The sequence below is a fragment of the Hoplias malabaricus genome, chromosome 12 (assembly GCF_029633855.1).
Source record: "Hoplias malabaricus isolate fHopMal1 chromosome 12, fHopMal1.hap1, whole genome shotgun sequence".
NCBI lineage: Eukaryota > Metazoa > Chordata > Actinopteri > Characiformes > Erythrinidae > Hoplias > Hoplias malabaricus.
Window position 1 is genome coordinate 10344098 of NC_089811.1, and position 72089 is coordinate 10416186.

A 72089-nucleotide genomic window follows, 5' to 3' on the forward strand; every position below is an offset into this window, starting at 1 on the left:
GATGATGATGATGATGATGATGATGATGATTTGCTGTGCCTGTCAGCTGAGGGGTACACTGCATAAAAATCTCAGGATGGATGGACCAATAGAAATGGTCTAAAATCAATTGTTATCTAAACTAGAATAGTAAAGTTCAGAATTTATTTTTGTGGAGTTTAGTAATTTAGGTGTCCAGCCCAAGGTGAAACTGAATGATGCTAAGGTCTTAATTAGGTCTTGATTATGTAAGAATGTAGAATGCAGTACAGTACAGTTATGTCTTACCTTGACTGACCTCTAGTAGTTGCTTACATCTCTACAAAGGCAAGAATGGACCAATTCTTCCTGACCATTTCTTCCCAGTAGGCTGATATTAGCACCATCTGTCAAGGTGCATGAAAGTCAAGCAACTAGTATCTGTTTTGGCTGCCAAAAAAATAGCACCATTGGTCTTTACTGTCTGAGCACTAATGTCCATTACTGTCTCAACTGTCCCTTGCTGTCACCCTACATAACTCCCACTGTGTCTATCTCCTATTGTCCCCATAGACTTCAAGTAAAATTAAAAGTACAAAGTAATAAACACAGAAAAAGAAAAAACATGTCCCTCATGGTCTTTCAATGTCTCAATTGATCCCTCATTGTCTCCCACTATCTCTCAATGCCTCCCACTATGTCTCACAGTCTCCTGCTGTCTTAAATTTCACATAGCAGACTGATATTTTGTACAGGTGACCAGGATTGCTAATCCTACAATATATAGAACTGCTTTGTTCACTATTAATTGTCACTATTGTGACTTTTGTGACTTGTCACCCTTGTGACTTTTTCTCAGGTATCAGCACTAATTTTGATGTGTAATATTTTTATTACCCTTTTGTGTCTTACACCTATGTACATTTTTTTTCCTTTGTCCTAAGCATTTTATGAACACTTTCAGTTTCAATTTCCTTGAAATCAGTGCAGTTACAAAACACTGTTCAATACATCATCAGCACAAGACTCCTCCTCTGAGACTTTAGACCTACAAGTGAATGTAAAATGTGAGATCATTAGAACAAGTGCTGTAGAGCATCAGGAAGAGACACTGAAATCTCAGCATCATACTTCAAAGACAGGTAAGTCCTATGGAAAAGAGATGCTAAGACTAAACCATTTATATTTACATAAATTGAAGGAACTACAAGCAAAAGGAGAAAAAAAGGATAGAAAAAATAGATATGTAGAAAGAAAGAAAGAAAAAGAAAAGAGGAAGAAATAGGAAGGAATAAGGAAAAAACATCTCCAATTGTAAAGTACAGCAACAGGATTTTATTAGAAAGCAAGGTAAATTCTAAAAAAAAAAGAAGAAATTGTCATAGATATTTCTGCAGAGAAAAATAATTTACTAAATCAAACATATAAAGAAAATATTGTATTAGAAATGAAAGAAGGAAAGAAGGAAACAATGAATACATTAAAATAAATGTAAAAAAAGAAAAACAAATAAAACAACCAAATTTTTAAAAACAAATGTGAAACATGGTGTTGGAACCTTACGACAACATGAGAACCACTGGAAATACTGAGCATAGATGACAACATGTGAGAGAATGAGTGTGACTGCAGACATCCTTGTTCAGACCAAGCCCAGGAATTAAAGATTTTTTGAGGCAGTTGTGATCCTCACATTATCCTTTACACACGTTATATTTATAGGAGCATAAAATGCAGTATCCATGGTAGGTCTATCTATATTATGAGGTGTCTTCATGTGTGAGTCTGTGCGAGTGACATTTTGAGAGATGTTTTTTTTTTTGCAGTATAGAATTTGTTAAAAATTCTTCATTTCTTATGGGAAATCATATTTAAATGTATTTAGACATTTTATGGACAATCCTGCAGAGCTTGGTGTTTCACACATTCAGTGTGATTTTCTACTGCACTTCTGTAACTCATGACCCTACTGTCTGTCACATCCTGGCCCTTTCTTATTTGTTTTCCCCCGCCATGTGGCTCTGTCTGTTATTGTCCATGTCTCCGCCTTTGTTCCGCCTTGTCATTTACCCTTGTTATCTGTGTCAGGTGTGTCTTGTTTGTTCATGTATTTAAGTTCCATTGTTGTCACTTCCTGTCATCGGTCATTTGTTTGTTTTGTTGGTTATGTGTCATTTCTCATGCTCGTTTCATGCTTGTTTCATACTCGTTTCATGCCCCATTCATGTAGTGTTTTTTTGTAGTGTTTTGCTTGCTCTGTTTCCAGTCGTGTTATTTCGTGGTTACCCTCAAGTCCGTTTGTTTTGTTATTTCATTAATAAATTGTCCTGTGTTGTAGCGAGTGCGTCCGCCTCTGTTAGTCCACCCTTCATGTCCCCGTGACATAATGACAGATCCAACAAAGGACGCAGCTATCACGGACTATTTTTTCAAAGAGACGTTCATGAAGGTACAGGAGTTTTTAGCGATAAGGGTGGGGGATCAACCTGTTACCCTGCAGTGCTATATGGGAGTTCCCCCCGAGTATGAGGGGACTTCAGAGGTAGAGGGTTTTCTGCTCCAATGCCGCTTGTACTTTGACTACCTGACTGTTCCTGCACCACATGATTTTATCAAAGTAATGTTTATGACATCCCTTCTCAAAGGGAGAGCATTGGAGTGGGCGGATCAAGTGCTGGGAGAGAGAGACCTGCATATTTTGGTGGAGACTTTTAGCGAACTATTGAGAGCCGGATTCTCCCGATCGACTCCCGAGGACATCTCTGAAGGACCCTCTGCTCCCGAGGATTACACCCTCAGGTCCAGGGAAATTTTTTTTGGGGGGGGCGGGGGTTAAGGGTAGGGGCTGTTAGCCTCTTTCCTCAGGACAACGGAGGTGAGGCTAACAGGCGTGCATCTCTGGCGGATCTCATGAGTACACCCGTGAAGCCCCCTAAACCCTCTTCCGCTCCAGCACAGTTCCCAGCCTCCGTGGACGTCGTCGCAGGGCCCCCTGCCTCCATGAGCGTGGCACCCGCCGCTTCTGTCTCTGTTAAGGCGGCACCCACCGCTTCTGTCTCCGTGGACGCGGTGAAACCAGCTGCTTCTGTCTCCGTGGACGCGGTCCCCCAGCCGCTCCTGTCCTCGTGAAAGCGGCGCCCCCAGCCGCTCCTGTCCTCGTGAAAGCGGCGCCCCCAGCCACTCCTGTCCTTGTGAAAGCGGCACCCCCAGCCACTCCTGTCCTCGTGAAAGCGGCGCCTTCAGCCACTTCTGTCTCAGCGATGGAGGCTTCCACGGCCGTTTCTGCCCCTGTGAATGTGACTACGGCCATTTTTGTCCCTGTGAAGGCGGCTTCCCCCGCTGCCTCTGCACCCGTGACTGTGGCTTCGGCCGCCTCTGAACCCGTGACTGTGGCTCCGGCCCCGGGGCCGATCCCCAGAACTCTGCCCAGGCTGGCACCTTGGACAGGCCCACAGACTTTTGCCAGTCTTCGGTACCCTCCGGTGGTGTTAATTCCTATGTCTGTACCTGTCATAGTTCCTGTTTCTGTTATCATACCTGTACCTGTGTCTGCTTTTGTTTCGATTCCTGTCCCTGTTACGGTGTTCGTGTCTGTCCCGGTAAACGTCATGGTCCCTGTTCCCCTGCCAAGTCCAGTCCAGTCCCCTGTTAGTCCTGTTCAGTCACCATTTAAACCCTCTGTCCGGTCTCCTGTCCAGTCTCCTGTTCACACCTAGTATCGACCCTCAGCCTCAGCACCTATCCAGTCTATGTTTCAGTCCCCTGTCTCTGCTCCCATCTTGCCCCAAGTCCAGTCTCATGTCTCTACTCCTGTTCTGTCTCAGTCCCTGTTCAGTGTCCAGTCTAAGCTTCAGCACCCTGTCTTGTCACCAGTCCTGTCTCCTGTTTCTAATTTTGGCCAGTATCCCTTATGGTCTAGTCCCTTGTTCCCAGCTCCATTTCCTGTCTTATCCTGAGTCTTCTAGTTTCATTTTTGTTTTTGTTTCTCCTGGCCCCTCCTGCGCCAGCTCCTGGGGAGTGTAGCTTTTTCGTGTCTTGGAGGGGGGGGGCGTCTGTCACATCCTGGCCCTTTCTTGTTTGTTTTCCCCCGCCATGTGGCTCTGTCTGTTATTGTCTATGTCTCCGCCTTTGTTCCGCCTTGTCATTTACCCTTGTTGTCACTTCCGGTCATCGGTCATTTGTTTGTTTTGTTGGTTATGTGTCGTTTCTCATGCTCGTTTCATGCCCCATTCATGTAGTGTTGTTTTGTAGTGTTTTGCTTGCTCTGTTTCCAGTCGTGTTATTTCGTGGTTACCCTCAAGTCCGTTTGTTTTGTTATTTCATTAATAAATTGTCCTGTGTTGTACACTGTAAAAAATGTTTGTAGAATTTACGGTAATAAACTATAAAATAGCAACGGTAAAAGATCATAACTTTGAAAATAGTATATCACCGTAACATATAAAGAAGTTTTCCTTAAATAAATAAATAGAATATTACATTAATTTTTACTGACATAATATTTATAATATACACATTTTTACTGTTAATTTTATTACTTTATGTAAAATATATTGGAAAATACCATAATATCATAAGCAAAGTATAACCCTAAAAATAACAGAAATATTCGGTCTAAATTAAAGATTTTGCTGATTTGCACATTTAAATTTACAATATTAAACCGTTCATTATTCAACAAAATAATACCTTGATTTCTACAGAAAGAAAATGTTAAAAAATACGGCATGTGTTGTAAGGTGAAGTAGCTATATATCTTTAAGTATACTAGAATGTCATTTTAGGAATTGTCTTTGCAAATATTGGTTATATATACCACTTAATTTTCTATTTGCAATGGAATATTTTAAACATAAATAGAAAGACACAAATTTTGTTGTAAAGTAATAGCTGGGCAGCAATGCTAACCATTTTTGTGGCTGTCAGAGTAGGTGGTTACTAGGATGTAACCATATATGGGTTGCTAGTTTCTTTAATATAAGCTAAGATGTAAAAACTGACCGGGGTGTTTATGGGTTGCTAAGGTGTTCTGGGTGGCCACAAGTGAATGTTGGATTGTTGCAAAGTTTGCTACAGTGTACCAAATAATTGTTATGATGTACTTGGTGGTTGTCAGCATTTCTAGATTGTTGGGATGTACAGGGATCCATAGGTGATTGCAATAGTGCTTATAAGTAGTTACTAGGTGTATAATGTGGTTGCCAAAGGATGTTCTTGTTGGTTGCTTTTATTTACCAGGTGTTTGCTAAAATAGAAATACAAAGGATGCTCTCATTACATTAATAAATTGTATGTATACAATATAAAAAAATTCTGTGCATTAGCATGGAGTTTATATATGTTAACCCTACAGCCTGGGAAAGTGTAAAAGAATACATTTAAATATAATAATAAACAAAATAAAAATTTAATTAAAATTCATCATCATCATCATTTTCTTCTCCGCTTCTCCATTTCAGGGTCGCGGTGGCAACAGGGCGAGCAAAGAAGCCCAGACGTCTCTGTCCCTTGCAACATCCACCAATTCCTCCTGGGGGATCCCAAGGCGTTCCCAGGACAGCCGGGAGATATAATCCCTCCAGCGTGTCCTGGGTCTACCCCGGGGCCTCTTTCCAGTTGGACGTGCCTGGTATACCTCCAGTGGGAGGCGTCCAGGAGGCATCCTGATCAAATGCCCAAACCACCTCAACTGACTTCTCTCAATGCGAAGGAGCAGCGACTCTACTCCGAGCTCCTCCCTAGTCACTGAGCTCCTCACCCGATCACGGAGAGTACGCCCAGCGACCCGTCGGAGAAAGCTCATTTCGGCCGCTTGTATCCGCGATCTTGTTCTTTCGGTCATTACCCAGAGCTCATGACCATAGGTGAGAGTGGGAACGTAGACTGACCAGTAAATTGAGAGCTTTGCTTTATGGCTCAGCTCTCTCTTCACCACAACGGTGCGGTACAGTGACCGCATTACTGCAGACGCTGCACCTATCCTACGGTCAATCTCACCATCCCTCTTCCCATCACTCGTGAACAAGAACCCGAGATACTTGAACTCCTTCACTTGGGGCAGGTTCTCACCCCTTACCTGAAGGGAGCATGCCATCTGTTTCCGGGAGATAACCATGGCCTCAGACTTGGAGGTGCTGATCCGCATACCGACCGCTTCACACTCGGCTGCAAACTGCTCAAGTGAATGCTGGAGGCCTCCGTGCGAAGAAGCCAGAAGAACAACATTGTCCGCAAAAAGCAGAGATGCCACCTCCCGAGATCCTCGACGGAAGCCCTCCTGCCCCAGGCTATGCCGCGCCACCCTGTCCATGAATATCAGGAACAGGAGTGGAGATAAGGCACAGCCCTGACGGAGTCCAATGCCCACACTGAACAAGCCTGACTTACTACCAAGGATGCGAACACAACTCAAACTCTGAGAGTACAAGGACCGTACGGCTCGCCGGAGCGACCCTGGCACCCCATACTCCTGGAGCACCTCCCACAGAATCTCTCGGGGAACACGGTCATATGCCTTCTCCAAATCCACAAAGCATGTGTAAAGTGGAGTAGCAAATTCCCACGCCCCCTCAATCATCTGTGCAAAAGTAAAGAGTTGGTCCATAGTTCCACGGCCAGGACGAAATCCGCATTGTTCCTCCAATATCCTAGGTTCGACTATCGGACGGATTCTCCTTTCCAGCACCTTGGCATAGACTTTCCCCGGGAGGCTGAGAAGTGTAATGCCACGATAATTGGCACACTTTCTCCGGTCCCCTTTTTTGAAAATTGGAACCACCACCCCGGTTTGCCAATCCAAAGGCACCGTTCCCGAGGTCCATGCGATATTGTATAGGCGTGTCATCCAAGACAGCCCCACATTATCGAGTGCCTTCAGTAACTCTGGGCGAATCTCATCCACTCCTGGAGCTTTGCCACTGCGAAGCTTTTTCACCACCTCAGTGACTTCAGCCAAGGAAATGGAATCTGACCCCCCAGACACTTCTGGCCCTACCTCCTGTACAGGAGGCATGTCTCTCGGGTTAAGGAGTTCCTCAAAGTGCTCCTTCCAATGCCCAACAATACGCTCAGTCGAGTTCAGAGTTTCACCATCCTTGCTGAGCACAGCTTGGACAGTGTCCCCCCTCCCCCTCCTGAGCTGTCGGAGTGTTTTCCAGAACCTCTTTGAGGCCGCCCGGAAGTCATTCTCCATGGCCTCTCCAAACTCCTCCCATGTTCTGGATTTTGCTTCAGCAACTGCCACAGCTGCAGCCTTTTTCGCCTGCCGGTACCCATCCGCAGAATCGGAAGTTCCCCGAGCTAGCCAATCTCGAAAAGCCTCCTTCTTCCGCTTGACAGCTTCCCTCACCCCTGGTGTCCACCAACGGGTTCTTGGGTTGGAAAAGTACACATGCAGCCGCTTCCACGATGGAGGTCCGGAACAGTGTCCATTCAGACTCCATTCCCCCTACCTCCTCCGGAACATGTGAGAAGTTCTCTCGGAGGTGAGAGTTGAAATCCATCCGGACAGAGTCATCTGCCAGCTTTTCCCAGCACACCCTCACAATACGTTTGGGTTTACCAGGTCTGTCCGGCAGCTTTCCCCGCCATCGGATCCAACTCACCACCAGATGGTGATCGGTTGACAGCTCAGCCCCTCTCTTTACCCGAGTGTCCAAAACATACGGCCTCAGGTCAGAAGACACAACCACAAAGTCGATCATTGACCTTTGGCCCAGAGTGCTCTGGTACCAAGTACACTTATGAGCAATCTTATGTTCGAACATGGTGTTCGTTATGGACAAACCATGGCTAGCACAGAAGTCCAACAACATCACACCACTCGGGTTTAGATCAGGCAGTCCGTTCCTCCCAATCACTCCTCTCCAGGTTTCCCAGTCATTGCCAACGTGAGCATTGAAGTCCCCCAGCAAAACAACAGAGTCAGTGCATGGAATCCCCTCTAGAACTCCAGTCACTGTCTCCAAGAAGGCCGAATACTCTGAGCTGCTGTTCGGTGCATACGCACACACAACAGTCAAAGTTTTCCTCTCTGCAAGCCGGAGCCGCATTGAGGCGACCCTCTCGTTTACTGGGACAAACTCCAGCTGTACAGGCGCCAGCCGGGGACTTGTGAGTATCCCCACACCCGCCCGGCGCCTCTCACCCTGTGCAACTCCTGAGTAAGAGAGAGACCAACCCCTATCGAGGAGTTTGGTTCCAGAGCCTACACTGTGTGTAGAGGTGAGCCCAACTATATCTAGCTGGTATCTCTCAACCTCACGCACCAGCTCTGGCTCTTTCCCCCCCAGTGAGGTTATGTTCCACGTACCAAGAACCAGTTTCCGCTGACAAGTTCCACGACGCCAGGGGCCCCCTTGCCCCCGCTCTGTGCCCGATGGGCATTGCACCGCACCCCTACTCTGGATCTTGCGGGTGGTGAGCCTACATGATCCTCCCACGTTGCCATTTTGGGCTGAGCCCGGCCGGGTTACGTGGGCTGCCCAGCCACCAGGCGCTCGCCGTCGGACACTACCCCCAGGCCTGGCTCCAGGGGTAGGTCCCGGTAACCCTTTCCCGGGCAGGGTACACTGAATTTTAATATGTGTACTCATAGGAATGCTTTTGGATCATGTTTGTCTGGATCTTCACTCCAGACCTTTTCGCCATGGGAGACCCTACTGGGAGCTAACAGCTCCCGACGACATAGCCCTGGAGGTCATGAGACCACACAAGCCCTTCCGCCACGACAAGGCCCTGATCCAGGAAGGGTTAATTAATTAAAATTAAATAAATAAATAGAAACATGCATCACCAATTGCTATTATGCCTACTTTAAAATAACTTCTGAGTTCAAGATAATGTTGTAATTTAAAGGACGAGCGAGCCGACAGACTGTTCAATACTAACGGACACTGAACTTTTGACCCCATGTAAACCAAATAACTCATTTCTGCGCGCCAAAAACCCTACGCATCTGTGGGGTTTAGTCTAACTCCGATGCTGACGGATTTTTTCCTGACTGCTGGTGACAAAAAAATCTTCTTGGGGTAAGTTTTTCACGTAAATTGTCAAAATGTGAGAATAAAACTTTGTTTAAGGCTCGTTTGTGTGTGTATTGGCGTTTGTTTAGCTAACTAGGTCAGGATAGGTAGCACTACTTATTGACTAACATTAAGGATGTGTTCAAACTTGTTTCGGTTCCCTCGGCAGCTACGTAGATTGTTAAATTTTAGCCCTGGATTGGTTTATGTTCACACTATACACTGACAATCAAACCAAAGTAAGTAAAAAAGACACGTATGATGCACGTATGACTTTTATTCTTGAGCCAGTCATCAGAGCAGTGCACACCGCTGGGCTTGATGAATTTTTTGTGGTTCTGTGTGTTTACGTGGTGATATTTTTCCCCACTTAAAAAAAAAAAAAAACGAGAGGCGGTAAAGTGAATAAATGAGTCAAAACAGCGGCAGGAATTCCTCCGCTGCCCAAAGTAGGTCTATTGCAAAGACGTTAGGAGAGGCTTTGGCCTCTGCTCGTTTTTTTGTTTTTAACGGACTCTGTTCTCTCGACACTGGAGTCAAGCTATCCGCACTTTGGAAACTGACGGTCAAGCTATCCGCGCTTCAAATCCGAATGCACGTATAGGCGCGTCATTACGGTTTTTCATTGCGGAGAACACCACGTCCGCTTTGGTACAGATAGAGAGTCTGAAACCCGCGTTTGAGCAGCGATGTCCCTGTTACTAAATAAATGCACGCAATGCTAAAATGGACTAAATGGGCTAAAATTAACAAGCCATTGGGAATATATTTCGTTTTAAATCACTTTAAAGAGGCAAAACACGCTTTGATTTTATTATTTCATACATTTACGTATTTTTTTTACTTTTCTATAAACACTTAACTGGCTTTGAATAGTAATCCTGGAGGACATGTATAAATACAGATTACATTTTACTGTCATTAAACAGAGGTAGCTCACTGTATAATATTCTCATGGATTTATACTGTATACCTACCAATATGGATTTCTCAAAAATTACCCATAATACCTAAACTATTCCACTGTCATTAAACACAGGGGCCCCTTGGCTATCACCTGTATGATTTTGGTAGAATTTCACTGTGTACTTTTCTCATAAACTCATACTGAATATTTACCAATATGGATTTCTCAGAAATTACCCATAATGCCTAAACCATTCCACTGTCATTAAACAAAGGGGCCTCTTGGCTATCAGCTGTATGATTTTTACAGAATTTCACTGTATATGCTTCGCATAGATAAGAAAGATATTTTCTGAAGGCCATGGGAAAGGACCTTGTGCATTTTCATATCATATGGCAAAAGCATTTGAGTTACAGTTGTTTTTCTGTGATGCTTGGAAGGCAGACTGCACAGCTGTTTTTAAACAGAATCTGGAAATACACAGTAATTCAAGTTCTTCATAATTTTGATAATTATTAACGTTCAAGTTGTTAGGATGTTGGAGTTGGGGGGGGGTTAGAGGTGGTTCGGTATATGTTGGAAACTAACCCTAGCTCTCTATGTTTTTGAACATAACCTACATGACAACCAATCAAATGAGAGCATCCATCCGCTACAGAGCAACCCAGAGTACAGCATGCCATGCTTATGTAACTGCAGGGAAGAGACCACTGATGCAACAGCAGAATATATAGTGCCTTGCGAAAGTATTTGGCCCCCTTGAACTTTTCAAAATTTTGCCACATTTCAGGATTCAAACAAATATATGAAATTTTAATTTTTCTGTGAAGAATCAACAACAAGTGGGACACAATCGGGAATAAAATAAAATATGCAATATTATTAAGAGGGCCGAATAATATTGCATGCCCCACTTTTCAGTTTTTTATTTGATATTTTATTTTATTCCCGATTTAAGGCATTATGGGTAATTTTTGAGAAATCCATATTGGTAAATATTCAGTATGAGTTTATGAGAAAAGTACACAGTGAAATTCTACCAAAATCATACAGCTGATAGCCAAGGGGCCCCTCTGTTTAATGACAGTGGAATGGTTTAGGCATTATGGGTAATTTTTGAGAAATCCATATTGGTAAATATTCAGTATGAGTTTATGAGAAAAGTACACAGTGAAATTCTACCAAAATCATACAGCTTATAGCCAAGGGGCCCCTCTGTTTAATGACAGTGGGATGGTTTAGGCATTATGGGTAATTTTTGAGAAATCCATATTGGAATGTATTCAGTATGAGTTTATGAGAAAAGTATACTGTGAAATTTTGCCAAAATCATACAGCTGATAGCCAAGAGGCCCCTCTGTTTAATGACAGTGGAATGGTTTAGGCATTATGGGTAATTTTTGAGAAATCCATATTGGAATGTATTCAGTATGATTTTATGAGAAAAGTACACAGTGAAATTTTGCCAAAATCATACAGGTAATAGCCAAGAGGTCCCTCTGTTTAATGACAGTGGAATGGTTTAGGCATTATGGGTAATTTTTGAGAAATCCATATTGGTAGGTATACAGTATAAATCCATGAGAATATTATACAGTGAGCTACCTCTGTTTAATGACAGTAAAATGTAATCTGTATTTATACATGTCCTCCAGGATTACTATTCAAAGCCAGTTAAGTGTTTATAGAAAAGTAAAAAAAATACGTAAATGTATGAAATAATAAAATCAAAGCGTGTTTTGCCTCTTTAAAGTGATTTAAAACGAAATATATTCCCAATGGCTTGTTAATTTTAGCCCATTTAGTCCATTTTAGCATTGCGTGCATTTATTTAGTAACAGGGACATCGCTGCTCAAACGCGGGTTTCAGACTCTCTATCTGTACCAAAGCGGACGTGGTGTTCTCCGCAATGAAAAACCGTAATGACGCGCCTATACGTGCATTCGGATTTGAAGCGCGGATGGCTTGACCGTCAGTTTCCAAAGTGCGGATAGCTTGACTCCAGTCTCTCGACGCGCGATTATGTTCACATCTTAGAACACCACATCCTGCCTTTGATTCTTTTTTCTTCAGTAAGGTCAAGGCAAAATAATTTGTTTATTTTTTATTGTTGTTTGGCTGTTTTTTCAGTTACGTCTTACAATTTGAAGGGAAGACCAGTTTTGATTGCATAATTCTGGAAATGGCAAACAGCAATGTGCTTCTTCAACGTCTTACATCACTTAATAAAGGTATTCAAATTTTTGGATCCTGGTTTGCAATATATATGCGTGTTCCTAGCAGGGAGACTGTAGAGCTTGTTGGTTGTTCATGCATTGAGTTAATAAAATTTTTTGGAGAACATTTGATCCTTTATTTGATTGCTTTAAAGAATCTTCAGAGTTAGATTGAAGGCTGCTAGCATTGCTAAGATAGGCATCTTCAAGGTAAGAAAACTACATATATATAACAAATGTTTTATCGTGTTATGACTGCATTGTCATAGTTATCTGTACACAGTTCGGTTTTATAACTATTGTTGCAGTTTAAATTTTTCATTCCTGCCACCTTTCAGGCATTGCTCCTATGAGTGGTTGTGGAAGGAACAATGTGCTGGCCTTTGTGACACCCAGGAAAATGGTGATATTCTCATTCATTTAAAATCAAGCTTTTGTTGTTTGATACTTTAGAAGATGATTTGTTTGCCATTTTTCCTTTTTTTTTGACAGCTGTGGTAGAGAGACCAACACAGTGAAGAGAGGGGATGATATGCAAAGGGCCCATGCCAGAACTGAACCTTGCCCGCTACAGTAACAATATGTGGTATGTTTTTTTTCTTAGAACAATGCATCTCCTTGTCTTTTATTACTTTTGTTTCAGGTATTAAGATTTTTCTTGACGTGGACATCACATCCATAAAAAGTGGTAGTTGGTTGTGCAGTTCAGTGTACATTAATTTAATGACAGAAGGCTTTGGGTTAATCTCTTTTTGTAGACTGTGTAGCCATTTCATGTTCAAACAGTGTATGCAATTGCTGATGCTAAACACGGTCACAATTATATAACCTAATGTGATTTCAATTTCACCCATTCTAGTCCCTTTCTTCAGATGTTTTGATAACTGTTTAATAAATCTTTTATTATTAGTGATTTTATTAACTATTAGGATTTAGGTATTTTATTCCTTATGGAGAGTGATTACCGTCACAGCAGACTGGAGACAGGTCAGGTGATTTTTGTCATAGTGACAAACTTGTGCAGTTGTGCTTGATTTATGTATGTTCTATTGGTCCGATAATCTGGTTCAGAAGATGCAATGGAGTTTGTTTATGGACTGGAGACAGCACAGACTGAGCTCCTTCAGTCTCCTTCATTTTCTCAGTCTATTCATTGTTTTAGGTGGCTCATGAAATCTTTATTGTAACGTGGCTTGCTCTCTTGTTTGTTTGTTTATTTATTATTTACAATTCATTTTAACATACTGTTTGTTAACAATTTAATGTTGTCTTGTTTCATTTATTTAATGTTTTGTATTTTTATTTTTGTTTTGAGAAGCACTCTGCAACTGTGTAAGTGCAATATAAAAAGTTGTTATTGTTATTATGTTTATTATTATTGATTCTAATATTATTAATGTTGTTTTTGCTTATTTTGTTTTTCTTTTGGGCTGCAGAGAGGATCATGTCAGTCTGCAGCAAATGCCTGAGATGTGAGTCTTCAAGCAGAACTGGTGGCAATACACGCTTTTATTTCCAGTTTCTTGAACACGTCTTGAACATGTCTGTGTAAGACTCTGTCCCATGTTAAATGCCACATTTGGACTCAGTGACATTACTTTTGATGAACTAAGGCAAGTGGACACTTTTCATAATGTTTCTTCATTCCACCATGGATTAGTGCATATGTTTGGACACACATGATCTCACCACTGCTTTGTAAGTATACTGGGCAAGTTATTGGATCTGTTCTACACTGTTGGATCTGTTTTACACTGAGAATGTACTAATGCAAATGCCTCAATAATAGTCTGTACTTTGGTTTATATCTAACTTGTTTTGCCTTTGTAACTTCAATTAGTAATTGTAAAACCCATGGCAAAAAAGTGTAAAGCCTAATGTGTAATGCCGTATTTTTTGCAAGGATATTCAGGCAACCACAGCTGCCGGTAATTTACTGTAAAGTTGAAATTTACAATAAAATACTGTAAAATAATCATGGTTGTAATGTGTTTATCATGGAAATGGGATGTAATATTTTACAGTAAAACTGTTGTTTTTTAATTGTTCACCGTAAACAAGTTCATAAAAATAGCTGTTAATTTTACAGCATAGTACTGTAAACAGGTTCAATATAATTTTTAAAATTTACAGTAATTTTCTGTAATTAAACAACAGTTTTAAACTGTTGAAAATTACGGTTGCCAGAAAAGATACCGTAATGTTATTTACATTGTCAACATTTTTTTTACGGTGAAGTTCTGGCAACCACAGCTGCCAGTATTTCATCGTAAATTTAACAGATTTTTTTTTACAGTGTAGCGAGTGCGTCCGCCTCCATTGGTCCACCCTTCACGTCCCCGTGACACTGTCACAACTGGGTGGACTGACTGAGGCAAATGCAAATGCAATGACACAGCAGATTTATTATAACAAAATATAATCAACAGAGGCACTCAGACAGATGGACCTAGACATGGCTACATAGACAGACACAGACAGATACAATGGTAGAACAAATGTACAAACAGGAACTGACAGACTTGAGAGAAGAGAAAGAAGCAGACAGAACAAACAAGCACACAAAGGGAAATTGTCCAACCTCCAAACAGTGAAACAAGGAACACAAAGAACCACAAAGAACACCTGGGACAGATAACGAGGGGGCATAAAGGGTGGTTGGAGCTAAGGCAGAGACAAAGACGGAAACAGAAACAAAACAATAGGAAACAAGTGACAGGTCAAAAGCATGCCACCCACCCTCCCTTTTTATTTGATTTATGTCTGTCCTTGTGAAATATGTATGCTATTCTAATGCATAAATTTCCTTTAGGATCTGTTAAATCTAATTTTATTTACTATACATACTACAAAATCAGTAATAGCAGTCTTTTTGTCTTTGGTTGCATAGATTCAGACATGGGCTCAGAGTCATCAAAGCCTGGTGAGTTTAAATGATACAATATTGTATGCTGCTCACTTTTCTGAAGGGTAGCATTTATAAAATGTAATTTTATGCATGTATGTATGATATTCAGATCAAACCCAAGAATTGAAGCTCCTTCAAAGCAGTTGTAATCCTCACACTTTTCCACATTATACCTGTAGGAGCACAAAATGCTATATCCAAGAATTTGACATTTAAAATGCTGTATGAATATGTATTTAGATATTTTATCTACAGTCCTGCAGAGCTTGGTGTTTCTAGCGTAAAAGCTGAAACACGTGTAGTGTGATTGCCTAGTGTACTTCTGTAACCCGTGCCCTCTCCTCTTTTTTTTTTTTTTTTGATTGATTTGATCTGTTTTTGTGAAATATGGATGATGACTACATTTCCTTCAGGATCTGTAAAATCGTATTATTTTTTTAGTTTTTTTACTGTACATACATAATATGTAATATCATTCTTTTTGGCTTTTGTTCCATAGATTCAAGCGTGGAATCAAATCCATCAACACCCAGTGAGTTCAAATGATACAGTCTTGCATGCCTCTCATTTTTTCAATGTGTAGCATTCATAAAGGGTAACTCCTTCATAAAAGGATCATTCCTTTTGTAGTATCTTCCCACAGTCCAAAAACACATGTAGGTAGGTGGATTGGCTACTCAAAAGTGTCCCTAGGTGTGAGCGTTTGAGTAAATGTGTGTGTGTGTGTCACCCTGTGAAAGACTGCCACCCGCTCCAGGGTGTGCCCCCACACACTGATGCTCTACAACCCTGGACTGGATAAGCGGTTACAGACAGTGAATGAATGAATGAATAAACTTTTCACAACAACTGACATAAGCCAATAAAGATATTTGAAATGCTTATTTCAGCAAGCAGACCATGTGTCAAGAGACCATCAGCAACTTATGTTTGCTAGGGTTGCAGCTCACTTAAATTTAGCAAACAGAACATTCTCTACAAGAGGGAGCTAATAGTTAGCTACCGAAGTAGTATTAGTGTGTGTCATAAGAATGGAATGATTTTAACACAAACAATAAAGGTTATAGTGTGGAGCATTTTGTCATCAGCTGTGGTTGAACAAAAATACTCAAATAAATAAATAAATACATAAATAAATGCTTTGTTAGACTACACTTTAGAATGCATTTTCTTGTCAACCTCAAGTATACAAATATTTCACTGACTGTTTTTTCTGTTTGCAATAGAATTTGTGACTGTCCTGGCTGATAAAACTGTGACAATTGGACAAGATATTACACTTAGCTGTGAGGCAAACACAAGTGAAGTAACTGCTGAGTGGAAGAAGGCTGGACACAGACTGCATTGTGTGGAGGGCAAACACAAAGTAGGAAACACTCATACAAAGTTTTACTTGGAAATTAAAAATGCTAAACCAGAAGATGAAGGGAACTACACCTTAAACCTAAACAATGCTTCAGGCTCATGCTCCTACTCGGCCATGGTCTTTGTTGGTAAGCTGTCATTTACAAGAAAATTTTTCTTTGCATAAAATTATTTTAAATGGATTTATGAATAACTAAAGATAGGGGGTAGAACACTGCCTAAAATAATTTCCATTAGGTTCAGTGTGTATTTAATTAATTTTAAATGCATGCAGTGTTTCAATAATTATAATTAATTTCTTGCAGAACTCAAAGAATGGAGGAAAGTGGAAAAAGAGTAAGTCCAACATTGTTGGTCACTACCATGTTACTTGCTAGCACAGTTCACAGGATACTGCTGTACCTAAAAAAAAAAAAAAAAAAAAAAATGCACCTGACACACTGAAGGTGTTATGGAAATGTATTGACAAAACAGCCATTATCACAGACACCTGCTATTATAAATGTTATAATGTAAACGTGTATCATGTAGCCTTGAACACTCATCTATTTAAAACACATACTGTATATTCTGTCACATAAATAAAATAAATAAAAACATTAACCATCAATCACTTTACTTGATGCATTCAGTGATAGCACGGTAAACATTTATAATCTATTTATAATTGTCAATACAAAATATAGATGTTATATAATTTTGCACAGGTCATTATCCATTTAGCAGGCTTTATAACGAATAGTGCCACTTGTGTATACGTTAAAAATATTGAATTATAGTTCATTATAAGAGCCATCCTGTGAAGGACTGGTGACCTTCCAGGGTGTATTCCTGCCTTGCGCCCAATGATTCCAGGTAGGCTCTGGACAGTGGCGGATGCTGGTCTTTCAAGGAGGGGAAGCTCAATTTCGGCCTACATCATAAAATGTGTCAGTTTATTTATACGTAAATTCTACCCTCCGTTCCTTTTCAACAAAATGATCTGTGACCCTGTCGTACCAACAAGGCGTCTTTTCCAGGGACTTGACTAGTGTCCTCTCAATGGCCAGCAGAGCTAGGCTGCTTAAACGGCCTTGGCCCATGTGAAGTGTGTCTGCCTGTGAGTGCTTTGTGATGGTAGAGGGGCTCAGGAGCAACCGCTGGTCAGAAACTGCGCTAGAAGTCAGAAAGAGTGATAGAAATCAGTCTTCAAACACAAGCAGCTACAACAACCCCACCAGAAATAGAAGCTCGATTTGTTGCTAGTTGTTTTTAACAAAGAAAATGCCGCTAAGAGGATAAAGAAAGTCTCCAGTTCAACTCAGAACAAAATGAAAATGTAATGCTCTCACGGATCTCTACACCAAAGGATCGCTGATTCGCTCATTTCGCTGTCAATCAAAAAGGGATTCAGCCTCAGACAGATCATCCAATCATCATGCAGAAGCTGAGCATCCGGGCCAGCCGAGGCCAGCCCACTGCCCCATAGACCCCCAGAGACGCTGAGCATCTGATGGGCGGGACAAAACCCAGCATTTATCCAATGGCTCGTCTCATTTCGCTGCACTTCGCTGCTTCGCTATTGAACTCTGGACTCTCAGCGTCCACGCTGTTTAAAACACTGTGAACCTGGGGGAATGATTGAGAGGAAAGCCACGTCTTTACCAGTGATAAGAAGCTGATTCTGAACAAAAGTTGAGCGCATGGAAGTGCATATTTATTCAATGACATGTACACACAACAGTATATATTTGATCACTTATTTTTTGACATTTTAGGGGAAGCTGAGCTTCCCTTGCAGTCTTAGAACAATTGCCTCTGGCTCTGGACCCACCGCAACCCTGAACTGGATAAGGGTTACAGATAATGAATGAATGAATGAATATGAGGGCCATATGAAGAAATTTTAGAGGTTATTGTTACAGAGAATTATTACCAAGTTCTAAAAAGTTATAACTACACTTTTAAAGACAGAAAAAAACAACATATGGAATATGGCTGTCATACATAATTACTGTTTAACTGCAGCAGTAGGCACTGAGGCACTGACAAAAACTACAGAAGTAAACAAATCCAAAAAACCTAGGGTTTTAGGAATCTTTCTCTGGAAACATGAAATGATTTTTCATTTATTGATTTACTCCAAGACAGGAACCACTGATCTCGACTCTGAAGAGCTTTAAAATTTGTAGTAAGGAGGTGAGAGAGCTCCGTTTTCTTCTGAATGGACCAGTTGGAGCAGGAAAATCCAGTATCATCAACACCTTCAAAAGTATTTTCGAAGAACATCAGTTCCTCAACTGTCAGGCGGCCAATTCAGAATCTACTGGTGGAATGAGTTTTACAACCAAGGTGAGTCTACACCAGAAAGAAGAGATACCTTCATAAATTAACCAAGTTGAGTCCAGACATTAATGTTATTTTGTAATGTATGGACACTGGACATAATACACTGTCGGAAGTATTATTTTTATTATGATTTAGCTGTTGTTGTGCATTTCCAGTATCAGAAGTTCACTATTGGAACTTTACCATTTGCCTTCTATGATGTGATGGGTCTGGAAAAAGACAAAATTTTTGAAGATTCCAAAGAATCCAAAGAATACAAAGAACAAAAAGGGGTGCACACTGAAGATATCATCAATGCTTTAAAAGGCCACATACCAAATGACTATAAAGTAAGATCAAAATACACACCACACCACACACTCAGAGAGAGAGAGAGAACACACAGGCTACTACTTCAGTTAATTCTGCAGAGAGTATTTGGTACTATAGAGTAACCCTGACCTTAGCTCTTACTCTAATCCTAATAGTTACCCTTAACTTAATCCCAAAATTTACCCTTACCTTGGCATTTACCCATAACCATAACCGTAACATTTTTGTATTAAAATGTAATGATTTAAAATGTGTGAAAGACAATAACTAAAACATAAATATTGGTTTCCACTATATGATATATCTCTGAACGCCCGAAACATACACAGTGATCAAAACAGTCAAATTCTGCAATATATATTCAAACCGAACTGTTTTTATCTCTTATGTGTAGTTCAAACCTACTCAACCAATGAGTGAAGAGAATAAATGCTACATTGGCAACCCCAGCATAAATGATAAAATACACTGTCTGGTGAGTGTCATTCCTGCTGACAAAATCTCCCTCATATCTGAAGATGTCTTCCAGAAAATGAGAAACATCAGAGTAGAAGCAAGTAAATTAGGTAAGTGTCCTTTTCTTTTGTTAAGAGTTACTGTTATTTTAGGGTAAATAGCATGGCAGCTTTATAACAACATACAATGATTTGTGAAATTCTGGGAGCTTACACTGGTATTGCACCTTTGCACACATCTTATGCACACTGGACAGGGCACACATCTCAGACATTAAGTCAGTTAAAGTGGTCTTAATTATATAGTTGCCCAGTTGTTTTCTCATTAGAAATTGAATTGAACTCATTGAATGCTGGTTTCATGATGTACAAACATAAGTTAATATGTATTGCATGGTAAATCATCAATAAACACTGTATTTTCAATAGAAAATCATGGCTTCTGTAACATACTTCATGCAGATTCCACTATAAAAACAGGTCTATCACTAAATTAGGATATCATCAAAAAGTTCATTTATTTCAGTAATTCAGTTCAAAAAGGGAAACTCATTATATAGAAGCATAACAAACAGAGTATCTATTTCAAGTGTTTATTTCTTTGAATGTTGATGATTATGTCTTACAGTCAATAAAAACCCAAAAGTCATTATCTCAGAAAAATTATCTAGAATAATTAAACAAACATTTACAATGGTTTCCAAAGCCTTTAAAATGCTTCCTTAGTCTGGTTCAGTAGGCTACACAATAATGGGGAAGACTGCTGGCTTGACAGGCATCCAGAAGACAGTCATTGAGACCCTCCTGCTGTATCCAAGCATATTAATGGAAAAATGAGTGTAAGGAAAATGTGTGGTAGAAAAAGGTGCACGAGCAACAGGAATAACCACAGCCTTGAAAGGATTGTCAAGAAATGGCCATTTAAAAACTTGGGGGAGATTCACACTGGACTGCTGCTGGAGTCAGTGCTTCAAGAGCCACTACACACAGACATATCCAGGACATAGACCAGAACTGTTGCATTATTTGTGTGAATCTACTCATGACCCAGCGACAATGCCAGAAGCGTCTTACCTGGGCCAAGGAGAAAAAGGACTGCATTGTTGCTCAGTGGTCCAAAGTCTTGTTTGCAGATGAAAGTACATTTTGCATTTCATTTGGAAAACAATGTCCCAGAGTCTGGATGGAAAGTGGAGAGGCACCCAATCCAAGCTGCTTGAGGTCTAAGTTTCTTGGGGAGCCATATCACTGTAGTCCACTGTGTTATATTAAAGTCAGCGCAGCAGTCTACCAGGAAAATGTAGAGCATTTAATGTTTCCCTCTGCTGACAAGCTTTATGGAAATGTGGATTCCATTTTCCAGCAGGACTTGGCACCTGTCCACACTGCCAAAAATACCAATACCTGGTTTAATAACCACAGTATCACTGCTTGATTGGCTTGACCTAAACCTTGTAGAGAATATATGGGCTATTGTCAAGAGGAAGATGAAAGACAACATACCCAACAATGCAGACAAGCTGAAGGCTGCTATCAAAGCAACCTAGGCTTCCACAACGCCTCAGCAGTGCCACAGGCACGGATTGATGCAGTAATTCATGCAAAATAAGCCCTGACCAAGTACTGAGTGAATATTCTGTACATACTTTTCAGTAGGCCATCATTTCTGTATTAAAAGTACATTTTTAATTGGTCTTATGTCATTTTCTGAAGTAATGACTTTGGGTTTTCATTGGCTCTTAGACAATCAACAACATTAAAAGAAATAAACAGTTGAAATATATCTTTCTGTTTATAATGAATCTATGTAATATGAATTTCACTTTTTGAACTGAATTACTGAAAAAAAAATAACTGTTTGATGATGTTATAACTTTTTGAATCTTAGTAAGCCATCCATGAAGAGTCTCTCTCTGTCATTCTGAAGGTGGCTTGCCTTGTGTCTCCACTACAGGAATCCCTCAACTGGTTGTCATGACCAGAGTGGACAGGTTGTGTGAGCTCACAAAGAACGATTTGGGAAAAGTGTACCAAAGCAATGTGATCAAGGACAAAGTGAGTCCCTTGACTAGTTTCACATGATGTGGCAATTTCATTTTACTAAAAAATAATGATTTTAGTTGTTTAAGTTCTCAGTACTAACTAGGCCAGTATGGGGTAGAAACTCCAAGTACCTATTAAGTTTGCTATAATGCTAACATGGATTTGTGATGGAACTGTCCAACAGACTAAGTATTAAGATCCAATCAAAATAGACATTCATCTCTAGGAGACTCTCACAGCTTTTTATATCCAATTTGTTTAATAATAATCTTTAGGATGAGCTCCAGAATATTACAAGTACTTTTGCAGGGCACTGGATTGGAGACTGGATATACTTGATAAATATCAGGTATATGTGTGCTAGCTCTGTATAGATTGATATAAATATATGAGTAGTCACAAATAGTTAGAACTCAAACGGCAGTGGGAATGTTAAGCATTGGTTACTCAGCGTGTATTGGTGTTGTTGTTGTTGTTTGGGACTTAGCACACAGCTCTGTCATCAGTTCAGACAGATCAGTAGAGATTGTTTCTTTTGTATTGCAGCACCCAGCTCACACTGGATTCATTCGTCAGCCATCAATCCAAGGAGTGTTTGAACCTCAGTGTAATTTTATGAGGTGCCGTTGTGAGCCTGATAAAACCAAATGTAATCTCTGCTGTAGCTGGAGATTTGCTACATTAAATCTAATTTGTTACTGTACTTAAGTACTTTTTGTCACATATTTGAATTTTACTGCTCCAGGTGACTGTTTGTGAGGAGTTCTCCCAGCGTTGTCGTGGGTTTCCTCCAGGTGCTCCAGTTTCCTCCCACAGTCCAAAAACACATGTTGGTAGGCAGAACTATGTACACATGAGGTCCTCAAACTTTTTCATCAAAGGGCCAGCTCACAGTTTTTTCAGGCTTTTGGGGGCCTGAACATGTAGAAAAAAAAACAAAAAAACAACAACACTATATATCATGTCATGAATATTTTGTAGTTAAAATTGTTTATGTTTTTAAACACTACATTCGTAATATTTAAAAAAAAAAAGTAAAGTCACTGTGGAGTATGGCATGGCAGTTCGTTCCACTTCTGAGTTTTACGGTACATGTGTGTGAGCGCACAGGGAAAACTTTTCAGTTTTTTTAGTGCAGATATCAAATCTACAAAAGAGCTGGACTGAATTGTAGATCAATACGAGCCATGATTTGAACAGCACAGCTGTGTTTTGTCTCCTTACAGCTACAGCCTCTCACATGTCAGGGAAAAGCCAATACTAAGCAGCTGTCACACTAAGCTAGCATAACATGTTGGAGGTATTTAAGGCAAAACATGGATGTCACTGTGTGTGTTTTTCAGATTGCAGTGTGCAGTAATAAACTGGGGGTCACTGAAAATTGCATCTTTCCTGTAAAGAACTACAATGATGAGATTTGTTGCAATGAGCAGCTGAACTGTCTGGCTCTACAGGCCCTCAAACAGATCGTCTATTCAGCTGATGACTACATAAAAAGTGTTCAAGGTGACAGAAACAAGCCGAATCTCTGCTGTTGCTGGAGCTATTCTGTGGTGGACAGTAATTAATTAAATTTAATTCATCACTGTACTTAATTTTTTTTTTCTTGTATCTGTACTTTACTGAAGTATTTCCATTTTGGGTGACTTTGTACTTTAACTGCATTACATTTCAAAGTCAAATATCTCACTTTATACTCCACTACATTATGAAAGCTTAGTTTAGCCAAACCACCATTAGCCATATAGCCATTGTCACAGAGGTGTTTCTGGCATTTAAAAAGCAGGAAAGCCCAAAATACATACCTTTGCCATTGTGACACTGTCACAACTGGGTGGACTGACTGAGGCAAATGCAAATGCAATGACACAGCAGATTTATTATAACAAAATATAATCAACAGAGGCACTCAGACAGATGGACCTAGACATGGCTACATAGACAGACACAGACAGATACAATGGTAGAACAAATGTACAAACAGGAACTGACAGACTTGAGAGAAGAGAAAGAAGCAGACAGAACAAACAAGCACACAAAGGGAAATTGTCCAACCTCCAAACAGTGAAACAAGGAACACAAAGAACCACAAAGAACACCTGGGACAGATAACGAGGGGGCATAAAGGGTGGTTGGAGCTAAGGCAGAGACAAAGACGGAAACAGAAACAAAACAATAGGAAACAAGTGACAGGTCAAAAGCATGCCACCCACCCTCCCTTTTTATTTGATTTATGTCTGTCCTTGTGAAATATGTATGCTATTCTAATGCATAAATTTCCTTTAGGATCTGTTAAATCTAATTTTATTTACTATACATACTACAAAATCAGTATTAGCAGTCTTTTTGTCTTTGGTTGCATAGGTTCAGACATGGGCTCAGAGTCATCAAAGCCTGGTGAGTTTAAATGATACAATATTGTATGCTGCTCACTTTTCTGAAGGGTAGCATTTATAAAATGTAATTTTATGCATGTATGTATGATATTCAGATCAAACCCAAGAATTGAAGCTCCTTCAAAGCAGTTGTAATCCTCACACTTTTCCACATTATACTTGTAGGAGCACAAAATGCTATATCCAAGAATTTGACATTTAAAATGCTGTATGAATATGTATTTAGATATTTTATCTACAGTCCTGCAGAGCTTGGTGTTTCTAGCGTAAAAGCTGAAACACGTGTAGTGTGATTGCCTAGTGTACTTCTGTAACCCGTGCCCTCTCCTCTTTTTTTTTTTTTTTTTTGATTGATTTGATCTGTTTTTGTGAAATATGGATGATGACTACATTTCCTTCAGGATCTGTAAAATCGTATTATTTTTTTAGTTTTTTCACTGTACATACATAATATGTAATATCATTCTTTTTGGCTTTTGTTCCATAGATTCAAGCGTGGAATCAAATCCATCAACACCCAGTGAGTTCAAATGATACAGTCTTGCATGCCTCTCATTTTTTCAATGTGTAGCATTCATAAAGGGTAACTCCTTCATAAAAGGATCATTCCTTTTGTAGTATCTTCCCACAGTCCAAAAACACATGTAGGTAGGTGGATTGGCTACTCAAAAGTGTCCCTAGGTGTGAGCGTTTGAGTAAATGTGTGTGTGTGTGTCACCCTGTGAAAGACTGCCACCCGCTCCAGGGTGTGCCCCCACACACTGATGCTCTACAACCCTGGACTGGATAAGCGGTTACAGACAGTGAATGAATGAATGAATAAACTTTTCACAACAACTGACATAAGCCAATAAAGATATTTGAAATGCTTATTTCAGCAAGCAGACCATGTGTCAAGAGACCATCAGCAACTTATGTTTGCTAGGGTTGCAGCTCACTTAAATTTAGCAAACAGAACATTCTCTACAAGAGGGAGCTAATAGTTAGCTACCGAAGTAGTATTAGTGTGTGTCATAAGAATGGAATGATTTTAACACAAACAATAAAGGTTATAGTGTGGAGCATTTTGTCATCAGCTGTGGTTGAACAAAAATACTCAAATAAATAAATAAATACATAAATAAATGCTTTGTTAGACTACACTTTAGAATGCATTTTCTTGTCAACCTCAAGTATACAAATATTTCACTGACTGTTTTTTCTGTTTGCAATAGAATTTGTGACTGTCCTGGCTGATAAAACTGTGACAATTGGACAAGATATTACACTTAGCTGTGAGGCAAACACAAGTGAAGTAACTGCTGAGTGGAAGAAGGCTGGACACAGACTGCATTGTGTGGAGGGCAAACACAAAGTAGGAAACACTCATACAAAGTTTTACTTGGAAATTAAAAATGCTAAACCAGAAGATGAAGGGAACTACACCTTAAACCTAAACAATGCTTCAGGCTCATGCTCCTACTCGGCCATGGTCTTTGTTGGTAAGCTGTCATTTACAAGAAAATTTTTCTTTGCATAAAATTATTTTAAATGGATTTATGAATAACTAAAGATAGGGGGTAGAACACTGCCTAAAATAATTTCCATTAGGTTCAGTGTGTATTTAATTAATTTTAAATGCATGCAGTGTTTCAATAATTATAATTAATTTCTTGCAGAACTCAAAGAATGGAGGAAAGTGGAAAAAGAGTAAGTCCAACATTGTTGGTCACTACCATGTTACTTGCTAGCACAGTTCACAGGATACTGCTGTACCTAAAAAAAAAAAAAAAAAAAAAAAAATGCACCTGACACACTGAAGGTGTTATGGAAATGTATTGACAAAACAGCCATTATCACAGACACCTGCTATTATAAATGTTATAATTTAAACGTGTATCATGTAGCCTTGAACACTCATCTATTTAAAACACATACTGTATATTCTGTCACATAAATAAAATAAATAAAAACATTAACCATCAATCACTTTACTTGATGCATTCAGTGATAGCACGGTAAACATTTATAATCTATTTATAATTGTCAATACAAAATATAGATGTTATATAATTTTGCACAGGTCATTATCCATTTAGCAGGCTTTATAACGAATAGTGCCACTTGTGTATACGTTAAAAATATTGAATTATAGTTCATTATAAGAGCCATCCTGTGAAGGACTGGTGACCTTCCAGGGTGTATTCCTGCCTTGCGCCCAATGATTCCAGGTAGGCTCTGGACAGTGGCGGATGCTGGTCTTTCAAGGAGGGGAAGCTCAATTTCGGCCTACATCATAAAATGTGTCAGTTTATTTATACGTAAATTCTACCCTCCGTTCCTTTTCAACAAAATGATCTGTGACCCTGTCGTACCAACAAGGCGTCTTTTCCAGGGACTTGACTAGTGTCCTCTCAATGGCCAGCAGAGCTAGGCTGCTTAAACGGCCTTGGCCCATGTGAAGTGTGTCTGCCTGTGAGTGCTTTGTGATGGTAGAGGGGCTCAGGAGCAACCGCTGGTCAGAAACTGCGCTAGAAGTCAGAAAGAGTGATAGAAATCAGTCTTCAAACACAAGCAGCTACAACAACCCCACCAGAAATAGAAGCTCGATTTGTTGCTAGTTGTTTTTAACAAAGAAAATGCCGCTAAGAGGATAAAGAAAGTCTCCAGTTCAACTCAGAACAAAATGAAAATGTAATGCTCTCACGGATCTCTACACCAAAGGATCGCTGATTCGCTCATTTCGCTGTCAATCAAAAAGGGATTCAGCCTCAGACAGATCATCCAATCATCATGCAGAAGCTGAGCATCCGGGCCAGCCGAGGCCAGCCCACTGCCCCATAGACCCCCAGAGACGCTGAGCATCCGATGGGCGTGACAAAACCCAGCATTTATCCAATGACTCGTCTCGTTTCCCTGCACTTCGCTGCTTCGCTATTGAACTCTGGACTCTCAGCGTCCACGCTGTTTAAAACACTGTGAACCTGGGGGAATGATTGAGAGGAACGCCGCATCTTTACCAGTGATAAGAAGCTGATTCTGAACAAAAGTTGAGCGCATGGAAGTGCATATTTATTCAATGACATGTACACACAACAGTATATATTTGATCACTTATTTTTTTGACATTTTAGGGGAAGCTGAGCTTCCCTTGCAGTCTTAGAACAATTGCCTCTGGCTCTGGACCAACCGCAACCCTTAACTGGATAAGGGTTACAGATAATGAATGAATGAATATGAGGGCCATATGAAGAAATTTTAGAGGTTATTGTTACAGAGAATTATTACCAAGTTCTAAAAAGTTATAACTACACTTTTAAAGACAGAAAAAAACAACATATGGAATATGGCTGTCATACATATTTACTGTTTAACTGCAGCAGTAGGCACTGAGGCACTGACAAAAACTATAAATAAACAAATCCAAAAAACCTAGGGTTTTAGGAATCTTTCTCTGGAAACATGAAATGATTTTTCATTTATTGATTTACTCCAAGACAGGAACCACTGATCTCGACTCTGAAGAGCTTTAAAATTTGTAGTAAGGAGGTGAGAGAGCTCCGTTTTCTTCTGAATGGACCAGTTGGAGCAGGAAAATCCAGTATCATCAACACCTTCAAAAGTATTTTCGAAGAACATCAGTTCCTCAACTGTCAGGCGGCCAATTCAGAATCTACTGGTGGAATGAGTTTTACAACCAAGGTGAGTCTACACCAGAAAGAAGAGATACCTTCATAAATTAACCAAGTTGAGTCCAGACATTAATGTTATTTTGTAATGTATGGACACTGGACATAATACACTGTCGGAAGTATTATTTTTATTATGATTTAGCTGTTGTTGTGTATTTCCAGTATCAGAAGTTCACTATTGGAACTTTACCATTTGCCTTCTATGATGTGATGGGTCTGGAAGAAGACAAAAGGTTTGAAGATTCCAAAGAATACAAAGAACACAAAGGGGTGCACACTGAAGATATCATCAATGCTTTAAAAGGCCACATACCAAATGACTATAAAGTAAGATCAAAATACACACACACCACACCACACACTCACACATACACAGAGAGAGAGAGAGAGAGAGAGAGAGAGAGAGAGTCTTGTTCCATGCTTTCATAGGACATCACACAGGCTACTTCAGTTAATTCTGTAGAGAGTATTTGGTACTATAGACTAACCCTGACCTTAGCTCTTACTCTAATCCTAATAGTTACCTTTAACTTAATCCCAAAATTTACCCTTACCTTGGCATTTACCCATAACCATAACCGTAATATTTTTGTATTAAAATGTAATGATTTAAAATTGAAAGACAATAACAAAAACATAAATATTGGTAAATATTGGTTTCCACAATATGATATATCTCTGAACGCCCCAAACATACACAGTGATCAAAACAGTCAGATTCTGATATATATATTCAAACCGAACTGTTTTTATCTCTTATGTGTAGTTCAAACCTACTCAACCAATGAGTGAAGAGAATAAATGCTACATTGGCAACCCCAGCATAAATGATAAAATACACTGTCTGGTGAGTGTCATTCCTGCTGACAAAATCTCCCTCATATCTGAAGACGTCTTCCAGAAAATGAGAAACATCAGAGTAGAAGCAAGTAAATTAGGTAAGTGTCCTTTTCTTTTGTTAAGAGTTACTGTTATTTTAGGGTAAATAGCATGGCAGCTTTATAACAACATACAATGATTTGTGAAATTCTGGGAGCTTACACTGGTATTGCACCTTTGCACACATCTTATGCACACTGGACAGGGCACACATCTCAGACATTAAGTCAGTTAAAGTGGTCTTAATTATATAGTTGCCCAGTTGTTTTCTCATTAGCATTTCTTGAATGCTGGTTTCATGATGTACAAACATAAGTTAATATGTATTGCATGGTAAATCATCAATAAACACTGTATTTTCAATAGAAAATCATGGCTTCTGTAACATACTTCATGCAGATTCCACTATAAAAACAGGTCTATCACTAAATCATCAAAAAGTTCATTTATTTCAGTAATTCAGTTCAAAAAGGGAAACTCATTATATAGAAGCATAACAAACAGAGTATCTATTTCAAGTGTTTATTTCTTTGAATGTTGATGATTATGTCTTACAGTCAATAAAAACCCAAAAGTCATTATCTCAGAAAATTAGAATAATTAAACAAAAATTTACAATGGTTTCCAAAGCCTTTAAAATGCTTCCTTAGTCTGGTTCAGTAGGCTACACAATAATGGGGAAGACTGCTGACTTGACAGGCATCCAGAAGGCAGTCATTGACACCCTCCTGCTGTATCCAAGCATATTAATGGAAAAATGAGTGTAAGGAAAATGTGTGGTAGAAAAAGGTGCACGAGCAACAGGAATAACCACAGCCTTGAAAGGATTGTCAAGAAATGGCCATTTAAAAACTTGGGGGAGATTCACACTGGACTGCTGCTGGAGTCAGTGCTTCAAGAGCCACTACACACAGACATATCCAGGACATAGACCAGAACTGTTGCATTATTTGTGTGAATCTACTCATGACCCAGCGACAATGCCAGAAGCGTCTTACCTGGGCCAAGGAGAAAAAGGACTGCATTGTTGCTCAGTGGTCCAAAGTCTTGTTTGCAGATGAAAGTACATTTTGCATTTCATTTGGAAAACAATGTCCCAGAGTCTGGATGGAAAGTGGAGAGGCACCCAATCCAAGCTGCTTGAGGTCTAAGTTTCTTGGGGAGCCATATCACTGTAGTCCACTGTGTTATATTAAAGTCAGCGCAGCAGTCTACCAGGAAAATGTAGAGCATTTAATGTTTCCCTCTGCTGACAAGCTTTATGGAAATGTGGATTCCATTTTCCAGCAGGACTTGGCACCTGTCCACACTGCCATAAATACCAATACCTGGTTTAATAACCACAGTATCACTGCTTGATTGGCTTGACCTAAACCTTGTAGAGAATATATGGGCTATTGTCAAGAGGAAGATGAAAGACAACATACCCAACAATGCAGACAAGCTGAAGGCTGCTATCAAAGCAACCTAGGCTTCCACAACGCCTCAGCAGTGCCACAGGCACGGATTGATGCAGTAATTCATGCAAAATAAGCCCTGACCAAGTACTGAGTGAATATTCTGTACATACCTTTCAGTAGGCCATCATTTCTGTATTAAAAATACATTTTTAATTGGTCTTATGTCATTTTCTGAAGTAATGACTTTGGGTTTTCATTGGCTCTTAGACAATCAACAACATTAAAAGAAATAAACAGTTGAAATATATCTTTCTGTTTATAATGAATCTATGTAATATGAATTTCACTTTTTGAACTGAATTACTGAAAAAAAATAACTGTTTGATGATGTTATAACTTTTTGAATCTTAGTAAGCCATCCATGAAGAGTCTCTCTCTGTCATTCTGAAGGTGGCTTGCCTTGTGTCTCCACTACAGGAATCCCTCAACTGGTTGTCATGACCAGAGTGGACAGGTTGTGTGAGCTCACAAAGAACGATTTGGGAAAAGTGTACCAAAGCAATGCGATCAAGGACAAAGTGAGTCCCTTGACTAGTTTCACATGATGTGGCAATTTCATTTTACTAAAAAATAATGATTTTAGTTGTGTAAGTTCTCAGTACTAACTAGGCCAGTATGGGGTAGAAACTCCAAGTACCTATTAAGTTTGCTATAATGCTAACATGGATTTGTGATGGAACTGTCCAACAGACTAAGTATTAAGATCCAATCAAAATAGACATTCATCTCTAGGAGACTCTCACAGCTTTTTATATCCAATTTGTTTAATAATAATCTTTAGGATGAGCTCCAGAATATTACAAGTACTTTTGCAGGGCACTGGATTGGAGACTGGATATACTTGATAAATATCAGGTATATGTGTGCTAGCTCTGTATAGATTGATATAAATATATGAGTAGTCACAAATAGTTAGAACTCAAACGGCAGTGGGAATGTTAAGCATTGGTTACTCAGCGTGTATTGGTGTTGTTGTTGTTGTTTGGGACTTAGCACACAGCTCTGTCATCAGTTCAGACAGATCAGTAGAGATTGTTTCTTTTGTATTGCAGCACCCAGCTCACACTGGATTCATTCGTCAGCCATCAATCCAAGGAGTGTTTGAACCTCAGTGTAATTTTATGAGGTGCCGTTGTGAGCCTGATGAAAACAAATGTAATCTCTGCTGTAGCTGGAGATTTGCTACATTAAATCTAATTTGTACTTAAGTACTTTTTGTCACATATTTGAATTTTACTGCTCCAGGTGACTGTTTGTGAGGAGTTCTCCCCGCGTTGTCGTGGGTTTCCTCCAGGTGCTCCAGTTTCCTCCCACAGTCCAAAAACACATGTTGGTAGGCAGAACTATGTACACATGAGGTCCTCAAACTTTTTCATCAAAGGGCCAGCTCACAGTTTTTTCAGGCTTTTGGGGGCCCAGAATGCAGCCGGAGAAGAAAGCATTTAGAAAAAAAAAACAAAAAAACAACAACACTATATATCATGTCATGAATATTTTGTAGTTAAAATTGTTTATGTTTTTAAACATTACATTCGTAATATTTTAAAAAAAAAATGTAAAGTCACTGTGGAGTATGGCATGGCAGTTCGTTCCACTTCTGAGTTTTACGGTACATGTGTGTGAGCGCACAGGGAAAACTTTTCAGTTTTTTTAGTGCAGATATCAAATCTACAAAAGAGCTGGACTGAATCGTAGATCAATACGAGCCATGATTTGAACAGCACAGCTGTGTTTTGTCTCCTTACAGCTACAGCCTCTCACATGTCAGGGAAAAGCCGATACTAAGCAGCTGTCACACTAAGCTAGCATAACATGTTGGAGGTATTTAAGGCAAAACATGGATGTCACTGTGTGTGTTTTTCAGATTGCAGTGTGCAGTAATAAACTGGGGGTCACTGAAAATTGCATCTTTCCTGTAAAGAACTACCATAATGAGATTTGTTGCAATGAGCAGCTGAACTGTCTGGCTCTACAGGCCCTCAAACAGATCGTCTATTCAGCTGATGACTACATAAAAAGTGTTCAAGGTGACAGAAACAAGCCGAATCTCTGCTGTTGCTGGAGCTATTCTGTGGTGGACAGTAATTAATTAAATTTAATTAATCACTGTACTTAATTTTTTTTTCTTGTATCTGTACTTTACTGAAGTATTTCCATTTTGGGTGACTTTGTACTTTAACTGCATTACATTTCAAAGTCAAATATCTCACTTTATACTCCACTACATTATGAAAGCTTAGTTTAGCCAAACCACCATTAGCCATATAGCCATTGTCACAGAGGTGTTTCTGGCATTTAAAAAGCAGGAAAGCCCAAAATACATACCTTTGCCATTGGAAGGCCTGGATAAGCTTTGGTACTTTATAGCAATGTCTTTGTTTACATTTGCAATTGTGTTGTACAGCAGATATGGAGGGCAGGACTATATATATATAAATATGTGGCAATACTTTATTTTGATGGTCCCCCTGTAGATATTCAATATGCTTTCAGTAACCTGTTAACAGTGCATCTGTTGACTAGCTGTATGGCAGTATCTGTAGAGAGTTAATTTACCATTAACAAACACATCAGCAAACTGTCAGTTTAATTTACTTAAGCACTCATTTTGTCTCTTTATTATAAACTACGGAGACATATTTTTAGGCATTCAGTTGACACTCAGTAAAACGTAAAAATCAAAGTTTAGTCATCCAGCCATCAAATATGGATTGGCGCTCTATCCTGGGTGAATTGGAATCAGTCATTCCTGGTTGAGAGTACGCCATGTGCGATTGGCTGCCACTTCTTGCCTTGTGTGTGTGTTTGTGTATGTGTGTGTGTGTGTGTGTGGATTGACTGTTGCATGGAATGGTATCTGAGTAGAGTTGATTGTAAAGTGTCCTAGGTATCTAGAAAGGGGCTATATGTGTAACAATAAAAATGTGCTTCAGACTGTCAGTAGCATACACATTTGGATACCTGCCAATTCTTTAGTAGAATGCATGTAGACAATTAATTATGAATAATGTGGAAATAATGATGCTTACTGATGGAATGTCATTAGAGGTACACTGGAACTCTCAAGGAAGCATCTGAAGATGTGAATTTTGACCTTCCAAATAAAGTGAATCATTGTCTAATTAAGTGGATTATATACAACATTTGAGCCATTCTTAAGGTCCTACGGACAAACTGATGAAGATTACAGATTTACGGATATGCAGTTGATCTTCAGTGTGGTTTCAGCAAGACAGAAGCCCACAATGCACATATTGAAACTGAGTTGTCTTGTATACTGTATACTCCTTCATACTAGCCAACATATCAACCACTTGGAATAGTGTAGTAATTACATAGCAACAGCAAAGCAACAATTTGAAAGTTAACAAAAACAATGATAATAGTATAATATACTAATATTATGCAATGATACAATTTTACTGTCATGTATTTAAATATAATACTGCATGAATGTATTTGAATTTGACAATTATTTAAATGTATTTATTGATTTATTTGTTTGTTGTTTATTGCTGAGCAGATCAAGCTATTAACATGAAGCATATTATTTAGCAGTAACATACACTCTGTAACCACATATGGTCTCATTAAATGTTATTGATATCACTGAGCTGGCTGGTCATTTATTTTTTATTTTTATTTATTATATATTTTAATTATGAGTTAAATATTAGCTTGAAATTTGGTATATATACAAGTATATATATTAGTCATATACCATATATATATATATATATATATATATATATATATATATATATATATATATATATATATATATATATGACTAAATTATGGTTCTAAATGCCTACAAATATGTCTCTGTAATTATTAATAAAGAGACAAAATGGGTGCTTAATAAATTAAACGGACAGTCTGCTGATGTGTTTGTTAATGGCAAATTAACTCTACAGATACTGTCTTTCAGCAAGTCAACAGATGCACTGTTAACAGGTTACTGAAAGTATATTGAATATCTTTTGGGGGATCATCAAAATGAAGTGTTACCATAAAATACTGGATTGAATACCACCAAAGACCAAAAAAGACCAATAACTTTTTGTTGATTTTAAGAATTATAATTACTTATTAATTCAATATCACAGGTTAGAGTAAAGCATGTGTAGTTTAATGTGGCTGTTCGTAGCTATATGAATTTTTATATACACACTAATGCCACAAAATGTCTCCCCACCACTTCCCTTTACAGTATTTAAGGCAAAGACACACACTCACATGAAATAAGACAAACTCTGTGAGATATAATACGTGTGTAAATGTTTCAGTGTTCCGAGCCGTCCTTCTGAGCTTGTGGACAGCGGAGAAACATAACTAACTAAACAAAGTGGCTCATGCGGCTCTGGTCCATGCGCATGGTGTTCCGCCAAACATAGCCCTAGGAACACACGTAAACAGAATGTGTTCCTGTTTATTTCTTATTATTTATTTATACGAAACATAAATGACTGCATCCAGCTCCACTGGGGGATAACGATGTGTTTGAGGCTCTGAGCTCTTTTTGGAATTACTGAACTTTGACATGCCCACGGACGAAACCATGGTTTGCACTGAAGAATCTACTCTCTTTTTGGTTCCAGCTTGGAACTAATTTTTTCTGGTTCTGGGTTAGTTTATGTCAGTGGAAATGCGCCAGATGGTTCCAAATTTAGTCCACGTTTGAAACCATTCCATTTCCTCATTGCTGGAAAAGCTCTATGTGAAATATGGTTGAATTAACAACAGATGGTGTAGTAGCACCACCTCAAGTTGGTTGGTTCTTTCTCTCTCTCTCTCTCTCTGTGAAATAACTTCTCTGAAGTAACTAGATCTTGACACTTGATGCTGAAACACTGAGGATTTGACTGCATTCAGCCATAAAAACTTTTGTAATCTCTGATACTGCATGGGTGGCACGGTGGCGCAGCAGTTATTTTCGCAGTCAGACAGCTCCAGGTGTCTGGAGATTGCGGGTTCGATTCCCGCTCCGGGTGACTGTCTGTAAGAAGTTGGTGTGTTCTCCCCCTGTCTGCGTGGGTTTCCTCCGGGTGCTCCGGTTTCCTCCCACAGTCCAAAAACACACGTTGGTAGGTGGATTGGCGACACAAAAGTGTCCGTAGGTGTGAGTGTGTGTGCGTCTGTGTTGCCCTGTGAAGGACTGGCGCCCCCTCCAGGGTGTATTCCCGCCTTGCGCCCAATGATTCCAGGTAGGCTCTGGACCCACCGCGACCCTGAACTGGATAAGCGCTTACAGATAATGAATTAATGAATGAATTATTATTATTGAAGTTATGTAATAACATAATTTTGGGAGTAGGACCACACCCGAACTCCTCCACTCAGCCCTATATATACCCAGCAAATTCACGTCATTTCCACGTCGGACAAACTCGCTTCATTTAGTTCAGAAGACGGATCTCGAATCAGCTGCTTCACTACCCTGGCTCGCTCCTTTGCGCTGGGTCATTCCTGCTGATCCCCATATTCTGAGCCATATTTGGCCATCAAACCCAACGAGCCTCCTGTTTTAAAACATGGGGGGGGGGGGATTATAATAGGATTTATAAAGGTATAATTGTTAAGTTCTATTAGTGGTAGGTGAAAAAATAATCTACAATTTTTTTTTTCTGTGACTTCAAGTTTATTGATACACATGGGACTAATTTCTACAACTACAAATTTCACTGTAACAGGTGCTCAGGGATTTTGCACCAAATATACCTCCTCTAAGTAATCTTCATATTTGTGTCAAGAGTTCTGGCCAAAACAAGTTCCAAAAAAAAAGTATACAACTTCAAAAAGTAATTAAAATATGATCTGCCATGACACACATACTGCAATTTTTTTCCAAGGACATGTCAATGAAGTCTATAGACTAATCAGGGGCCAAGTTATGGTGACGAGCATCCAAGGAGGATACTAACAGCAACTAACAGTCTCAAAGAGCCTCACTCTACAGCCAGTTAGGTTGAAGCTCCCACATCCCAACATGTCTGGTATTTAAAGGGACAGTGTACTGAGTGTACTGAGTTAAAAACAAGTGTAAACATCAGAATTAACTCCTTGACCCTTTCTATATAGCTATTTTGCTATTCTGCTTTTTTTTGCCCCAGTGCTTCTTTCAGTGGAATTTAAACAGCAAATATGTGACATAGCCATATTCAATATGTTGTTTTCTTTTCTAAAGACCCTAGGTTTACATGCTGATTGAAATTTAAAATTTTCTTGAAACTGGCCATGTTTTGATCAAAATATTTACAAAGCGCCTGTTTTTTTGCATATTTCTCAAGGTACAGCCTTGAAAACATATTCCCACCTAAGACATCTTTGCATAGATAGTTAGGCTAGTCTAGATGTTATTCTGGGGTGTCTGTTAGTTGAAAACATAAGAATTTTGATTATTAGCATCAGACGGACTTATTGTTCTTGATATACTTAGCTCTGGGATGTATGACTGATAAAGCTCTGACAGTCACAGCAGGCTTTCAGGAATTTAGTTCAGGGCAAATATGGACAATATCCCAACAAATAAAAATTGTTTTGGTACATTGGCCATTTTCTCAGCTGCTTATAATAGTAACAATTATTATTAAAATAATCTTTTAAAAATGAAATAATACTTGTTTATTTAGAATACACACAAAAGTATTTAAGCATTTTAGTTTATATTTGGTAATCTAATGCAATATTATTTGATGTGAAATCTACAAAAACCTTTTACTAGAGGCCTGTTGTGCCCCTACGAATGATTAGGTGAGCAGAGTGGTGCAGCTGTGCCCCACTGAATTGCCAGAGTGGTATAGAACCACCCTTTTTTGCACACCTTAAAGCAAAGTCTACACAGTTAAAATTGATGGTCCTACAAGGGTTCTGTAGTAAAAAAAAAAAAAATGGGTTCTACAGATTGATTCAAAATGTGCTATAGTGGGTTTATATAGCACCTTTTAGGATAGTGTTAATGGTAGAAAACCTTTTTGTACCATTCAAAAACATCCATCCATCCATCCATTATCTGTAACCGCTTATCCAATTTAGGGTCGCGGGGGGTCCAGAGCCTACCTGGAATCATCGGGCGCAAGGCGGGAATACACCCCGGAGGGGACGCCAGTCCTTCACAGGGCAACACAGACACACACACATTCACACCTACGGACACTTTCGAGTCGCCAATCCACCTGCAACGTGTGTTTTTGGACTGTGGGAGGAAACCGGGGCACCTGGAGGAAACCCATGCGGACACGGGGAGAACACACCAACTCCTCACAGACAGTCACCCGGAGCGGGAATCAAACCCACAACTTCCAGGCCCCTGGAGCTCTGTGACTGCGACACTACCTGCTGCGCCACCGTGCCGCCCCCATTCAAAAAAAAAAAAAAAAAAAAAAAAAACATTCAAAAACAATGAATGGCTAATGCATTGTGAAGAAAACAAGCATTATTATTATTGTTTTTATTATTATTATAAAACATAACCGAGATCTGGATAAGCAGTTACACAGAGCTGTTATTACTATTAGAGCTGTTCTTGTTGTATGTTTCCAGTATCAGAATTTCTTTACTGAATCTCTACTGTTTGCCTTCTATGATGTGATGGGTCTGGAACCTGAACAATCCCAACAACGCTATGTTTCAGTGTGAACGGTGTTGGCTTGAATTTATTCTCGTGTGTTTAGTTCAAGAAGAATGTCCCAATGATTGAAGAGCACTGAAACTATATCAGCAAACCCGACATAAACAATAAAATCCACTGCCTGGTAAGCGTCGTTCCTGCAGACAGACTCTCCCTGATGTCCTCAAGAAAATGAGGGACATCAGGGTAGAAGTGAGTATATTAGGTGAGTTTCACACTCTACTCTCATCAGTTGTTATTTTGCAGTTAACTACAGGATTATTTTATAACCATTTCCTATGAATTCTGGGAGTTCACATTGGTTCATAAGAGAGCAAGTGCCTGAAGAAAGTCCCCTGAGGTAAATGATTAATATTAACAAAAAATAAACATCTGGCCCTGCTCCAGGTGACAGTCTGTGTCCGCGTGGGTTTCCTCTGGGTTCTCCAGTTTCCTCCCACGGTCCAAAAACAAATGTTGGTAGGTAGATTGGCGACTCAAATGTCTATAGGTGTGAGTGAATGTGTGTGTCGCACTTCAAAGGACTGGCACGTACTTCAGGGTGTGTTCCCACCATGCGCCCAGTGATTCTGGGTAGGCTTCAGACCAACTGCTGTACAAGGCATAGGGTACGGCTTCAAGCTTAAATACTTAGTTTAACAAGCTAAACAAGGAACAAGTGAGTAAAACAGTCCTAATACTCAGAACATGAACCCTGCATGTTGAATGCACATGGTGTCTAAAGGTAATCAAACTTGATCTCCATGTCTCCACTGCAGGAATCCCTCAAATGGTTTTCATGACAAGAGAGGACAATGTGTGTGAGCTGACAAAGGAAGATTTGGGGAAAATCTATCAAAGCAAGAAGATCAAGGAGAAAGTGAGCGGTCCTTGCTATGCTATGTGTCTATTAAATGTCCTTAGATAATCTTATTTTCATAATCCTTTAAGTACAATCCTAGTTGCTTGTCATATAGGGGTGGGTGATATAATATTGTTCACAGTAATACTGGTAGGTTTTCAAATTCGATAAGACTTTTACCATATCGTGACATTGTGATGTAAGCGAGAGCTTCTGACGCAGGCGAGTGAACGTGACTTGAGCTCAAGCTAAAGCTGAGGGATATATTGTAATATTGATACATTGAATAGTACTTTTTACATGATTTTGAAAATGACCATATTCATTATATCGAGTATGCCAAGGTTACACACGTTTCCATCTGAGTACATTTAAAACAGTGCATAAATGTCAGCAAAGATTAAAAATAATATTATTTATGTGAATGTTTATATGGTGTGTGTGTGTTTGTGTGTGTGTGTGTGTGTGAAGACACCATTTGTTTAATGTTTAAAAAAAATAAATAAATAAGCGGCAGCTTGGATGCAGGCAGTTTGTTTCTTAATGCGAGATATTCCGTGTCAAAGACATACACTGGATTGAGTTTATTTTAAGTGTGCACTTTGTAACAGTACTGTCTAGGAAAGTATCAGATCGGTACCCAGTATCTGCAGATACTCAATATTAAAAGACTTGAATCAGGATTGGGGGCAAAAATACTTGATCGGGACATCACTATTTCTTAAACATACAGTTTGATAATTACAGTTAGATAATGCAGCGTATTGTTTTAAAAGTGTTAAGTATTGTGTATTGTGTATTTTCAGAAGTATTGTGTTAAAAATAAAAAAGTAATGCTTTGACATTATATTTTGTTATGGTTTTCCTAATGTCTTATCGTATATTGCCATTTCTTTTAGGCATATCCAAATATGAGGTTTTTGGTCATGTAGCCCAGTCCTAGTGTTAACTAGGTATGAGGATGGTAGTAACTCCTTTGGGCAATATGATACTAGTTTCCGGTGTATTCTAAATAAATGACACTGAAATGCAAGATTTTAAATATTAACTCAGTAAATATTTGCTAAAAATGCTGGCACAGCTCAGAAAAATGGTCAGAGAATTGTGACTACAGTAAATAGACTGTAGAGAATATAACAATATATTTGAGTCTATGAATTTGTTTAGTGTTCAGGTATTCTTATATACTTATATATTCAGCAAAATGTTGGAAAATAAATTTCAAGTTTAAGGGATATTTTTGTTTGTTTACTTTGTTTGTGTAGTTTTTCAGCCAAAACAAAGCAAAATTATTGTTATACCTGGTACTGAATCTAGTCCCTACAATCTTAGGAAAAAAGTACATTATTGGTCACTAAAGGTACAAACAGTATGATGACCCTTTAAATGTACAGCAATGGTGTTAAAATCCAGTTGTGTTCCTTAAAGATACATTACATTTTCTTCTCCAGAATGAGAGGTGAATATTTGTAACACTTATTACAGAAAATAAAAACATAAAGTCCTGGAGATAAAATGGGGCATATGAAATCAACACAATTTTAAAATCTACAATCATAATAGCAAAAATTACAGTTATGTTGCCTAGCTAAATGTACTGAATATATACCCCTAAAGGGACCACAATAGTGACAGTTTTTCTGACAATGTAGTGCTAACATTGTGCATAGCGCTAAGCTACCATTCAGAGCAAACCCTGGAATGTTTAATCTGATGAAGTGACTGATGACTGTGTTTATACAGATTGCAGTTTGCAGTAATCGACTCGGGGTGACTGAGAACTGCATCTTCCCTGTGAAGAATTATCACAATGAAATTAGCAGCGATGAGCAGCTGAACTGACTCTGCAGGCTTTTAACACAGATTGTGGCACGGTGGCTTGGTGGTTAGCAAGTTTGCCTCTCATCTTGGGTTCAAGTCCCATCTGGGTGGAGTTTCCATGTTCTCCCTGTGTCTGCGTGTGTTTCCTCCAGGGTCTCCAGTTTCCTCCCACAGTCCAAAAACATGGAGGGTAGGTGAATCTGTGAGTGAATGAGTGTGAATGTGTGTGTGCCCAGATATGGATTGGCACTCTATCCTGGATGAAATCCTAGTGCCCGATGCAGTCCTCCAGGTGGACGGTTGTTCCTGGTCGAGAGTATGCTGTGCGCGTTTGGCTGCCACTTCTCGCCAGAGTGTGTGTGGATTGAGCATTGAGCATTCTGAGCAATGTGGATTGTAAAGCATCCTTGGGTGTCTAGAAAGGCGCTATATAAGTGTAACAATAGATACATAGATATAGGTTACCTTTTAGCCTTAGGAATAGATCACCATAAATCATCTTGTTAATGCTATTTTACAGTATATATTTTCAGTGCTAATCAATAGGATGACTAATGACTAAGTGTAATAATTTAAAAGTGTGATGTTAAATATTAACAATACAACACATAAAATTATATTAGTGTTTATGAGAATGTTCCAGGTTTAGGGTCTCATCCAAGGCCATGTCTACTCACTGACCTACTGATGAGTAAAGTAAGAGTGTAGTGTGACTCTTTACATGAATTGGCCTTAGTTTATCACAGTATCATGATGGGCTCATATTGATAACCTAAATCAACTGAAATGTTTTATTGAGACATGTCCTCTTTGAACTGACAATATGACAAATATGACAATCTGACAAAATGGACACTTATTTTCCTTCTGTCAAAGCTCTTTTGCCCATGTCTTTTTGTTTGTCATTTTTCTAAAATAAATCTTTAATGGAATTCACAAATCAAAGGTTCGTGTTTTTTCTTGCCTTTTTTCCAGTGTTGGTACTAAACCTATTTAAAGTTTGGGGTGTGTGTCAGATGCTGCCAGCAAACCATTAAGTATGAAAATCTATTTCTGTGGTGAATAAAAGATGCCTGGAAATATTGTCAATGTTGACATCATATGTTTAATTACTCAACAGGTACAACCATTTCTCTCCTAAATTTCAGCATTGTGATCATACCTGAGTCTTAGTTCTGTTGTATTCTGATTTTAATCTATTTTTAAGGCTTAAGTTGCATTTTAAAAACTTTTTTTTTTTTTAAGTTCCATGGAACCATGCTCCACACAAGACACTTGTTTTTAAATTCGAACTGCTGAAGATACTGCCTACATTGATAAAGTGACAAAACCTGTATTTCTGGTTAACAGAGAAGAGAGCAGAGATAGCAAACATGCTTTTTAAACCTCAGTGTGACCAAACATACACTCAGTAAGAGACATTTTCACATATTCAGTCCAGTCTAATATGATCAAACTCAGAACACAAATTCTAACAGAGTAAATATTTCATCAACTAAACAGCAATAGTAAGAATGAATAAAGAAATAATAAAGAGTAATTAACAAAGATGAGACCTTAAACCCTGCTGAGTGGCTACAACTTTTAATTTCTTTTTTTTCAGGCTGCTTCAGTTACACCGAGTTTAAGTTTCTGACTTTTACTGTCACTGAAATAGAACGTGGAACTGCAGTAATCATCCTTACACCCACAGTTCAAACACAGGAAAAGCCATATGCTGGCGTTACTTTCACTTGTCCTTCTTATTCAACAGCATAAAAACACTGGGAATAATATAAATATTTAAACTAGAACAGGGCAGAATTTGGAGTCATTACTGAAAGTATGATTGAAGTTGAAGTTTGAACTTTGCATACAAATAGTGATCTTCTGACCAATAATTCCTTCAGCCTTGAAACTATATTTCTGAAACAGTTGCAATAAAGACACTTGTTGACGTCTCAGACCTCAGAAGACTTTTATATTTAGTGCTTAATTTTCCAAGCTGATTTTACACATAATTTACTCAATAATATTTTCCAGTATTCTTACAATATCATCTAATACACTGGCACTTGTAAAATGTGCACAGTATTCAATGTTGGATGTTTATGTGAATTTATGATTAACCAGCATAAAAAAATCAGTCTTAAAAATATATCCTAAACATAACACCAAATCTAAATGTAGCAATGGAGAAAAGTTAGAAATAGAACTAGCAATGTTTTCCCTAAAAGATAACAGCATTGCTTTTTTTCAGGTTCTTATAAGAGAGTTAAGAGTATTTGGCAAAAAGCGCCATTAGCGGGTGAGAGCACATTGAGTGGATGTACAATAGCTACAAAATATACCAAATCCTAAAATATATATAATTTAAAACCTTTCTAGAGTGGTCTTTTAGGAAATATATATATATATATATATATATTCACATTGAAGGGATTTTTTCATTGGGAGGAAATAATGTGTTGTTTACAGTCTTAGAGTTGCACTGATAAGAAATTTAACTGATGTGTAAAATTTGTCCAGGATGTCTACCAAAAATACAACCCCAAACTAGAAAGATTGCAACAGTATAGAGTATACAAAAAAGCAAACAAAATAAATACAATGTGATATGTAAAATGGGTGTAATATGTTCTCCAAAAAACATAAATTGGTAGGTGTATTGATTACTACAAGGTGTCAATAGGAATTAGTGTGTGAATGAATGTGTGAGTGTGTGTTGCCCTGAGATGGAGTGGTGCCTCCTCCAGGAAGTGTTTTCACCTTGCGCCCAATGATTCTGCGTAGGCTCCAAACCCAAATCGACCCTGAATTGGATAAGCACTTACAGACAATTAATAAATTAATTGTCTGTAAGTGCTTTGTATATTCATTAATTAATAAATATAAGGCTGTATATATTATGTAAAAAAAAATAATAAAATAAAATTAACACTAGAATAAAATGCACTTCAAATAAGTTACTTTACAGGAAGTTCACACCCCATTGTGCACACACCTCTTCCCACTATAGTCCTCCCAGAGCGTAAAGTGAAAGTGGAAATGCAATGTATATATAAAACCTCAAACAGTGCTGCACATTCAGAACTTCAGACAGACACGAACATAACTTGTTGACATACAGGTAAGTGCTGTACTAAAAGATTCTAAGATTAGCTATTTATGTTTTCATAAACTAAAGTAAATACAGCATTGAATGAATACTTGTAAAAATAAAAAAATATATATAGAATTTGAAAAATTTCCTGATAATACAAGTCAGAAAAAAATCCCTGAATAGTGTTAAATATTGTAATTGTTAAAGTCAAGAACCTATTTGTTCAACTTAAAGCAAGAAAAAAACCCTTCAAACAAATGATAAAACATATCCTTCACAAATCTGTTAAACACTCAAGCTCAGGGTCAGCTTGCCTCATAACCAGAGTGAAAACAATGATACTATCGATGTTGGACAACCGGTCTTTTGCTTGCAAGTTAAAACAACTGGAGAAGGTATCTGGATGATCATCTAGTGTCACTTTTAAACACTGTTGGGCAATGATTCAGAGTTTAAACTCTAGGAGTCGACTCAGTTTCAGTTTGCAGTACAACTTAAAATGTTAATGTTAAATAAATGTAAAATGTGTCTGAACAAAATGTGGCCATATACGTTCTATAATTTTGGAGGTTATCATGTTTTTAAATGTAACATAACTTTTGAGCTGCCCTGTGAAGGACTGGTGCCCCCTCCAGGGTGTGTTTCCACCTTGCGCCCAGTGATTCCGGGTAGGCTCCGGACCCAGCGAGACCCGGAACCTGACAAGTGGCTACAGACAACGAATGAATTAATAAATTAATGATACATTTTAAGCCATTGTTTTTTATTGTTTTGATCACGTTACCGCTGTAGCTTGATCGTGCTGCTTCTCCCTATTCAACATAAGGAAGATTAGGCCATACCTAACTCAACATGCAACACAGCTCCTTGTTCAGACGTTAGTAATCTCCCGTCTAGACTATTGCAACGCCCTCCTGACAGGTCTTCCGGCCTGTGCTGTGAGACCGCTACAGATGATCCAGAATGCGGCAGCACGCCTGGTCTTCAACCAGCCTAAAAGAGCACATGTCACGCCCCTATTAGTTGAGCTGCATTGGCTACCCTTAGCTGCTCGCATCAAATTTAAGTCACTAATGATGGCCTTCAGAGTATTCACTGGTTCTGCTCCCATCTACCTCAATAGACTCTTAAAACCATACGTTAGCGCCCGCCCTCTCCGTTCCTCAAAGGAGCGCCAACTAACACGGCCAACCCCCCGTACAGGTCAGTCGAGGCTATTCTCATCTCTGGTACCACGCTGGTGGAACGAGCTTCCAAGCACTATCAGAGCAACAGGAACCCTCTCCGCATTCAAGAAATCCTTAAAAACCCAGCTCTTCCGAGAGTATCTTTCGCACTGAAAGTCTTTCTTTAATGTAGTTATTACTTCCTGGCATATTGCACTTAATGTAAAGTATTTTGTATAAATTGTGCTGTAGTTTGAATGTTAGATCCTCTTTTGTAAGTTGCTTTGGATAAAAGCATCTGCCAAATGCATAAATGTAAATGTAAAGTTAGTAAATAATAGCTCTATTTTATTTTAATGTACTAAAACCACCAACTCCACAAAAAATATTTTAGTTCTCATCAACCAAAACTAAACTAAAATTAACAATAATTAAATGGCAAAATATGAGACCTAAACTAATGCACATTTTAGACTATAACAAACTATGTCAAAATCAAGTGCCAAAATGAATGCTCAGATTTTATTTTATGAGATCTCAGTCAGGTAATAAAAGTGTTGCAGTTTGATTTATGTCATAATTTTTATTGTATAGAATTATACATTTAGAGGTGGTTTCCTAAAATGGGATTAAGCCTAGTCTTAGACTGCACAGCATTTTGAATTGTGATTTTTCACTGAAAAGAGGATTTAGTCCAGGAAAAGGCTTAATCCCTGTCTGGGAAACCACCCCATTGTATATAAAGGAGAATAATATTCTTTTTCTCTTCAGTTCCACAGATTCAAACATGGCGTATAACAGAAGTGAGTGGAAATGATGAAATCTAAACACACATTGCCAGCACAAACGCACAGATGGGTAGAGTTTATAATATAACCCAACACCTACATGAACATTTTATGAGAATTAACTAAAATCTACGTACACATTTATAAAGGCTTATTTCAACTAACGAGATAAAATGACATGACATTTGACCAAAACCAAAACCTGTTAAGCAACACACATCTGTTAGTACAAGCCTTTATAAATCCTCATGTAGATTTCATAACCAATTAAATTAAGTCATGTAGTATTATTATGGATTATTACAACAAACATACATTTTCTTAACAGGTACTGAGTGAAATGGAAGACAAATAGTAGTAATCAGGCTTCAAACATTTGTTATTTTTGAGAGTGAACATATAAAAAATGTTGTATGGATTTATGTAACTGGTAATACACGTAGGTAGATAGAAAATATAGCAATAAAACAAATTGGTTATAATATTATAATTTACAATAAAGGATCATATACTTGCCCAAGATCTAGAAGATCTGTGGAGTTTGATTTGACTGTTTGATTACTACTGTTATCAACAGTTGCTACCGTTTGATTAGTACTGTTATTTGACCACTGTTAGTTCAAGAGTCACAAAATACAATGAAGTCAGGAATATTAAGGTTAGAGTCCAAGTCAGTTCTCAAGTCAATATAACATAGATAACAATTAGTGTAAACATAACTGCTTATATATTCAGATTAAAAGAAAAACACATGTGTAAACACCGGTGTTATAATGCCAATTGTTAAAAAAAAAAAAATATATATATATATATATATATATATATATATATATATATATAGAGAGAGAGAGAGAGAGAGAGCGAGAGAGAGAGAGAGAGGACTGGCGCCCCCTCCAGGGTGTATTCCTGCCTTGATTAGGCTTTGGACCAACCACGACCCTGATCTGGATAAGCGGTTAACAAGTGGCCCTAAAGTGCTGCCATTACTAAGTTTGTTTTGGGTTTGTGCAATATCAAGTGTCAAAGAATGATGCACCACCCAAAACATACCTGCTCTGTGTGGGTTCTGATAATTGAAGCACAGAGTGAAATAGAAATAATGTAGAGGTATGCAGGGCAACATATTGACTACAGTCTGTATTTGCAGAACTAACTGTACCGACAAAGAGACCTGTGTACACTTTCAGAAAAAAGGTACAGTTGATGTACAATACTGGTCACTAAATGTACAAACTGTGTAAATGTACCTTTAAATGTACAAAAGTGTTTAAAACTCCTTAAAGGAACATTACATTATCTTCTCTAGAATGAGAGATACATGTTTGTTATCTTTAATTATAGAACTTTGTCATATTAAAAAACATAAAAGTCCTGGAGATGAAATGGGGTGTATGAAATAAACACAAATTTAAAATTTATAATAAATTAAATTACAATTATGTTCCCTAAGGTACAAATATGTACCCTTCAGGGTACCACCACAGAGACAGCAAAAGGTACCACCACAGTGACAAAAGTTCTGACAGTGTATGTATGTTGTCATAAACTAATGCCTGCAACAGTAAAACACAGCTGAAGACATAACAACTAACAGAACTACTTTGAAATTAATGTTCTGAAATGAAATAACTAGAGTGGAATGAGGTCTCTTAGTGCATTTCTATCTCTGCCATCAGCTTTTGTTTACAGAGTAATATGACTTAATATGCAATACATAATAAAATATTTTTTTTTTCTGTTCCACAGATTCAAATTCAGAACCTGGTGAGTTTGTATTTAACAGTTTTTCATGGCTAATTTTTTTACCGATCAGGAATGTTCATATAATTCCACATCACTTTCATGAAAACAGATATAACCCTATGCACACATATATTAAGTTTTATTCTAGCATGTGAGTTTAACAAACAACAAAACTGACCAAAGCAGTCAGTAAACCATCCTCAACTGATGCCTTGTAGTAAAGTGCTACCCCTAGTGTTATCACGACAAAGTGTTTGTATAAGTTTCCATAAATGTTTACATAGGTTTTATGACAACAGATAGTATAGACACAAGTGTAGTAATGGACTACAGATGATCGGTGATGACGACAACCACTGATTACGCAACCACAGATCTCGTTGAATAGCTTTAGGATTAGATAGAGGAATTTTTAAACAATTTTGAATGCTTCTTTCACATGCTGAAAACAAGGATAGCATACGTTTTTAGAAAAATAAAAAATTATTTCACACTGCATATTTTTGCAGTTTTTCATATGCACTTTTCTTTTAAATAAACTTATAGATTAACTCAATATGGACTTATTTAGATAAACCTTTACAGTTGTATTAGAATATCTGTGTTTGAACATTTCCTTCTGTTTCCAATAGAATTTATCTATGTTCTTGGTAATAAAACAGTGAAAACTGGACAAACTGTTACCCTTAGCTGTGAGGCAAACACAAGTGAAGTAACTGCAAAGTGGGAGAAGGCTGGATACAGGCTGCAATGTGTTGAGGGCAAACACAGAGTTCACAAAAAGGGTACAAGGTTTTCCTTGGAAATCATGAATGCTAAACAAGAAGATGAAGCGAACTACACCATAACCTTGCAGAATCATTCAGGTTCAGTCTCTTGCTCTGCCATGGTCACTGTTGGTAAGTTTGAATGTAATAAAAGATTCAAATTCACTGAAAATACCGTTGCAAGCAAAATTATTGACCCCTAACTGCAAATTCACTTAATAAAAAGGTACAAATCTCAGCTGTCAGACAAGAGCAATTTGAATTTCTCAATACAAGTAATATAACAAGTGTGTTCTTCCAACTCAATACAAAATGACTCCTTTAATGACTTCTGCGGTCTCAACCCCTGGCTATTTCAACCCCTTCATGACAAGAGCCTTTAGAAATCAACAGAGCACCGTTTTGATGTTAGACCTTCTGCAAGTGGTCTTTTCTAATCACATTTGGCTACACAAATATGTAAGCACTTGAGGTTTAAATTACTAACTTATATACGAAATTCTCTTGAAAGTGACCAACATTTTACCAAATGTTTATTATTATTATTATTTATTTATTTATTTTAAGGTATGGCCTTCAAATACATATAATATTACTGTGATAAAATATATGAGTAGCATCAGACAGACTTATTTTTCATCAAATTCTCAGATTGGCATGTACAAGAAGCTTAGCCAGTGTTTTTTTCTGGTAAAACTTTATTAGAATATTGTCTGCATAGTACATTCATAACACATTCAGAGTATCTTACGTAAACACTTCATAACTTATTCATTAATGATTAAATTAACATTTATGAAGTATACATTCATTCATTATATCTGGAAACTACCTGGAATCACTTGGTGCAAGGCAGGAACACACTCTGGAGGGGGCACCTCCTTCAGAGGGCAACACACTCACACATTCACTCACAGATTCACAACTATGGGCACTTTTGAGTCGCTAATCCAACTACCAAGGTGTGTTTAAAGAACATGAAATTAGAAACAAGCTTAATTTATGAATGGCAGCTGTAACTTATGGAAAAGAGGACTTTTTCTTTGAAAACCTGTATCGCAATAAAGTGACATATTAGTCTATATTGTAAAACAGGTATAACTTATGAATTTTGATTTAAATATTCATGAACATGTTATGAAGTGTTTAAGTAGGATTTTATGTTTATGTACACAAACTTCATGTAAAATGTTAGTTTTTTTTTTTGAACTTGTGAAATATGCTTGCACTGTAGGAACACTCACCTTTGCTATGATTTGTACAAATTTCCTTGTTGTGGAAGGCTGTGATCTCCTGTCTTAATTTTTGGAAATCTCTCTTGAGTTCTTAAGTTCTCTTAAATAAAATTAACAATCATAGATTTCATATATATTCTAAATTTTTTTGTAAATGTTTTCATTGCCTACTAAAATATAATTTTGTAAATGTTATAAATAAATAATTATCAATTTCTTACAGAACTCACTGATTGGAGACCATTGGAAACGCAGTAAGTAGACTGTCATTCTTTAACCTAATGTCACATGATCAAAAACAAACAAGAGCAACAGTCCTTGCTAGCGCAGACTAATGTACTGTTATGAAAAAAGCTGCCTTCCTAATGGCACCTGTTAAAAATGATTATGTAAACTTTAGCTGAGGCTACAGGTACATTTTTGTTCACCACAAATGGATAGTATATGAGTAATTTAGCCTTATAATCTCTCACAATTTATTTAAAGAATATAGCATATTTCCTGGAATATAAAAGTAATTAATTGTTAATTTTTAGCATCTGACAGATTAAACATTTGAGCTGAGATTGTGCAATTAACTTTAAATCCTTATCATGAAACATGAACTGATTTTTCATTTGCTTTTTGCCCCCCAAGACAAGAGCCAATGATCATGGCTCTGAAGAACTTCAAAATTTGCAGTGGGGAAGTCAGAGAGCTCCGTTTTCTTCTGCATGGACCGATTGGAGCAGGAAAATCCAGCATCATAAATACCCTCAAAAGTATTTTTGAAGGACATCAGTTCATCAATTGCCTGACTGGTTCAGATTCTACTGGAACGAGTTTTACAACCAAGGTGAGTCCAGTCCAGAGAGAAGTTAATTTATTCACATATAAATTATATTAAGCAGTACAGTGGTGCAACATATAGCATCACTCTCACACAGCTACAAGGACCCGGGGTTGTGGGTTCAAGCCCCACTCCAGGTGACTGTCTGTGAGGAGTTTGGTGTGTTTGCCTGTGTCTGCATGGATTTCCTCCAGGTGCTTGTTTCCTCCCACGGTCCAAAAAGACACGTTGGTAGGTGGATTGGCGACTCAAACGTGCCCATAAGTGTGAATGTGTATATCTCTGCAAAGGAATGATGCCCCTTCCAGATGTGTTCCCACCTTGTTCTCTGTGACTCCGGGTAGGCTCTGGACCCACTGCGACTCTGAACTGGATAAGGGTTACAGACAATGAATGAATAAATAATGAATTGCCCAGAAAGTACAACCTCAAATACAAAAAGTTGGGAGAGTTTGGAAATGCAAATAATAACAATACTAGTAATAATAGTAAAAATTTAAAAAATGCAGTGTTTCTTACAAACTTTAATCACATGCAGATCGTTTGAACCCAATATTTTTCATACTGCATCTGGTCAACCTCATTTCATTTGGTAATATACATCCTTTACTGCATTTCTGACCTGCAACACATTCTAAAACAAAGTTGTGACAGAGACAATTTAGGATCAGAAATAAGGTTAAATTAAATTAAATAATGATGTGGTTTTAAACAGGTGTGTGCTTATAATCATAATTTGTTACGTAACATTGAGAAATGTACCGCAATAATAAAAAAAACAAGGGATATGAATATTTGTCCATCTACAGTTGATAGTATCATTAAACAGGATTTTCTGTGAATTTCAGTATATTAAGGGCAAGGGTACAAGCCTAATCTGAATGCCTGTTATCTCCAATTCCTCAGACAGCACTGCAGCAAGAGCTGTTGTTCATCAACAGCTGATATAACCTTAAAGGCTGGGCTATACTTGGTAAACAGTTGTCAACACTAAAACATGGCATTCACAGCTGTCACAATCTTAAAATGTTACTGTGAAAGAAAAACATAATGTCAACCATATCCAGAAGTGATGTGGGCTTCTTTGTGCTCAGAGGTGTCTGGTGTCTTCCATCACACAATGGAAATGTGTATTGTGGTGGGATAAATTGATATCCCTGATCTATTTTACAAGACATTGATACTGTTTGCTCCAGATTTTGTCAGCAAGTAGTCCAAAAGCCTGGGTCTCTCTCTACATTGGGTTGTGTCAGTAACCTTGGGACCATGCAAGACATTGAGAAATGACATGCTACACACATTATAAAGGCATGGCTGCAGAAGAACACGGTCCAGGTCTTTGACCTGTCCTCAAATGAGAATTTGTGGAGAGTTTTGAAATAAAAAATATAACAATCTCACAAACCAACACCTGAAACTTTCCTAATTTATTTAAAATGTGCTGCAGGCCTGAAATGCAGGAATGGATATATATGAATAAATTAAATTAAGTGGGCCAGGCACAGTATTATATATATATATCGGGTTCAAACTGGATAATAAAGTAAACAAAGGAAAAAAATGTGTTTATTATTTGCATTTTCCTCACTGTGGCAAAAACATCTGAAATTAGGTTGATTTAGCTGTGATATATGACATTCTGGCAGTGGATAATGTACTGCACAAGAATCTCTAACCAAAACAATGCTTCATATTCAGCTGTAATCCAGTCATCCTGTTCAAAACAGAAGTCTATTGGTGCACAACAACAAAAATCATGCCTGTACCTATTACTGCCAGTCACTAATGAAAACATGCTTAATAATTATTTAATAATAATTATTATTATTAGTATTTTTATTATTATTACTGATGTTGTTGTTTGTTTCCAGTATGAGAAGTTCACTATTGGAACTTTACCTTTTGCCTTCTATGATGTGATGGGTCTGGAAAGCAATGAAGGAAAGCAATCTCGTGGGGTGCGCATTGATGACATCATCAATGCATTTAAAGGCCACATACCAGATAACTATAAAGTGAGATCAACACACACACATACACACACACACACACACACACTCACAGAAATATGCAGAAAATAACCCAACTCTGTTGTATTATAAGTTTGATCTTATTTGGCTTTGTGTATATTTTTTCTCATGTTTAGTTTAGGGAGGATATGCCTATGATTGAAGAACACCGGGATTACATCACCAGCCCAACCATAAACAATAAAATCCACTGCCTGGTAAGCGTTATTCCTGCAGACAGACTCTCCATGATGAGTGAAGATGTCATCAATAAAATGAGAAACATCAGAGCAGAAGCCAGTAAATTAGGTAAGTTCCACTTTCTGCTGCAAATATTTGTTATTTTACACTGTTACATTACATGTTTATATAGTTTTCCCATATTTTCTGGGAACTGATATTGGTTCCTAACAGTTTAGTGATAAATTTACAGCAGGAGACTGTAAGAAATTCCCCACAACCCCTGTATATATATATATATATATATATATATATATATATATATATATATATATATATATATATATATATATATATATATATATATATATATACACATACATCAGTGACAACAAAACTAAGCCTTGTTTAAACTGATATGACTCTCAAAGAAGACAGCACCTGGAGTCAAGTGCAGAGAATGTTTTCTCAAAGACAACTCAAAGACAATAGCTGCAGAGTTTGTGCTGCACAGTTTGTGTTGGTCGTCCTCTACTCCTTCAGCTTTAAAAACTCCAACAGCACTGCTGTGTCTGACCCATTCAGACCAGCAACACACACTAACACCACCACCGTATCCCTTCAGAGATGAGAATGATTCCCCCATCCAACTCACACCTGAGTCCTGCGGGGATCATGACCATTGAAGAACAGGGTCAAATTGGGATAAGAAAGTATGCAGAGAAACAGATGGAATATTGTCTGTAATTGTAAAAATACAAAGTGCTCATTTATGGTCAATGGACAATGGGTATAGATACAAAGTATGTGTCCAGTGATAATTCAGTGTATTAGTGTTGTAGTACTTATCAAGTAACCGTTTCAGTGTCATCTCTTTATCAATATCATTTTGACAGAGACTCTGTCTTTTCTTGGTCTCTGTTTTTGGTTGTTGCTTTTTGGAGACCAACCATCAGCAGCACCTCCATCTGAAAGAACTTACTTTCACCTCTGAACTTCAACAGTATGTTAAGACCGAATAAAACTGCCCTTTATCTGCTCAGGTTGGCTAAGTAGGACAAACCTGTCAGGGCTCTTCTCCTTCAGTATCCACTCAATGAACATATTCTGGAATTAGACGCTTCAGTTATGTATTTATCCTTGTGAACTTCTCTGCTGAACTTATCTAAAGACAAACCAGTCCGCTAAAAAAAACCTAACTAATACAATAGGAACCAATGCTATTTTTTTCAGACATTTTTAACATAAATTTAAAAAAAAAGTCAATAAAGATATCAATCTAAATAATAACAGTAACCCATATAGGATAAGTTTTACTGAAGGTAGTTTGACTTGATCATGTGTCTCCACTGCAGGAATCCCTCAACTTGTTTTCATGACAAGAGTGGACAAGGTGTGTGAGTTGACAAGTGAAAACTTGGGGAAAATCTACCAAAGCAAGAAGATCAGGGAGAAAGTGTGTTTTCTTTCCTATGCTGTTCTTTTATATTCATTTCACATTCCTAGAAAAACACGGGTTCATATTCCTTTATGTTTAAATATTAAAGTTATATGTGTGGTGCTTTCTTGGATAGTATGATCTTAATTTCTGTGGTGTTATAAATAAATGAGACTGAATTGCCACAGAGATTCTTTAAGTATTAAGTTGGTAAATATATGGATTGAATATTGAATGCTGGAAGGGCTCCGAAAAGTGGTCAGTGTACTATAATGCAGTATATTTATAGTATAGAGAGTAGAGAAATTTTAGCAACATATTTGAGTCATGATTTAGTGTTCAGATTAAACTTTCAGATATTTTGCAAATTGTGTGAAAATACATTTCCAGGTTTAAGGTATTTAAATAAAGCAAACTTACCAAAACTAGTTCCTAGTGCTACCACAAGATGAGTAGTTTACATAACAGGATTTTCTCTCTTCCCTGACTCATTTTCTTCTTTGTTCTACAGTCAAACATCTAGCTGTGGTACTTGAAACTAATGTGCCTTTTAGAGCAAAACATGGAAGGCTTATACTGAAGAACTAATGAGACTGTGTGTGTTTGCAGATTACAATGTGCAGTAATAAACTGGGTGTCACTGAGAACTGCATCTTCCCAGTAAAGAACTACCACAATGAGATCAGGAGCAATGAGCAACTGAACTGTCTGGCTCTGCAGGCCTTAACACAGATCGTCTACTCAGCTAACGACTACATAAAGAGATGGTCCAGCAGACAGAAACAGTTTGAATGATTCTGTTTCATATGGAGGAGTCACCAACAATATACCAATGCTATATATAAGATGCTAAGTGACAGATCAGTTAATGTTTGTTGTACACTATGATATATATTGTAAATACAGATGACCTGTTGCTGTATACATCATGGCACTGTCCAAAGAGAAAACAAGTTTCTTTTATCTTGATTCATAGTTTACTGGGAGCTGTCCTTCACACTGTGAAAATTTCATGATGAATGGGCCAGTAGAAATTCTCCAAAATTACTTGGAAAAAAATATTTTTACATCGACTTCCACTGAAAATATATTATTATGGAGATACATTTTTTAATTGACAGCAAAAACCACACCCACCCACACACTCTCACATACATATAAACACACACTGCAGGGATGAGAAAAAAAGCTGTTTCTTCATGAAAATGTCTTTTAAAGAGTTGATTTATCAAGATTTATATTTATTACATGAATTAGAAATGAATTTTTCGTTGTGAGTTTGATTCAAACAGCATCAACAATAAAAGAAACAAGACTTGAAATAAATCCACATTTCCAAAAAAGTTGGGACATGCCAGAAACACATCAGATTAATCATGATGTTTAACTTGTGTTTGTGGATGCAGATGTGAACTGTTTTCACAGACAGTGGTTTTGGGAAGTGCTTCTGAGCCCATTTAGTGAGGGCCTGAAGACCACAAATACCTGATGAAATCCCCAAGTTATTTTCTATTTTAAACTGAGAAACATCATTCTTGGATTATTTCATTGCTTGTCTACACAAACTCCCCATTTTTATATATGTATTTATTCTTTGTGTCAGGCTAAGTAAACAACAGAGACGCTTAACAAAAAGAGATTTACTTTAAAGATGTGCGAAGCACACCGTAAAGAGAAAACAATTACAACAATAGGGGCAATCCAAAGAATAGTGAGGGACAGGCTAGGGTCAGAAACACGACGTAGTAAATAGTAGCAGTCCGTAATCAAACACACAGAGTCCAGAGAAACGTAAGCAAGGGTCATACACGGGTAGGCTTTCAGAGATAAGGTTCGCTCGGTACGTAACATGGGTTAGCAATACTTCGCAAAGAGTGAAGGTAAGAGTCCGGGTTTATATGGTGAGTGAGTGATTAAGGTAAAACCGAAACAGCTGTGAATCAGAACTCAGGTAACTTGGATCGTGTGAGAGGAGTTCTATTGGCTGTTGATGTCAGGTGACCATCAGCTGAATCCTGGGAGTTGAAGTTCTCTGAGTCTTTCGCAGACTCAAGTATTGAAGTGTCCTGATCAGAGGGAGGAAGCGAGACATCCGCCGCTACAGGCGTGACAGTACCCCCCCCCAAGGAGTCCGGCGCAGTTGAAGGACGAGGTCGAACAGGACGACTCGCTCCGGAACGAAGAGGTAAGCCTCCTGAACTACCTAAGTCAAGAGATTGTTGACCTGAAGAAGTCCTCCCATGATGATTCCCAGAACGTCGAGCAGTAGGCACCCTGCCCGAGCCAAGTGGTTGAGACCTGGGGCGTCCTCTAAGACGAGGGGCTGGTCTGTCCGGGTGGAGATGGTGAAATTCTAAAACTAAAGCAGGATCCAGAACATCCTTGGCAGGAACCCAACTCCTCTCCTCCGGACCATAACCCTCCCAGTCTACCAGGTATTCCAGTTGACCACTCCTCCTCCTGGAATCCAGCAAACCACGAACCTGGTACACCGGATCTCCATCCATGAACACCGGAGGCGGAGGTGTCTCACCTGGTATCTCTTCGTCCAACGGACCTGGAACCACAGGCTTTAAAAGGGACACATGAAAACATCTAGAAACCTTATATTGTTTAGGTAAGTCCAACTTATATGTAACATCATTGATTCTTCATTGATTCAAAGTCTTTATACCTTCCTATAACTCTTTCAATATGCTGACGAGTAAGTTCCCATACCTGTTCACTTCTTTTCATCCAGCTGTCCACAGCTGGAACTTCAGTAGTCACCGCTGTCCAAGGCATGATCGGAGGTTGATAACCCAACACACATTCAAATGGTGTAATACCTGTTGTGGAGTTTACAAGGGAATTTTGTGCCATTTCGGCCCAAGGGAGGAAACGAACCCATTCTGTTTGGTTCTTGTGACAATATATCCTAAGAAATTTACCCAATTCCTGGTTAACTCTTTCACATTGTCCATTAGACTGAGGGTGATAACCAGAAGTCAAGCTTACATTTACTCCCAAATGTTCAAAAAATGCGGACCAAACCTGGGAAGTAAACTGTGGACCACGGTCTGACACAATGTCTTCCGGAATTCCAAACATTCTGAACACATAATTGAACAAAACTTCTGCAGTTTCGAAGGCTGTAGGAATTTGAGAAAATGGAATGAACCTCACCGCTCTAGAGAATCTATCTACCACTGTTAATATAGTGGTGAAATGTTGTGAAAGGGGTAAGTCAGTGATAAAGTCAATTGCAATATGAGACCATGGACGGTTAGGAACAGGTAATGGATGCAACTTCCCGGCAGGTAAAGTCTTTGGTGTCTTGCATTGTGCGCAAACTGAACAGGAGGCAACAACACGGTGAATATCAACTGACATGTTCTCCCACCAATACCTAGCCTTTACGAGTTCCTGAGTACGTTTCTCTCCTGGATGACCAGAGGAAATTGAAGAATGAGCCCACGTGATTAAATAATCTCGGAATTCCATAGGGACATATTTCTTGTCGACAGGGCACTGAGAAGGAATATTCGTGGTTTCTAATGCCTTATCAATTCTCTCATCAATCTCCCATCTAACTGCCGCTACTACCACCCCGGGTGACAGTATTTCTTCCGTCTGTTTCTCCAAGTCCTCCTCCATGACAAATTGTCTAGACAGAGTATCAGCTTTGGTATTACGAGAACCCGGGCGGTAAGTAATGGTAAATTGATAATGTGAAAAAAAAAGAGACCAACGAGCCTGACGAGGATTGAGTCTTTTTGCATTACGTACATATTCTAAGTTCTTATGATCCGTTAAAACTAGGAAGGGATGTAGTGACCCCTCCAACCAATGACGCCATTCCTCGAGAGCCAATTTAATGGCTAATAATTCCCTGTCCCCTATACCGTAGTTTCTCTCCGTAGACGTTAATTTATGGGAATTAATAACAGCGTCCACCTTATTGTCATCCATGACTACCCCTTGATTACTTATTATATATCCTAGGAACGATATTCTGGGTACATGGAATTCACATTTTTCTCTTTTTACGTACAACTGGTGATCTAGTAATCTATTGAGGACTTGACGAACCTGTTGAACATGAGTTTTAATGTCGGGTGAGTAAATTAATATATCGTCTAAATATGCGATAACAAACTTTCCCAGCATCTCTCTCAGAACATCATTAATAAACAATTGAAAGACTGAAGGCGCGATTGCCAGACCAAAAGGCATTACTAGATATTCTTAATGTCCATTGCTAGTTGAAAAAGCGGTCTTCCATTCATCTCCCTCCTTAATTCTTATTAGATTATAAGCGCTACGGAGGTCAAGTTTAGTAAAAACACTTGCACCTCTAATCTGTTCCAAGGCTTCAGGCACTAAGGGTAAAGGGTATGTAAATTTCTTAGTTATTTGGTTTAAGCCCCTATAATCAATGCAAGGTCTCAAACCCCCATCTTTTTTCTCTACAAAGAAAAATCCTGCCGATACTGGTGAAGTAGAGGGACGAATAAAACCCTGTTGTAAGGCTTCCTTTATGTACTCCTCCATAGCTTGATTCTCCCTTTGTGTAAGTGGATAAATCCGAGCTTTAGGAAGATCAGCTCCCTCAATGATGTCTATAGCACAGTCGTATGAACGATGCGGGGGAAGTGACATGGCCTTGAGTTTGCTGAAGACTTCACTAATGTCTCTATATTCATGAGGAATATCACACCGGGTACTAGTCTCAGGGCTCTCAATAGAAGAGGAATGAATGTTGATCTGGGGTATTGACAGACAATGCTTAAAACTGTGCAGAGACCAAGACAAAATCTCCCTTTCGGACCAAGAGATAACAGGATTGTGTTTCACTAGCCAAGGTAAGCCCAAAATTACAGGGTAGTCTGATGAGTCTATAACAAAAAAACTGATCTTTTCTTTATGCAAAGCACTTGTCTCTAACAGTACAGGAACAGTCATTTGGGACACCAAACCAGTTCCTAGAGGGTCTCCATCAATAGTTGATATTTGTAGAGATTGCTCCATGGAAATAACAGGTATCTTCAAGTCCTCTACCACAGCCGCAGTGATGAAGTTTCCCTCTGCTCCCGAATCAATCAACGCTGGAAATATAGAAGAACAAGCCTGAGAGCAGTGAATGTCCACAGGAATAGTGAATGACCTCGAAATGAGTCCCTTTGTGATGGTACTCACCAATTTTCTCTGCGGAGTTGTCGCATGCTTTCCAGAAAGAGGTGCTTGATATTTGCGTGGCCGAGCTGAACACTGACGAAGTACGTGATCAGCTGCGCCACAGTACATGCATAAACCGTTGTCTTGACGGTGAATCCTCTCTTCTGGTGTAAGCCGTGACGAATCACATTGCATGGGAGTATTATTACACAAATTTACCTTCGTTTTACATTTACATTTACTGGCATCAAAATCATGATATGCATATATTTAAAGAAAAAAAAAATAACATTTCCCAGTTTCAATATTTGAAATATTGCCTTTGTTGCACTTTGAATTAATTATTATTATTATTTTTTTTTTTGCAAGGGCTTGTACATAGATAAATATGACAATAAAAATATGTACAATAAAAATATATGACAACATTGTATTTACTCTCTCTCTCTCTGCAAAAGACAGTTAACTGCAAATGATTATTAAACTATAGAAATAAACCCATCAATTTACTTACTGATATGTTGATCTATTGACCAGTATCAGCAATGAATTAGGTATGGAAACCTATTTCTGCAGTGAATAAATATATATAAATAAAATATATTTATTGCTGATGTTGGAAACATAAGTTTAATTTCACAAAAGTACAGTCATTTGCCAAATGAAAAAAATTTTACATATGAAAATATTATACATAAATAAAAATGTATAAAATGTAGACCTAATATCACAATTTTGTTGAATAATATTTTTCAGATATTAAAAAAAGTTGATGGGTCTTTTTTCAAGTTTTCATCTTAAACAGTGCTTTATTTTCCCTCCCATACCACCTGTAGCATTACCATTCTGACTGTGGAAGCATGTCTTTTTGTAACTGCTATTATCCCATATTTCCTCAGGAAGGTGCTGTGATGTTTCTTTCCAGGGAGTTTTGTTTGGCCATTCAAAATTAGCTGTGCATTGTGTAGTGATCACATGAAGTTAAACTTAAAAATACTGCATTAAAACATAGAAAATGTAAATCACACTTTCCAAATTAATTAATAATATAATGAAATGCCCAAATGTGTACACTATTAAGGCTGTTGAAAGGATCTATTTTAAACACTGTAGTTCAATAATCAGACATTCAATATTCTCAGACTTCATTTAATATATTCCAAATTTCATTAAAAAATGTCCACATCTCTTTCAATATATTCTGATATTAATTTAAAATATTCTAAAGAATACATAATTTCATGAATGGCAAGCCGTATATATATAGTAATGTCATGTCTGTTTTCCCCGCCATGTGCTCTCTTAGCACATGGCTCTGTTTGTTATTGTCCATGTCTCCACCCATGTCCTGCCTTTCTTCCTCCCCCTCGTTATCTGTTCCAGGTGTGTCTTGTATGTGTTATGTATTTAAGTCCCCTTGTCTAGCTTCCTCTTGTTGGTCATTTGTTTCCTTTCACAAGTCATGTTGTGTTGCTTTATGTCGCTCAGTCCGGTCTGTTTGTCTCCATCGTGTCATGTTCTCGTTTCACTTCCTAGTCATGTTGTTTTGCTTTTCAATCCCTAGGTCATGTTGTTTAGCCTTCTAGTCTGTCTGTCTCTGCTATTACTCGTTTCATTTTCCATTGTCTTGTTGCTCCCAAGTCTGTCTGTCTCTGTTGATCATCGTTTAGGTTTGTTCTCTGTTTAGTCCTCTGTTTATGACTCTGTCTAGCTCACTAGTCTGTATGTCCCATTAGCACTCCGTGTTTAGGCTTAGTACTCTGTGTTTAGGTTTCGTCTGTTTAACTCTGTGACCTAGTTTAGTTCGCTTAGCTCCTTTTGTCCAAGTATCTGTTAGCTCTCTTTGTTGTCTTATTATCTAAGTCTCTCTGTTTTGTTATTCTTTTTGTAAATAAAGTTCACTGTGTTTTAGCGTGTGAGTCCGCCTCTGTCAGTCGGCCCTGAAGAAAAGTGTCCAAAATGTCAATGTAAACCTGTGCATTTATTAAAGGATGCAGCTAACACTGATGGATATTTTCGAAAACTGAAAGTAGTCCAAACGTCAATAATCCAGGCACTGATCGAGTCAAGGACTTCAACTCGATCAGTGCTAACAAGGAAGCTAACAGGCACACCTCGGGGGGGATCCAAGGTTGAAGAAATCCCTCAAGAGTGCGCCCATCAGTGCCCCTAAACCCTCTACAGCTCCAGCACAAGCCTCTGCCTCCACGGACATTGTCGCAGTACCCCCTCCCTCCCTGGATGTTGCCGCAGGGCCCCCTGCTTCCAAGGATGTCACTGCAGTCTCTCCTAACTCCCAGGACTATCTTTCAAGCATTTATGCATGTCTGGAGGACTTTTATAGGCGATACCACGTTGCTGCTCATGTCCCCAAGAAGGCAGCTAACATGGCTATGTCTTCTGTGAAAGATATTGCTCTGGCAGAGGAAGCACTGACCATAAGGATTGGTGATCAACCTGCCATTCTGCAGTCTGTCATGGGAGTACCTGCTGAATTTGGAGGAGGTCCTAACTCTGGGTTTTATTCTGCAGTGCAAACACTATTTGGAATATTTGACCTGTCCTCCTACTCCTGTCATTTTCCAGGTCATGTTTGTCAAATCTCTCCTTAGAGGAGAAGCGTTACAGTGGGCAGAACAGTTAATTAAGAAAAAGGCCCAGCATCATAACGTGGAGTCTTTTTTGGAACTCATAAAGGAAAGATTCTCCGCTCCGGATCCAGCGCAGGTGGCGATCCTTGCCACTCCTGTTTCTGAAAGAGTGGCTTCCTCCGCCGCACCTGTCCCTGAGAAGGCCGCCAAACAGGCCGCTCCTTTTCGTCTGAAGAGGGCTTCCTCAGCCGCTCCTGTTTTGGTTCCCCTGTCTGTCCCTGTCCTGGTTCCTGTTTCTGTCCTAGTCCCTGTACCTTTGTCTGTACTGGTCCCTGTCCCTGTCACTGTGTTTGTGTCTGTCCCATTAAACGTCCTGGTCCCTGTTCCCCTGCCAAGTCCTGTCCAGTCCCCTGTTAATCCAGTCCAGTCCCCATTTCAGTCTACTGTCTTGTCACCTGTCTCTTCTCCCGTCTTTTCTCCAAACTCTTAAACTCTGCTTAACTCTGTGTCCTAGTTTAGTTCGCTTAGCTCCTTTTGTCCAAGTCTCTGTTAGCTCTGTTTGTTGTCTTATTATCGAAGTCTCTCTGTTTTGTTATTCTTTTTGTAAATAAAGTTCACTGTTTTAGCGTGTGCGTCCGCCTCCGTCAGTCCGCCCTCCGCATATGTATGTATGTATGTACTCACACCTACTATTTTATAGAAAAAAAAGATTTTATTTTGTATTTTTTTTATATTATTTGTTTGTATTTACTGTGATTATGTAATAAGGATGTTCCTTCAATTGTTTAATTTTGTAGAAAAAAAGCAGATCACAGACATTTCAAAAAACTAAAGGCATTCCAAATGGCAACATTCTGGCCATGTCATGGACCATTTTCTTTAACTTCCACCACAGATTTTCAATTGGCTTGAGATCCGGACTGTTTGCAGGCCATGACATTGACCTTGTGTGTCTTTCTTCAAGGAATGTTTTCATAGATTTTGCTCTATGGCAAGATGCATTATCATCTTGAAAAATGATTTCATCATCCCCAAACATCCTTTCGATAGATGGGATGGGAATAAAAGTGTCCAAAATGTCAATGTAAACCTGTGCATTTATTGAAGATGTAATGACAGCCATCCCAGTGCCCTTGCCTGACATGCAGCTCCATATCATCAATGACTGTGGAAATTTGCATGTTTTCTTCAGACAGTCGTCTGCATAAATCTCATTGGAACCGCACCAAACAAAAGTTCCAGCATCATCACCTTGCCCAATGCAGATTCGAGATTTATCACTGAATATGACTTTCGTCCAGTCATCCACGGTCCACGATTGCCTTTCCTTAGCCCATTGTAACCTTGTTTTTTTATGTTTAGGTGTTAGTGATGGCTTTCTTTTAGCTTTTCTGTATGTAAATCCTATTTCTTTTAGGCGGTTTCTTATTGTTCAGTCACAGACGTTGACTCCAGTTTCCTCCCATTTGTTACTCATTTGTTTTGTTGTACTTTTTTGTTTTCAAAGCATATTGTTTAAGTTTTCTGTCTTGACGCTTTGATGTCTTCCTTAGTCTACCAGTATGTTTGCCTTTAACCACCTTCCCATGTTGTTTGTACTTGGTCCAGGTTTTAGACACAGCTTACTGTGAACAACCAACATTTTGTGCAACACTGCGTGATGATTTACCCTCTTTAAGGAGTTTGATAATCCTCTCCTTTGTTTCAATTGACATCTCTGGTGTTGGAGCCATGATTTATGTCAGTCTACTTAAGCACTTTAAGGTGTGATCACTCCTTTTTACCTGCATACTGACGAGCAGCTTTAATCTGATGCAGGTGTTAGTGTTTGTAATGAAAATTTGCAGGGTGATTCCATAATATTTTCCTCAGAATTGAGTGATTCCATAATTTATTCCCCGTACTTGTTACTGGCTACCATTATACAATTATTTTTCTTAATTTATTTTAGGATTTCTCAAAGCCAGAAAGTTGCCATTTGAAATGCCTTTAGTTTTTTGTCATGTCTGTGATCTGCTTCTTTTCTACAAAATTAAACAACTGAAGGAGCATCCTCAGAGACTGGTAACATATATATATATATATATATATATATATATATATATATATATATATATAAAGTAGTAGGTGTGAGTGAGTTTGAAAAACAATCTTTTGTTCAGATTCTCCTTGATTGCATGAATTTATTAAATCCACAGCATACATTATTTAAAAGCATTATTAATTAACCGGTAAAACTAGGTATTGGATGATAACCTCAAATAATACGGACTGCCACAAGAAGAGATTTGGAAAAAGTTAAACCAACACAATCACACACACATATCACACTTATTGGAATAGTGTTATTTGATTTCATTCTAATGTTGGGTGTTATTTGTTGTTTGTTTACTTAGTGAAGTCAATCGATTAAAACATTAAATCATCTTAATCACAAGGACATTGTGATTTGATTAATCACAAGTTATAAAGCTAGTATTTCCTTGTTTTTTTTTTTTTTTTGGAACGGAGATAATGCTAATAAATACATACAGTTGTCTTTATGACAAACTGGTTAGAGGAAACAGTCCTTTTTATTTTATTACAGCATTTCAGAGTAGTTTTTTGATAGAATCTCTCAATTTGAGTAATTGAGTAAATGTTTAATGGAGAGGTTTAATCTATATTTCAGCATAAAAATATGTAATCTACATTCCGAACTCAGCAGGACTGATGCTGTGTGTACTTCACCTAATGAAACTCCTAATACTTCACTGGGCTCTGTAAAGTGAGTGAATTAAGTAAGGTAGTTGTGGCCAAATTTTGTAAAATGATTATATTTGGGTTAAAATAAATTAATATGTTAATTAATATTATTGAATTGGTTGAATGACCAACATTAATATGTTAATATTTCCAGATTAATCACGTGTTAATGCATTAATGTTGACACACAGTCAACAAAAACACACATATATTTTACTTGTCCCCATATATGAACAATTCAACAGGAAACAAAATATTATAAAAATATCCAAGACAACATGCAGCCATTACTCCAAAAAGATGTTCCCATTCATCAAATTTAAGCATAGAGAAAACCTTTCCAAATATAAATTCATTCATTATCTGTAAGCACTTATCCAGATCAGGGTCGCATTGGGTCCGGAGCCTACCTGGAATTATGTAGCTTTACAAATTTGTTTTTGTAAAACACACGTTGGTAGGTGGATTGGCAACTTAAACGTGTCCATAGGTGTGAGTGTGTGTGTCTGTGTTGCCCTGTGAAGGACTGGCGCCCCCTCCAGGGTGTATTCCCGCCTTGCGCCCAATGATTCCAGGTAGGCTCTGGACCCACCGCGACCCTGAATTGGATAAGCGGTTACAGATAATGAACGAATGAATGAACTACCCCTAGGGCTATCACCAGAAAGTATTTAAATAAGTTTAAATAAATGTTTCCATAGGTTTTATGAAAACAGATAACATAGATGCAAGTGTAGTAATGGATTAAAGTTCATCTGTGATGACAACAACCACTGATTATGCATTTATGAAACCACTGAAATCATTAAAGTATTTGTTGTCACTAGTTTGTTTGTTGTATGCAGGTCATGGGGCTGGCTTGCAACTCACTTAAGTTTAGCAGGCAGAAGGGGGCGCTATTGTAAGCGGTAGTATGCATCACAAGGATAGTGGAATTTTGCTTATACTTCTAGGAATGTTTCTTTCACATGCTGAAGATAGGTATTGCATAAGTATTTAAAAAGGTTTATCTGGTCAACCATGATGAAATATTTCACTCTCCATTATTTTCAGTGTTATTCTATGCTTTTTACATTTAGGTTAATTTTCAAATTCACTCAATATGGACTTGTATGGACAGTTGTATGAGAACATCCATGTTTAATGAACATTTCCTTCTGTTTCCAATAGAATTTGTCTATGTTCTGGCTGATAAAACTGTGGAAACTGGACAAACTGTTACACTTAGCTGTGAGGCAAACACAAGTGAAGTAACTGTGAAGTCGTAAAAGGCTGAACACAAGCTGCAATGTGTTGAGGGCTAACACAGAGTAGAAAAGAATGGTAAAAGATTTTCCTTGGTTTATATTAAATACAAAATCCAGATTCACTGGGAATGCAAATGCAAAATTATTCAACCCTAAACACAAATTCAGTTTATTAACAAAATGGACACATTTCAGCTGTAGAACAAGAGCAATTTAAATATCTCAACACAACTAATAATACAAGTCTCCAATCTCAACACAAAATGGCACTTTCAATGACTACTGTGGTCTCAGAATAATTCAACCCCTTTATGACAAGGGCCTTTATGACATAGCAGAGCACCATTTTGCTGTTATGACCTTCTGTTAACAGTTTCTGGCTGTGTTCCTAAATGATTTGATTCCATTCATCATGGACAATGGCCTACAGTCATTTTTTAATAATAAATAATTATTGAATTTCATACAGAACTCAGCGAATGGAGAATATAGGAAAATGAGTAAGTCCACTGTCATTTTTTAACACCATGTCACATGATCAAAATTAAACATTAGAAGCAGTCCTTGCTAGCACAGACTATTTACTTACTTATATACTTATATACATATTGGTATGTCTGTTGACTAGTATCAGCAATGCATTAGATATAGAAATCTATTTCTGCAGTTAATAAAAGATACTTGGAAATATTGCTGATGTTTGCAAAATAACAAAATGTTGTGTTTAATTACACTATAGGTACAAAGATTTGCCAAAATAATAACCCTTTAAAATTTTCACATATTAATTAATTATATTTATAAGATAAGACATAGAAATAAGACATAAAATATCCTATGCCAATCCATTAGAGCTTAGCGCACCACACTCTCATTCTACCTGCAGCCACAAAATTCCTGTTGTTGAATCCTACCCCTCAAAACCAAGGTCGCTGTTGCCATTTATGATCCGATCAGCAGCCAGCTATCTTTAACAACTATGATTACTTATTGAGCCCAGCACATGAGTACACAAACCACCCACTGTATTACTAGCTCTTCACAGGGGTCATCAGGTAGGCACCTCCCTCATCTGTGTTTCGCTGAATTAAGCACTCTGCAGAAGGCTCAACAGTGAACTCTGGCATCCCAGACTCACCAACCAATTTCATTACTACAGCCACTTGTCAGTGCATCAACCTCTAGGCGTTTGCTGTCTAAGAAGCATGCTAAAACCTTTAGCACCTGATTATGTCTCTGTGTATAGAATGCATAGAATGCTGATAGAATATACTTCAGTGTGCCAACCCCTGTACATAATCAACAACTAGGGTTTTCACCTACCTAAAATAATATTTTGTCACATATTACACCCGGAGGTGACTGTCTGTGAGGAGTTAGTGTGTTCTCCCCGTGTCCGCGTGGGGTTCCTCCGGGTGCTCCGGTTTCCTCCCATAGTCCAAAAACACACGTTACAGGTTGATTGGCGACTCAAAAGTGTCCGTAGGTGTGAGTATGTGAGTGAATGTGTGTGTGTGTCTGTGTTGCCCTGTGAAGGACTGGCGCCCCCTCCAGGGTGTATTCCCGCCCAATGATTCCAGGTAGGTTCTGGACCCACCGCGACCCTGAATTGGAAAAGCGGTTACAGATAATGAATGAATAAGGAAAAATAAATAACTTAAATAAAAACAAAACTAGCCCCCTCCAGGGTGTATTCCCGCCCAATGATTCCAGGTAGGCTCTGGACCCACCGCGACCCTGAATTGGATAAGCGGTTACAGATAATGAATGAATGAATGAAAAACAAAACTAATAAAACAACAAAGGTCTCATGCTGGGTTGAAAGCCAAGGAATAAAAATAGGTTTTAAGATAAGTTTAAAAAATCGAAAGTGAAGAAGCCTGCCTAATCTGTAATGGTAGGCTATTCCACAGTTTTTGCCTATCAATTGAAAAGGCTCTATCTCCTCTGAGCTTACGTTTCGACCTCGGCACGTCCAGAAGCAGCTGATCAGCTGACCTGAGGCACCGAGCAGAGACATGGGGATGTATCAGCTCAGTGAGGTAAGGTGGGGTGAGTCCATTTAAAGATTTAAAAACAGATAAGAGAATCTTAAAATGTACTCTAAAATGCACAGGTGTAGCAGGTAGAGCTGTCACTGGGCCATTAGTTATTTTTGGGCTTGTGCAGCCACCGTAGTTCAGGAGCAGTCTCCTCCCCCCCTCCCCTTTCTCTCCTGGGTCATGCTGTTGCTCATTAGCTCCAGTGTATATATACACGCAGTTAGCATGTGGTAGGCTAAGCTCCCACTTTTTATTCTTTGGGTCGCGGTACTGCGGTGCTTGCTGCTGAGTGTCTTGGACGATCTTACTGGAAAGAAGACAGGTGCCACACTCCCTGTCGATTCACCACGTTGCTTGCCGTTAGCGGCAGCTCTAATCCGGGACAGTGCATATAAGGCAGTTGGTGAGTATGATTGTTTGGACAGTGGACATTAGGTGCTACCGTCACCTATTTTAATGAAGTGAACGACTAAATAGGAGGGAATTTAACAGGAGAATGTTGTATTTAGATGTATGTTGGTGTGCCTGAGAACGAGTGGGCTTTCAAGCTGCATCAAGGTACAAATTCCATTCTTTTGGTTATGCTGGTGAATGTTTTTAGTTATAGATGGGTTTAAGGGTTTGAGGCACAGAGGGTATGTGTGCTTAGCACATGGCTAGCTTTATCCCACCTATTATGACGGTTTTATATTTTTATGATTAAAATGCTCCTTTTATTAGGTGCTCTGGGGTGTCGCCATCGGAGGTGGCCCAGGTGGTGTGGAGCAGAGCTTCTCCTAGTCTCCTGCTGTTTTGCCTGTGTGGATACATTGTGGGGTCGAACCACTTTTATCTTGTTTTATCTGGTTGTCTCTTTTATTTTGATTATTTGCCCTTGTGGGTTTTTCTTGTTTGTTATTGAGTTCTTTTGTTTTTCTTGCCTTTTAAATTAACCCTTTTATTTTGGTTATTATTTTGGATGGTGTTCGGGCTGTGGGTATTACAGTCCTTTTAAGCGTGTGATCTGCCTGTTTAACGTACTTGTGTATTTTTACCTGTTCTTGCAGAGCAACCTGGTATGAGTGTCCCTTTGGTTGACTGGTTATCCTTCTTGTACATTTTTTTTCCTTTTTCCTGGGCACTCGATCTGTTGTGTGTGAAGTCACTACCCCAAGGGGGTTCTTTTTGGTAACCTGTGTGTGGGTTGTATAGTCTCTAGTATTGGAACTCTGTATAGGATAGCGTCTGCTGGAACCCAGTTAAAATGTACGCAAATGGTAGGATCATTATGATGAGCGAATCTAGAAAATAACCTTGTAGGGGTTATTTTTAGTAGTCAGTAGGTAAAACCCCACTGTATTCTTTTGTTTTATTATTTTTTTAAAACTTATTAATAAAATCGTTATTTTAAATGTTGCAAGACAACTGAGAGTAAAGGACTTTGTACGCTGAACTCCATTTCGTGTCTCTTCTCTTTTTTTTGGAACGTACCTGTGTGCTTTTGGGAAAGTACTTGGGGTTATTTCCTAGGGCGAAATTCCCTAGGTGGCGTAGTCGGGCTCACACTAATCTAAGCACTAGCCAAGGCCACACAGGCACCAGTGGAGAGAGGCCAGAATGGGAGTTATAAGTTCCCTCTTACACAAACCCGTTAAAAGTCAGGAAGCAGCATTTTGTACCAATTGGAGACGTCTGAGGGAGGACTGGCTGACTCCAAAATACAGTGCATTGCAGTAATCCAGCCGGGATGTGATGAAGGCATAGATTACTAAAGTGCTCATTTGTGAGAAATGGCTTCACCTTTGCCAGCTGCCTCAGGTGGAAAAAGCTGGACTTAACTACTGTGCCTATTTGGCAGTCCAATTTAAAATCACTGGCCATCTTAAAACCCAAATTTAAGATTGTTGGCTTCACATACAAACTCAAGGGGCCAAAATCAACTGGAGGGGCTTCACAGGGACCACTGGGACCAAACACCATCACTTCTGTTTTGTTTTCATTAAAATGTAAAACAATTAAAGCCATCCAGTCTTTAATGTCATTGAGACATAACAAAAGTGGTTTAATCGAGAAAGCATATTTCTTCTTCAAAGGGACATATATCTGGCTGCCGTCAGCGTAACAATGGAATGCAATGCCATGTTTTCTCAAGATAGAGCCCAATGGGAGCAGATAAAGTGAGAAAAGGAGGGGTCCTAAGATTGAGCCCTGTGGAACTCCATATGATAGGGGAGCTGAGGAGGATTCTGAGCCAGCAAAACTCACACATAAAATTCTGTCCGTCAGATAGGACCTAAACAATTCCAAAGCACTACCACAAATGTCGACTAGATGCTGCAAGTGGGAAACTAAAATGTTGTGATCCACTGTGTCAAAAGCTGCAGTTAGATCCAGCAGGACAAAAATTGCATGGTCCCCAGAATCATTGGCCAGGAGGATGTCATTGAAAACCCTGAACAACGCTGACTCTGTACTATGCAAGGTTTTAAAACCAGACTGAAAAACCTCCAGGATATTATGCTCATCCAAAAATAATTTCAGTTGAGCATAAAAAACTTTCTCCAAGATCTTTGAAATTGAAGGCAGCTTGGAAATATGCCTATAATTAGCCAATACTGTATGGTCTAGGCCAGGTTTCTTGAGTAAATTTGTACTACAGCATGTTTAAAACTCACAGGAACAACACCTGAAGACAGACTGCTATTAATAATGGCCAGAACCTGCTGCCCTATATTATGAAAAATCTCTTTTAGAAACTGAGGAGGCAAAACATCACAAAGAGAACCTGAGGGCTTTAAATGGCCCACCACATCCTCCAAGTGTGACAGAGTCACCGGCTCAAACCTATCAAACACAGCCAAGCAAGGGGCAGAGTCAGAGGGGTCAAAAGTAGGAGCTGTGATAAGAGCTCTTGCAGTAACAATCTTATCAATAAAAAAGTGCAGAAAGTCATTACACATGTCAGGAGATGCTTCCAAACAGACAGGCTTAGGGGCCTTAAGAACAGAGTCAGTGGTTTTAAGTAACAGATGTGGATTATGACAATTTGCCCTAGTAATATTTGACAAGTGTTCTCTCTTAACCTCTTTGATAGTGCTCTGGTAAGAACGCCAGCAATCTTTTATCATCCGAAATGAAACCTGAAGCTTATCCTTTTTCCATCGGCGTTCAGCTGCGACACTTCTGCTTTGCTGCAGGCGCTCGGTCATTGAACCAGGGCTCAGGTTTAACTTTGGGCTGTTTAGTTCTTAATGGAGTCACTGAGTCCAGTATGGTTCGGCAGGAGGAGTGAACCAGGAGGTGAGCTCCTCCGTATTAACAGAGGTTGAGTCAGGAGGAGAACAAAGCTGCTCAAAAGTGCAGGTGAACTGACCGGCAGTGAAAGAGTTAAAACTCCGACCAAGCCGAGCAGGAGCGCAATGTTTAAAAGCAGCACAGGATAAAGCAACATCAAATAAAACAGGCATGTGATCAGAAAACCCACTATCATAGATCTCTAAATTTAACACAGACAACCCATAAGAAAAACAAGGTCTAAGGTATGTCCATGTTCGTGTGTGGGCCCGGACACATACTGCACTAAATTAAAAGAGTCAATGATGTTAACAAAGTCCTTCACCAGCGGTTTATCTGGACAGCAGACGTGAATGTTAAAGTCCCCGACGATAAGGATGCGATCATAGTTCGGCATATGTCCCACCAGAAAATCAGAAAATCCTTATTGTATTTAGGGGGTCGATAGATGACAGCGCACAGCACCGGGTCAGAGCGGCCCACCTCATATAAAGTGACTTCAAAACTGGAAAATGAGGGTGATACAGCGCGCTGTTTACATTTAAAATTATTTTTAAACACAGTCGCCGTTCCTCCTCCCCGACCTGACGTCCGCGGGGTATTAAAATAACCACAGACAGCCGGCAGAAGTTCAACGAGAGCACTGTACTCACCAGCACCAATCTAAGTCTCTGTCACAAAAAGAAATCCAGGCTTTGAGAAGAGAAGAAGGCCCTCAAGATAAGTTTTATTTGCCAGTTATCTGGCGTTCACAAAGCCGATCCTGGCAGGAGCTGAGGCATGTGCTTTAGTCAAATTAGGAGCACGAAGCGGCATCCTCAGGTTGCGGGGATTCACCCCACGTTCGCGGAGCCGGGAAAAGCAGGGGCGGCGGGGACGGGATCCCTCATCCAGGCCGATGACAGGTACCAGGGAGACACTGCCACACACACCGGCGCCATCATGGTTGGTTACAGGCCTTCTCTGTCCAAATAGCAATCTTTCATTGTCCCCTGCTGTTCAAACTATAGAGTCATTGTTTTAATAAGCGGACTGAGGACTCTTGTCTTCATGCATTATTTGAATTGTCACTAATCCTGCATTTATTTATATGTCTCAAATAATCCCCTTTTTAAATGTGGTTATTTCTGTTTATTAACCTTCCTCTTGTGTTAGGGTCTTGACTGACCCATTTTTTAGGTTTTAAATGCATACAAGTACTCCATAAATTTGTTTATTGCATCAAGAGTTTTTGACCTTGTCAGGAATTTGTATTTAAACAAAATAATATTTTTTTTTACTAAATTATAAAATGCTAATGTTAAAATTATGGCGTTTCTGTTGGTAGGTATAATTTAAATCAGAAAACAAAAACAAATGCCAAATCTGGAATCATAAACACACCAACAGCCTACAGCCAGCTCTTCCTAGAACCACTTGAGCTTCAGTTAGGGGCTTCTATCTTTGTCTGTTTCACAAAACAAGGAAAGACAGACATGTAAGGCCAAGTCGGTTTAGAATTTGTGTTTTGTAGAGTGTACCTCTCCAGTTTACATTCTGCAACAATGAACAATTAAAACCAATCCTTTAATGGAAAATGACTC

General features: G+C 38.6%; 3 protein-coding genes across 4 annotated transcripts; all 3 read left to right on the plus strand.

Moving 5' to 3' along the window:
• The first annotated feature begins 15003 nt into the window (after positions 1-15003).
• Positions 15004-23084, plus strand: LOC136710983 (interferon-induced protein 44-like). Its single transcript, XM_066686916.1, has 8 exons — positions 15004-15028; positions 16240-16506; positions 16684-16714; positions 18505-18709; positions 18862-19035; positions 19413-19584; positions 21428-21528; positions 22860-23084. Exons 1-8 carry the CDS (start codon positions 15004-15006, stop codon positions 23082-23084), a joined length of 1200 nt encoding a protein of 399 aa, XP_066543013.1.
• Positions 23085-23888: 804 nt separating this feature from the next.
• LOC136710985 (interferon-induced protein 44-like) lies at positions 23889-40235 on the plus strand. The gene is made up of 10 exons (XM_066686917.1): positions 23889-23913; positions 25127-25393; positions 25571-25601; positions 27389-27593; positions 27746-27910; positions 28350-28521; positions 30340-30440; positions 31787-31949; positions 38311-38411; positions 40137-40235. Exons 1-10 carry the CDS (start codon positions 23889-23891, stop codon positions 40233-40235), a joined length of 1329 nt encoding a protein of 442 aa, XP_066543014.1.
• Positions 40236-43284: 3049 nt separating this feature from the next.
• Positions 43285-54702, plus strand: LOC136664202 (interferon-induced protein 44-like). Of its 2 annotated transcripts, XM_066641301.1 has the most exons (10): positions 43285-43323; positions 45234-45265; positions 46997-47014; positions 47626-47892; positions 49219-49249; positions 49632-49830; positions 51696-51839; positions 51971-52142; positions 53369-53469; positions 54061-54702. In XM_066641301.1, the coding sequence occupies exons 2-10, from the start codon at positions 45250-45252 to the stop codon at positions 54244-54246; spliced, it is 1134 nt and encodes a 377-aa protein (XP_066497398.1). In that variant the 5' UTR covers positions 43285-43323; positions 45234-45249; the 3' UTR covers positions 54247-54702. The 2 variants fall into 2 exon arrangements, with proteins under 2 accessions (XP_066497398.1, XP_066497399.1); XM_066641302.1 differs by lacking the exons at positions 43285-43323; positions 45234-45265 and adding an exon at positions 45273-45320.
• Positions 54703-72089: the final 17387 nt, after the last annotated feature.

What these genes read in the sequence shown, in the direction of transcription:
- LOC136664202 (XM_066641301.1), top strand. An exon ending in TGGAGACCATTGGAAACGCA is followed by an intron (nt 49,250 to 49,631) that starts GTAAGTAGACTG and finishes TTGCCCCCCAAG; the next exon opens with ACAAGAGCCAATGATCATGG. An exon ending in GCAAGAAGATCAGGGAGAAA is followed by an intron (nt 53,470 to 54,060) that starts GTGTGTTTTCTT and finishes GTGTGTTTGCAG; the next exon opens with ATTACAATGTGCAGTAATAA.
- LOC136710985 (XM_066686917.1), top strand. Translation starts at nt 23,889, where the DNA reads ATGGGCTCAGAGTCATCAAAGCCTG. An exon ending in CTCAGAGTCATCAAAGCCTG is followed by an intron (nt 23,914 to 25,126) that starts GTGAGTTTAAAT and finishes TGTTTGCAATAG; the next exon opens with AATTTGTGACTGTCCTGGCT. An exon ending in CTACATAAAAAGTGTTCAAG is followed by an intron (nt 31,950 to 38,310) that starts GTGACAGAAACA and finishes TCTCCACTGCAG; the next exon opens with GAATCCCTCAAATGGTTTTC.
- LOC136710983 (XM_066686916.1), top strand. Translation starts at nt 15,004, where the DNA reads ATGGGCTCAGAGTCATCAAAGCCTG. An exon ending in CTCAGAGTCATCAAAGCCTG is followed by an intron (nt 15,029 to 16,239) that starts GTGAGTTTAAAT and finishes TGTTTGCAATAG; the next exon opens with AATTTGTGACTGTCCTGGCT. An exon ending in GAATGAGTTTTACAACCAAG is followed by an intron (nt 18,710 to 18,861) that starts GTGAGTCTACAC and finishes GTGCATTTCCAG; the next exon opens with TATCAGAAGTTCACTATTGG.